This window comes from Pipistrellus hanaki (genome assembly GCF_964339955.1).
Source record: "Pipistrellus hanaki genome assembly, chromosome: 7".
Taxonomy (NCBI): domain Eukaryota; kingdom Metazoa; phylum Chordata; class Mammalia; order Chiroptera; family Vespertilionidae; genus Pipistrellus; species Pipistrellus hanaki.
Window position 1 is genome coordinate 57,936,460 of NC_140509.1, and position 72,089 is coordinate 58,008,548.

The following is a 72,089-nucleotide window of genomic DNA, read 5'->3' on the forward strand; positions in this document are numbered from 1 at the left end:
ACATTTACTGAGCATTAACTAACTCAATCCTCACAACAATCCTTTAAGATAAGGACTATTATCCTTTTCCTAATTCTATATAATACAATAAAAGCCTAATATGCAAATCAACAGAACAGTGGAAAGACCAGCAGAAGACTGGTGGCTATGATGCACACTGACCACCAGGGGGCAGATGCTCAAAGCAAACACGGCTCCCAACCCACAGGCCCCAGACAAGCCATGGCAGGTGCCAGCGGGCTCCTCCCCCAATCAACCTACCAGTGGCCAGGCAGGAGCAACTGGCTGCAGCAGTGGTGGGCGGGGCCGGTGAGCTGGCGGCACCAGGCCACCAAGGTGTGTGTGTGTGTGTGTGGTGGTGGTGGCACAGATCAGCCCCACAGTTGATAGCTATTTTACCCCGACTGGAGCACAATTCTTTCAGATGATTTATACAATCTTATCTTTGGTATTTGGACTTGCCACATGGCAAGTCTTCCTTCTTGTGAGAAATTATACTGTCACTGCTGTACCAGTAACACTGACCTGAATATGTATCTGCAAGTCATCTCAAGACGTAGAGACAAGCAAGCTGTAAGGTTGTGTAAAACTCCTATCCTTTTGAACAGAAATAGTGTGCTTCCACTTTTTAAAACTTTTGTATATTCACATGGTCCAGCATGCAAATCCTTGTGAAAATAGCCAGTGCTCTGATGGTACCAGATTCATGATTTTCTTTCCTAGATATTATAGAACTGATTTTGTGTGTTTTTCTTTACAAAAGGTAGTGTCATGTCCCACATCTTTGCTTTTTTCTTTTCACTTGATATATAGTGAAGATATTTCCATATATTATAGTATGTAATCCTCATACTTATGCCTGTAATCTCTTATGAATATTCACCTGTCCTTTATTGAATATTAAGTTGTTTTAGTTTTTTATTTTCAATCATGTTGCATTAATTCTGAAACTCGTTTTGCAAGTGAAGTATGTTGAATTTTCCAAAATGAAATTTTGAATTATTTGTAACTTTGATATAGAATGTCAAATTAAGCTCAAGGGGTTATACTGACTTACGTACCCTACTAAAATGACAGTGTCTTGAAATTCTTAACATTTATAGCATAGGTTTTAAAAAGGTTAAAAAATTAAAAGTATTTTCATGGCTCTTAATTTGCTAAGGTTAAAGTTCTTTTCATATTTAAGAACTTTTCATATTAACTGTTCACATCCTTTATGCTAAATAAAAAAACTCACCTCTACAATCTTTATTGAACGTTTGAATTGTGAGGAGTTGCAGTCCTATATACTCACCAACACACCATTTTTTTTTTTTTTTTTTAAACAAAGTTTGCCTACTGAATTTTAATCAAATCTATTTTAGTTTGGGTTTGCCAGCTTACCTAGGAAGGCCTTAGTTCCTAGTATTTAAGGTTTTATTTTCTCTTTCCAACTGATCTGGTATTTCTGGTGTTAAGTCACCTGCCCCGCAACTTAGCTACCTATTACCCCATCACTTAGGGAATAATCTTTTTCCCCGCTCCAATAGGAAATAGTTTTATCCAGTGTTAATTTCCAAGTGTGCTAGGGTATTACAACCACTGCTACATTGATCATTATATACCATTTTACTTCTGGAAATTATTATTGCTATTGTAAAGGGTGTCTTTGTGCTTCCAAGGTATCTTCTGGTTATGTTGTTGGCTTCTGTGTATTATCCATGTTAACAACTCACCTAGCTAAGTTTCTCATTTCAGGCTCTTGAGGCTTTAGTTTTATATAAATGCTATTTGTAAACAGAACAGAACTTGATGTACCCAAGGAGGTTCCTTATAATGGAACATTAATCAATACTTGCTCAACACAGGGGAGATCACAATATAAAATGTAGAGCAAGTTACAGATGTGCACATATGACACCATGTTTCACACACACATCAGTTCACTATGTCCTTTAAGGAAGGACTGTGTCCCATAATTCTAATGCCATAAAGGTTAGTACACTGACAGATATGAGGAAAAACATGGTAAGATATGCACAAGTTTCAGAGTACTGGTTACTTCAAGAGTGGGAGGAGTATTAAATAGCAAAGTGCATAAAGAACTCCTTCTGTATAATTTATTTAAAGAACCTAAAGCAAACATGACCAAAGTGTACCATATTAAATCCAGGTGGGTAATGGTTGTTCATTACAAAACTCCAGAGGCTTTTGTGAATGCCTAAAATATCTGCAAACACGTGGCTTTTAGAGAAACATTTGAATGATCTGTCTCGTGGCATTCTGTAATTTTTCTCTCAAAAGAATCAATTTGGACATGGCCAAAGAGATTTCACAAATTTTGGCAAGTTCCCAAAATGTTTTCTCCTTTTTACACCTTACAAAGAAATTACCTCATTCGTCTGTTTTCTACCACTAAAAATAAACTGAGTGCAGGCATTTTCCCATATGTTCAGTTGCATAACCAAAACCTTAAAATTGGTACACAGTTAACAAGTTAAAAGATAATTTACTTTTTAAAGTATTTCCTTCGTTTGGAAACCTGGGTGTAACAGTGGAACCTAAATGCCATGTAAATTCAGTAAACACACCAGATTTGTAAAAATAGCAGGTTTTAGATGAACTTAATGTAAATATAGAAAGATCCTGATCGATTAAACACAACCACATAAAAGTTACAGGTTCCTTCTGTTTATGGACTTCTTGTTTCAATTCAGAATTTCCATTTCCAATTTTGGAGAATCTTTGATTCAGCTCAAAGATAATGCCTATAATCTCAATTGTATAGTATAGCTTGTACTATTAATTTGAGATAAATGACTATAATGAGATGTCAGTCTTCACTAATATTGACTGGCCAACCTATATAAGACAAGATGGTAGAACTCCCATTGCATTAAAATAATCACTACTGTAAATATCTTTCCTAAGAAATAGTAAGTGGATGTCTTTGAAATTGTAATCACTATCTTTCACCTCTGATGAATCTTTTTTTTTTTTTTTTTAATACTCACCCAAAGATATTTTTCCATTGATTTTTAGAGCACAAGAGAGGGAAGAACAAAACATCCATGTGAAACACATTGATTGTTTGCCTCCTGGGGGGGATCTGAAACTGAGGTACATGCCCTTGACCAGAACCAAACCTTGACCCTTCAGTCCATAGGCCAATGCTCTATCTACTGAGTCAAACTGGCTTGGGCTGATGTGTTCTAATTCTAAAAAAATAGTTACATCATTCTCCTATGAAAAGGAATTTCATGTTATAATAAATAGACAAAAGACAATCCAAGTAAAATTTTTTAATAAAGATAATTACAAAAGATGGAAAAATTAGCTCAGAAAGGCCAATTACTTCTTTAATAGATCAGTTTTTGACATAATAACTCACATCAATTTTAAATACTATCACATAAAGCATGGTGGAGAAAAGAAATTTTGCTTCATAATTAGAAACTCACACTAAAACTTGCCAATAACAAAAACAAACCAAAGGAAAAGCCATTTTGAAAATAAATACAGTCCATGCCGAAGTAGTAGAAAATGAAGCCAGAAGTCTTCAAAAAGAAAACACTTTTCTTGCCAATATTTCCTTATTTTTTAATGTTTTCTGAAATTGGAGACTTTCAAATTCAAGGGTTGCTGAGCTGTTCTGATTTGGCTCTGTTAAAAGAGGCAATATGAAAGATTAAAAATGGCACAGTCTCAGTTTAAATACACTGACCTCTCTATTGAGCAGGTCTTGTATGCTCATGCCAAGTAACATGTACGCTGATGATAATGCCCTCCGTGTTTTTGGAGTACTGACTGCCTTAATCTTTCTAGTAATCTTATAAGCTTTCCCAAATTATCCTGTAAAGACTAGCACAAAATTACTTGTGGCCAACCATTTAAATAAGCTTTCCGATAATAAAAATCTCCGTTATGTTTTTTAAAAAAAACTATTGTTACTTAAATTTACCCAACTCACAATAGTAAAAAGATCACATATATAGAAATAAGCACCACAAAAGACGATTAGTGCCCATACAAAAATTAATAGCAAAAAAGGTATCATCTATAACAATCTATAATAATAAAAGCATAATATGCTAATTAGACCAAAAGCCAGAGCTTCGAGGGAAGCCAAGGCACTGGGTGCCAGAGGGAAGCTAGTGCCTGCACCAGGGAAGGAAGCCCTTCTCTTGCATGAGTTTCGTGCATCGGGCTTCTAGTAAATTACATAAAAGAATACAAATTAATTCAGTTACAATATTAATTAATACTGGTCTTTGTGACCTTTTTAGGGCAAACTACATCAATGACAGATGAGCAGCTAAGCAGATGACATAAATGATAATTAAGATGGCATATGTTGTCTTATGAGCCAACACAGATAAAATTCAGAGCATCTCACATAACTTACTGATGTTCTCAGGCTCAGTTCAGTACTTCTCAAAAGAATACATACCCAAGTAAATGTGTTTATTGTTTATATAGCATATAAAAATTACTAATAAATATAATTTACCCTTTGGTATCTGTTTTTTCACCACTATTATCCTTGGATTTATCTTCTTCCTTAACATCTATAAGCAAAAATTAGAAGAGATTAAAGCCTATTTTGAAATATAAAACACTTAAAAGTATACCTTACTTAAAATATAGAAAGCTGTCTCTCACACTCACACACACACACACACACACACACGGTGTCCCCCCAAAAATGTATAGACTTACAGTTGATAGCTCAATTGATGCTTCTTTCTTTTCAGATTTAACCCACTGGAATGAATAAATTTCCAAAGTGTGTATACATTTTTTGGGGACACCTTGTATATTACTACTTATTAATTCAGTAACTGAATAGGCTTTGTGTTAGGTTCTGTGCTAAATGACATAGAGATTCACAGTATCCATGTAACAGTACAGTCCTTGTCCTTCTGGAAGTTTTGTTTCTGTGGGATCATAGTATTACAGCTGGAATACGTGCTGTGAAGAAAAAATTACAAGCCAAGAGACATGAGCACAGCACTGGAAGATCAGAAAAGGTAACAGGAAGAAGTGCCATTGGAAAGTTTCCGTAAGAATAGCTTTGGGTGAAAAGGAGGAAGTATTTTGAACAGAGGGAAAACTTAAGAAAATAGCAGGTTGGCAAGAAAAAAATGAAAGACCAGTATAACTGGAATATTGTCAAAAGGGGGGAGAATTAGAGAAGAGGAGCCCAAAGACAAAGCAGAGGCTAAATCCTATTGTTTATACCATTAGTTTTTAGTCCTCAGTTTTCTATGGTAATATTTCATCTGCAGGGTGAGGGATTTAAAAAACACACACATATTTTTATTCATATTTTACAGAGAGAAAGGGAGAAGGATAATTAGAAACATTGATTATGTGCCTCTCAATACTGGAGATCAAGCCTTCAACCAAGGTACATGCCCTTGATTGGAAACAAACCTGGAACTTATCAGTGTGAAACCCGAAGCTCTATCCACTGAGCAAAAACGGTTAGGGCTGTAGGGCGAGGAATTTTAACAATTGCAAGGCCGATTAAAAATAAAAGTTTCAAATTTTTTTTCAATTAATATCAGCAATGTAAGTACAGAGGAGGTAAAAACTATGAGATTAATCTACTAGCAGGTCATTAAGCCAAATCAAAAAGTACTCTCATTTTTAGCTAACAGCAATGAAAGACAAACACCTTAGTGTACCCACTCTCCCATTTAGAAGAAAAAAGCGAAGAAAAAAAGGTTTGAAAATGAGAATAAACACCAAAAACAGGACAGACAAGACAAGACGACCTACTAACTTAGGAAAACAAAACAAAACAAAACCCAAAACAGAAAAATCCTACAGCTAAAATCAAATCCTCCTTACTTCAATAACTCTAATTTCTGGATGTCAATCAGTACAGAAGAGCAGACTGAACCATCACTGTACCACTTCAATACACTGGAAAGTTAAAATTATACAATGGTAGAGAACAGTAGCCTAGAGGAGTAAATCCATAAAAGAACAGAACTAGATGTGCCAAGATGTGCTTTGATTCCTAACTCTACTGAAAAAGAACAACAACAACAACAAAAAACCCAAGAGCTAGCTTACTAGCAAAACTTCAATGTGATAGATATAGCGATGCTGGACCAGTATCTGAGTCAGTTTTCTACATGCTACATGTCAAAATTAACAGGCCGGCTAAAATCATGCCCATCACCATTCCTTGTATAGGGGTATCAGGTATCCATTCAGGAAATGCACCAAATGCTAAAAAACACAGATATTTAAGATAATGTGTTCCCCTGGTCATAATCGGCTCAGTCTAGCAGGGGAATTACTTATGTAAAATCCTGCAATAAGGTACTAAATTATCACGTGTTAAATAAAATGACTGAGGTATGTGCAAGTGCTCTAGGAACTCCGATAAAAGATAACAGATTCTCGTAGCAAATTCAATGCCCCAAAGCACCTATTTTCTCAATAGAGAAGCTCAAAGTAGTATCTCCTCCCCAAGCCAGCTCCTCGATTCCTTCCCATCTTTCCCCAGTTTTTGTTTTCTTCAAACATTTTCTGAAAAAGTCTATTCTCTGAGCTTTCCCAAAATGATCCAACTGGTCTAAGAATAATGTAACTTCTTGTGTTTCATCCCCAGGAAATGAACTTTAGGGAGTTAAAAATTATTTTAAATTTCAGCTTTGCTAACAGCCTGTAAAGGATCTATAATCACTTTGTCTTTCCTCTTACCCAACAATGTTCCCTATGTTAAGCCCATATCAACTAAGAGAAGGTAATAAAGTTTCCTATATTATAAAAAGCAAATGTGACTAATAACATTTAGAGAGCTAAGCACCACTTACATGGGTAAAAAGGTCACCTACCCAGCACCCTCTACCTCCAATATTTGTGTAAATGACTCCAGGATCTCATAAAAACTGCACTGCCGCTTACTTTTAAAAAGTTACAGTTTTATCATTGTTTTTTAAAATATATTTTTATTGATTTCAGAGAGGAAGAAAGAGATAGATCAATATTGAGAGAGAATCACTGATTGGCTGCCTCCTGCACGCCCCACACTGGGGATCAAGCCCACAACCCAGGCATGTGCCTGACCGGGAATCGAACTATGACCTCCTGGATCACAGGTCTACACTCAACCACTGAGTTGTGCCAGCTGGGCTAAAAAGTTATAATTTTAAAACACATTTACCAAAACAATAAATCTCACCAGCTTTTTTGTCTTCTGTTTCCTTCTTGTCTTCCTCAATTCTAGCTTTCTTTGCTCCTTTCTTATGATCAGCCACATTTCTACGACCTCCTTCTCCTTCATCCTCTGAATCTGAGAATTCTTCATCACAAGCTATCCGTTTGTCTGATGCTCGAACTGAAATATAAAAATAAAAACAAAGTTGATAAAAGTAGTCCTAAGTTTTTTTCAGCATACTTTGTACAAACGTATTAACTAGTCACTACATTTAAAAGTATAGGATAAGAAATAATAATTTTAAGGTTAGAACTTAATGCATGGTTTGCTAAATACTAAAAATTTAGCTTTGATCTTGGAAGAAATATGAAAAACATTTGGGAAATCTAAAAAAAAATTGGGAAGAAAACATTATGTTCTGATAGGAGGTGAGGATGATGTCATTATTTAAAAAGTAACCTTTTATTTAGAGCTGAGAGGGAAAACAAATAAAATAAAAATGCCATCAATACCAAATACATCAATGTCTATACCAACAGCAAACCATTAGGCTATACAACTGAAAATCATATTAAGTGTATGAGATTGTAGAATCAAACAGAAGTGCTTCAGGTCATTCAACTCACTCTACTTTAAATAATTTATTTTCCAATTTATTCCTAAGTATACATAAGCAGATAGTTTGTAAAAAATTTTGGTCATATACAGGGGTGGGCAAAATAGGTTTACAGTTGTCCATGTGGAAAATAATACAATTAACATGGATGGAACTGGAGAGCATTATGCTAAGTGAAATAAGCCGGTCAGTGAAAGATAAATACCACATGATCTCATTGATTTGTGGAATATAAAGAACATTATAAACTGTTGAACAAAAATAGATAGAAGCAAAGAAGCTTTGAACAGATATCAAAGTATAGTGGGAAGGCAGGGAAGAGTTCGGGAGGTAAGAGATCAGCCGAAGAACTTGTATGCATGCAGATAAGCATAACCAATAGAAACAAGACACTGACTGGGGAAAGGGAAGAGGGCAAGTGTGGTGGGGGGAGTGGAGGCCAGGAGGTCATGGGGGTAAAAAAAAAAAAAAAAAGAAGAAAAAAGAAAAAAGAAAAAGAAACACGCCAAAACCAGTTTGGCTCAGTGAATAGAGCATCAGTTTGTAGACTGAAAAGGACCCAGGTTCGATTCCAGTCAAGGGCATGTACCTTAGTTAGGGGCACATCCCCAGTAGGGGGTGTGCAAGAGGCAGCTGATCAATGTCTCTCTCTCATCGATGTTTCTAGCTCTATCCCTCTCCTTTCCTCTCTGTGGAAAATCAATAAAATATATTAAAAAAAAAAAAACAAAACACACCTTAAACAATATATATTTATATATATATATATATATATATATGTAAACAAAATAAGAATACTCTTGCATATTAAATAGTAAACCTACTTTTTGCCCACCCTTGCATATCTTCTATATATATAAAAGCCTAAGCGACTGCTACGACCGAACGACCAGGTCAGCCAGTTGCTATGATGTGCACTGACCAACAGGAGGCAGACGCTCAATGCAGGAGCTGCCCCCTGGTGGTCAGTGCACTCCCGCAGTCCTTCCCCTCCCCTGTCTGGAAGCCGGCAGACCCCAGTCCCTGGCCAGCCCCAACTAGGACTGTGCAAGATGGACCTGATAGGCCCTGAATGCTGGCCAGGCCTAGGGACCCCACCCATTCACAAATTTCGTGCACTAAGCCTCTAGTTGCAATCACTGACATCAAATCAGACTTTGAGACATATGGAAGTTAAACTATTTAAGATTAAAAATTGGATGATTAAAAATTAGCACAAAAATAATAGTGTGCTAATGAAACATGACCCACTGTATTTTTGGGCTACTAAAACCTTCAGTTTATAGTGTAATTTTAAAAAATCAGGAAAATGTAACAGAATACACATCAAAGCATTATCTTACTAGAAATTCTCTTGTCTGGGTCTTCTCCATCTTCATCTCCACTGTCTTCATGAACAGCATCTTCTGGAATAGCTTGCATTTGGACGCCAGGTGCATGAGGCAACATGCGTAAATTTTCAAATAAACGCTGTCTAAATTATACATGCAAAGCTATTAGACACAATTCATTCTCTTTCAAGTTGCTTTTAAGTGTTGATGAAACACATTAAGCAAAAAACTTCATCTTTAATTTAAACCTCTGAATTAAAATAATAAATTAACTGAGCACCAATACTTTACATATTACGAACCCATTTAATCTTCAAAATTTACAAGTACTATTACATTGGTTAAGAAAATATAAGCACAAAGGCAAATTAACTTGACAAATGTCACAGATCTAGAGAACACAAACCCAGGCCTATGTACTAAAATGTCTATGAAAATACATTTTACTTCACTTTCATGTAAAGCCAAGAGTATAAACTTTACAGCTTTGTAAACTAAAAACTAATAGAAAATTAAAATATTTTTGAGCTATGAAGCCCACATACTTGCCGTTATGTTTAAAAATTAAAGAAATCAATAATCTTAGGATTTTAAATGCTTTTGAAAAAGACAAAGGAAATATCTTGTGTCTAAAGCTAAAATGACCTAATGCACTTGGCCTTCTAAAGGTTCCTGAAGTTATATCAAACATTTACCAAAACAATTCAATGATGTCTTACTTTATCTTTTCCATGTATTCTGGAGTGTTCTGGTTTGTCATATTTGAAGGACTAATATGCAGTTTGAAGTCTGGTCCAAAATACTCAAAGTAATCATTATATGGCAATTCTATTAAAAACAATGAAATAAAATTAATATTAAAAGCTTAATTTTCACACATATCCATACACAAAATTCCAGATTCAATTTGAGAAATATTTCCAAAGAAAATGTTTAAACGTGAATGCAAAGTAAATTCATTAATTGACTGCTCTTTTATTTACATGGTTTTGGAATTTAATCACCCACCCATCTATTTCTATATATTGACAGCTCATCCAATAAAAATATAATAAAAATACTTACCATTAGGAATCTCACAATCAAGGGCAACTGCAGTCTCATATGTCCAACAGCGAGCAACGTTACGAATTGTGTATCCACCTCCCCCAAGCATCAGCAATGGTAAATTGAAAGTTTTTACAACTTCTACACATTTAGCATGACCTAAGACAAAGAGATTTGGGCAACAATAAGTCTGCATCGTTACAGTTTGAAAAATAAAATTTAAAAAGATAGCAAAATTTTAAAAAACCAAAATGGTATTTCTAAATATTTTAAAAACAAATAATATGTAAAAATTTAATAAATAAAAAAATAAAGATAACAATACAAAACTGTTTCTTTTTTTATAATCAAAACACCTTTCATAATAATATACAAAACACAGTTAAGACATAAGTGGCTAGTTTATTAGCAAGTGTGCCTGATAGAAAAATCAAATATACAACTATATTAAGATCAAAATATAAACACAACACATTTTTATTAACAGGAAGATATTATGTGATATGAAGATGTTTTGTACATGTGCAGTTACACAAGGGAAAAGAAATCAAGTAACAATGAAACATTACGCACAATGAAAGGCTATCATTACGCACAATGAAAGTTTAACTGTAGGATATCTTTAGGTAGCAGTATTATAATTTTTCTTAACTTATTGAAGATTATAAAATTAATACTTACTACTAAAAACAAGTTCAATAATTTTTATGTGTAGAATCTCGAATACAAAGTAAACCTAATATAAAACCAAAATATTTCCTTTGAATAAATGTTATAATTTAATAATCAATTACAAGTTACCAGTAACTTCTTAGAATAGCAACACTCAGACACTTAAGTTAATATTTTAAAATAGAAAAAATATTTTATTTATAGAAGAAAGCCATGCCTGTTAAAAGAATTGGGGGGGCCGAGACCGGTTTGGCTCAATGGATAGAGCGTCGGCTTGGGGACCAAAGGGTCCCGGGTTCGATTCCGGTCAAGGGCATGTACCTTGGTTGTGGGCATATCCCCATTAGGGGGTGTGCAAGAGGCAGCTAATCGATGACTCTCTCTCATCGATGTTTCTAACTCTCTATCTCTCTCCCTTCCTCTCTGTACAAAATCAATAAAATATATTAAAAAAAAAAAAAAAAAAAAAAAAAAAAAAGAATGGGGGGGGGGAACTACAAAGAAAAAGCTACATAAAACTGCATCATCCAAAGGTATTTAAAAAATTATATTCCCATCAATTTTTTTAATATATTTTTTTATTGATTTTGTACAGAGAGGAAGAGAGAGGGATAGAGAGTTAGAAACATCGATGAGAGAGAGTCATCAATCAGCTGCCTCTTGCACACCCCCTACCGGGGATATGCCCGCAACCAAGGTACATGCCCTTGACCGGAATCGAACCCGGGACCTTTCAGTCCCCAAGCCGACGCTCTATCCATTGAGCCAAACCGGTTTTGGCTCCATCAATTTTTTAAAAAAAATATATTTTATTGATTTTTTTACAGAGAGGAAGGGAGAGAGATAGAGAGCCAGAAACATCGATGAGAGAGAAATATCGACCAGCTGCCGGGGATGTGCTTGCAACCAATGCACATGCCCCTGACTGGAATCGAACCTGGGACCCTTCAGTCTGCAGACAGACGCTCTCGCACTGAGCTAAACCGGCTTCGGCCCCATCAATTTTTTAAAGTTTAGTGATCTTGTAACTGTATATTGTGAATCTTCTCATTAAGTATTTTTATAGTTGTACTATATGGTTCACAACTCATTTTTTATTATTGCTACTAGAAAAACATAGCTTTCTTATATTAGACTAGAGGCCCAGTGCACAAATTTGTACATGGGTGGGGTCCCTTGGCCTGGCCAGTGATTGGGGCCAATTAGGGCACTCGCCCAGTCCCAAATCAGGGCTGTAGGAGGTTGGCTGGCAGAGGGGAGGGCCATGGAAGATTGGCTTTTATATACAGAGAGAACTGGGTGTTTTATAATAAATCAGAACGTTAATTTACAGACTTCCTAGTAAAGATAGCTGGCTAGACAAAGATATTTACTTTACTTTTATATTAAAACCTAATATAAAGGACTATAAAGGGATTTTCTAAAACAGCTAAATTCCACAAAAAGACTGAGACAAAATAAACATTAACACTGTAAAGGTAGGAAGGAAATGAACAAGAGGTAACTACTTTAGCAGACCTGAGAAATCTGAATAGAGGATGGCAGCAGAGAAGATTACAATCAAGTTTAAGATTTGGGATGATAAATCTCCTTATATGCTTTATACAACTAAAATGCTATCAGTTAAAATATATAGATTTATTATTGTAAGAGTAAAACACAGTTTATAAATATGAAAGCTATTGCTTTTAAGAATGAAAGCTTTGAGAACTTTCAAAGAGTTAAAACGATGGTTAATACATATCTTAAGAGTGCATTAGGTAGATCATTTTTGGAAAATCATATGCATTTTGAAGCAAAAGATCATTATCAACACATATGAAGTTACAATATGAAACTTGCTATTTGGCCACTGTTAACCTAAAAGCGGCAATTAATTTCATAGTTCAACCTAAAAAAGTAGAATAGATTATATTATAATTCTAATGTTGCCTGGTATAGTAACAAGCATGACATTAAATAAAAAAGCCTTTAATATCTGCACTTATTTAATTCCAATTAGGCCAATAGCATTCTGGAAAAAGTTTATTTGAGAATTCTTCACATCTATGAGAGAATTCAAAGAAAAACATCAACTTGTTACTTTAAAATTCACAAGGAAAACAACTCCAAAATTATGTACAATATCCATGATGAATTACTACTGATCTACACATAATACATTAAATAAAATTTCAGATTTATTTTTATTCCTTAGAAGTCCATTCCGTAATGGTCATTTTTCTTTACTTTGGTCTAGACTTCTATCATATGTTGATATCAACACTTGGTCAAATCAACATAATTTCCTTATCTCACACATGACTTTGCTCAGATAGCCACTTAAAAATGTGCTACACCAAAATGAAAGACACAATTAAGAGGAAACAGCCATCAGGGGAGCCAATTCAACAAAGAAGCAAAGAACAGCTTACTTTCTACCAGGTCTAGAGAGGAGACTCATCCAAATAGGAACAAATGAGGAGGCTTTTCTTCAAGAAGGTTAAACTGATAGGAAATGATAGGATACTTAATGCATCTGAACATATGAAGCTACTTAGACTCTGGTCATTTAGTAATACCCCGTTTCCCCGAAAATAAGACAGTGTCTTAATTTTTTCTCCCAAAGTTGCGCTAGGTCTTATTTTCAGGGGATGTCTTATCTTTCCATGTCCTAGGTCTTATTTTCGGAAGATGTCTTATTTTCGGGGAAATACGGTATGTAAAGAGAAAATTAAGGAAATGAAAAACTGGAAAAAACAAGTTATGCAATAAAGAAAAACTGATAAGCTGAAATGACTTTAATGGTACTGATGCTGCTGTCAACAGTGACTACCATACCAAATTTCTGTTATAAATACAAGAGTTATATGAAGCTATTAGAAAGGTGCGTGCATATTAGGGATAAAGTGTGAAAAGGAATTGAATCTCTCCTTTCAATATAAAAAATGAATACAAGGCTAAAATAAAAAATCGAAAGTAGCAAAGTTTGCATGTTTTTTAGAGAAAGACACACACACCAAAAGAATCAACCAAAAACAATGAAAATAGCTATCCTTGTTGAGATTGCAACAAGCTCTATAAAACTATTCATGAATGACTGTATACGTAAACTTGACAAAATGAAAAAGACCTAAACAAGACCTTACTGAAATAAGAGTAATTGTAGTCAGAAAACCCAATTTCAAACAAACACATATACAATTTTCTGGAACTATCACCCTTTAAATTGCTTACCTTTGACTGTCAGATTGAAGCAACCAAGTCTATCACCAGATAGCGAGTCTGCACCACACTGCAACACCACAGCACTAGGTTGATACATCTCCATCACTTTTGAGATGATCTATGTAAAAAATAACAAATGTTATTATTTCTAAAAAGATTTTCAAATTCATTTTGAGTTTGAAAATAGTAATACTTACAGGCTTAAATATTTGCCCATAAGATTCATCATCTATACCATCTCTCATTGGAAAATTGACAGCATAATATTTGCCTTTTCCTGCACCAATATCCTAAAATAAAGAGTTAAACAGATGTTAGAAAATTCTTCATAATAAAAAGTTTGACAGATTTTTTTAATTTAAAATATTTTAAGAGATTAAAAGAACAGGTAACAAAAAACATTTCGGAATCATGCGGTTGAGAAAGAAAATAATACAGAATAGAATAAAGGCATGTTTTAACATTAATAGACTACTAATAAAGCTGAAAAGAACCAATTCCAACAAATCTGTAATTATTATTTTGGAGAATTTAACAGTTAAACGCAATATTAATTACAATTATACATATTACAATTAATCCAAAAAATAAGAAATTTTTATGAGTAAAACTACAGAAGATATATTCTGAGCCAAAGGACCCTGTCTCTAATACAGATTCTTCTTATGGCTCACAATCTGGCAGGCTTTATTGATATTTTAATAGCTTCAGAATAAAGCATCAAAATCTCTACTTTAATTGGGTTTGAAATAAAATTTTTTCTACTTGTTCAGTAAGTACCACTCTAGGCACTTAAGAAGCAAAGGAGAGAAGTTGATGTCTAGATCACAGCTATATACACACACTACACACACACACACACACACACACACACACACACACACATATATATGAATATATTCCTAGAAGAAATGGGATAGGGGACATTTCTACAAAATAGTGCTTTAACAACACCAAAGGATTGGAAATGACTGATTCTTAAGTATTTTAAATTATGTCTCAATAAATATGAATCTTTAGGGTTAACACATGTACAAGTTCTTCCCTTATCTCTCATGGAAAGATCCTGCACTAAAAACAGTTGGAATATACTCTGATAATAAGTACAAGGTGATTAGTAGTTTGATCACTCTAGGCAGGCAACTCATAGCTGCTGCCTTTGTTGGACTAAGCTTTAACCCTTTCATTTCTTTCACCACGGCTCCTTTATCAGACCTTTGTTTTATTCTCTTACCTAGACACTATTTATCTAATAAATGCAAGCAGGGTTTTAACAATGATTTAAACTCAGAGTTGCCTTTCCTGATTTACAATGAACTGTCAGGTAGAGAAGGGAATGTTCATTAAAGTAACATCCAAAGATACACTGAAGTTTCACAAAAATCCAAATACAACTACACAGATAATGTAATGATTGATTTTAGTTTCCTTACAAAATTCCTCAGATCCAAAAGGAAAATATTATGAAGGCCTTTCATAGAGTGGGTATAAAATCTTAGTAAGGAAGAGATGTTCAAAGTCATTCTCAAATATTTTTAAAACATGCATTCTCCAACAACTTTAATCAGAAGAATAATGACAAAAACAAAGACCTCCATTTGCCATTTCTGATATTAATTAGGATTATATTACAAAACCACTATTCTTCAAGCTTAACGCTGAGAAGGCTTTGTTTAATTTCCACTGGGATGCAATGACTGTAGACAAATGAATTCTACTGGTTTAGAGCACTGGTTCTCAAATGTTAGTGTGCAGAATAACCCCGAGACCCGAGAAGATGTACTTCTAACAAGTCCACAGCGGATGCTAATTTTGCCAGTATAAAGGATTATACTTTGAGAACCATTGGGTCTATAAAATCACACCAAGTGGGGAAAGGCATAGAAGTAGCTAACTGGCATGTAACTGAAAATGTAAATTTGTAATTTTAAAAAATCACTTTATTTAAAATGAAATATTCTGACTTCCTACCTACTTTTAAGTAAAAAAAAAAAAAAAAAAAAAAAAGTTTCACCATCACAACTCTTACTGAAAGAGCATCAACTTGTAGTCAAATAATGAAAAGCCACACATCTGAATACTTTAAGGCCACATTAACCCTTTGGTTGGCTAATGATATATCAATTTGAAAAATAACTAACAGTTTAAAATTATTGTTGAATGCTACGCTAAGAGAAATCTCCCATATAATCCAGGCTGAATGAAAAAGTTTACATTTCTGAATTAAACTTCAATAGGCATGTGTGAACTCTAGTGAAGCAAAAAATTTCAAGAAGTTTGCAGAAACAGGATTTGATCATTGGTTTTTTATGAAATATAAGAGTACCAAATGAAAGAAGATAACAGATACACAATAGAAATAAATTAACTTAATGTTAATAGGCTGGATAAACTATGGTATTGTATCTTCTGACAAATGCCAAAGGCGTAAGAAAAATAGATTAAAATTAGACCTATTAAATCAAGACCAATCATAAAAAGAGAACAGTACAAGAACCTAAAAAACTTATAGTCAATTACTTTATTCTAGCTATCTTTCTAATCAATACCAAAGTATACTACCAATAAGTAGGTTTTGAATATTCCAATTGAACCTCAAAAAATTGCTTCATGCTTTGCTGATGTTCAAAAATAGCTATTCAACAACAAAAAATAGTTGAGCAAAGGAAAGTAAAACTAAAATCTAGATGTTATAGCATATAAAATGACTCAACTCTACATATAAGCTTCAAATTAGTGACTCAGGAAAATATTAGTTCAGGTACAGGATTACTAGCCTCTCATATTTATCCAGACAGAATTCAGTCATACCCTCAAGTCTCCTGTTCCAGGAAAGTATTCCCCGTATTTATGGAATGATACAGTCATTACACGATCTGTTGTATAAAAAGCTTCTTCAACACCATCACCGTGATGAATATCAATATCAATATATAAGACTCTCTGGTGATACCTGCAAAGAAAGCCGTGACTAAGTTATTTAAAGGTTTTAAGATGGGAAGAACCACCATGGAGTTAGAAAGCCTGTTTCTGAGCTCTTAAATGCTAGAATGCTTAATTCCCTTTCTTTCTTTATTTCTAGTCTAAGAGACCATGCAAACACCTCTACTTACAACATGAGCCTCAGACCTTTAAATCTACCCTGTAGGTCCAATGTAAGTGAAAAAATGTACTTGCTGTGGAATCTGTCTCATTCTATGAGCTTAAAAACCATAGTAAATACACATTTCTTTTTATTAACAACCAAAGAATATACCATATTTAAGATTACTTTAAAGCATCTCTCTAGTAAATATTCACTTATAAAATAGGGGTTGGAAAGGCCTAGAGCAGAGGCAGAGGCAGGAGCAGGTCAAAAGGGAATAAAGAGGGGAACATCTATAATACTTTCAATAATAAATTTTTAAAAATATATTTTTATTGATTTCAGAGAGGGAGAGGGAGTGAGAGATAGAGACATCAATGATGAGAGAGAATCATTGATAGTCTGTCTCCTGCACGCTCCCTACTGGGGATCGAGCCCGAAACCTAGGCATGTACCCTTGGCCAGAACTGAACATGGGACCCATCAGTCCACAGCCAATGCTCTATCCACTGAGCCAAACTGACTAGGACAAGATAAATTGTGTGTGTGTGTGTGTGTGTGTGTTTTAAGTTTGGCAATCTATCTATGGCCAGAGTCCAAATGTGGCCAATGGCCTCTTTCTTTCTGTATAACTTTTAAGATAAAAATAGATTTTAAAATAGTTTTTCCGTCTGGCCTGCATGATCAACTTATGAACCAGGAGGTCATGATTTGATTCTTAGGGCACATGCCCAGTTTCAGGCTTGATCCCCAAGGGGGGTGGGGGGAAGGACACATGCAGGAGACAGCCAATCAATGATTCTCTTTCATCATTGATGTTTCTATCTCTCTCCCTTCCTTTCTGAATCAATAAAAAACATATTAAATAAAAAAATAAAAATAAAAAAACAAGGCAAGGATTTCAAGTGGTTTCCTAGGCTCGTAGTCAACTGACACTGCCTAGTTGTTTATTTGGGGAGTCAATACCAAACTTTAAGTGACGGAAAAAATCAGCCTCTATAAATGGTATGCATAGAGCAGTGGTTCTCAACCTTTCTAATGCCGCGACCCTTTAGTACAGTTCCTCATGTTGTGGTGACCCCAGCCATAAAATTATTTTTATTGCTACTTCATAACTGTAATTTTTCTACTGTTATGAATTGTAATGTAAATGTCTGTTTTCCGATGGTCTTAGACGACCCCTGAGAAAGGGGTCACGACCCACAGGCTGAGAACCGCTAGCTGTAGTCAAGAATAACTTTAACACTAACCCCTTTAGCAACTTAAGGATAATAACACCCATTTTTAGAGGATAGCCCTGTTCTACAATGCAATTATCTACATTTAATTCAATAGGTAAGCAAATTTTCTTTAGCACAGATTTTAAATATTTGCCATCAAAGGCAAACTTACAAAAGAGACAATGTCATTTTTCATTAGTTGAAACTGTATGTAACGCAAATCTAAATTGGTAAACTACTTCTAATATTTTTTTAAAGAGGTAATAATTGAGAGTTTAAGATACTACTTAGATGCATTTCTTCCTTAAAAATCCAAGGGTTGGACAAATTTCTATTATTTTTACAGTGGTCCATAATAAATCCATTGAAAGTTCACCGTTAACCATGTTCACGTGATTATTAGTTTTGATGTTGTTTTAAAAAACAATAGATTTTATCATTTTAATTAAAGTATTTTTTATAGGAAAAACACCAACACAAATGAACTTACTTTAGTAATTCAAGGATGGCCAGCACAATATCATTAACATAACAGAACCCTGATGCTTCTGATTTCTTAGCATGATGTAACCCTCCAGCCCAATTAACAGCCATATCAGTTTGTTGTCGGTTTAACTTCACAGCTCCAGCTAAGAAACAAGACAGGATAAAAATTTTAAATGTTTAAAATTTAAAATTAGCAAAACTAGACATAAGAAAGAGTATGCCATGGGTAAGCCAAGAGTATCCTATCTAATAAAAGAGTAATATGCAAATTGACAGTCACTCCAACACACAAGATGGCCAGCAGGGGAGTGTAGTTGGGAGGAACCAGTCCTGCAGGGGAGGGCAGTTGGGGGAACCCAGGCCTGCAGGGGAGGGCAGTTGGTGAGGGGGAACCAGGCCTGTAGGGGAAGGCAGTTGGGGAAAGGGGAATCAGGCCTGAAGGGGAGGGAAGTTAGGGGCAATAAGGCTGGCAAGGGAGCAATTAGGCGTTATCAGGCTGTCAGGGGATTGGTTAGGGGGTGATCAGGCTGGCAGTCAGGTGAGCGTTTGGGAGCCAGCAGTCCTGGATTGTGAGAGGAATCCCAGATTGGAGAGCGTGCAGGCTGAGCTGAGGGACACTCCCCTGCCCCGTGCACAAATTTCATGCATCGGGTATCTAGTAAAATCATAAAAGGCAAGAGTGAATGTTCAGTGCTCTAAAAGTTAGCAATTTCTCCTTATGTAAATAAATTATGTTCTTACAGCTTTGATCTGATTAAATAAGAGCATATATGGAAAGTGGTGGTAACAGTGGTAGTTAGAGTAACACAATGGTAGCTTGAAGAGAGGAAGGAAAAAGAAGTCTGCAAGTGAAAATGAAATGGCAGTAAGAAAAAAAAAAGTGCCGGGACCGGTTTGGCTCAATGGATAGAGCGTCGGTTTGGGGACTGAAGGGCCCCGGGTTCGATTCCGGTCAAGGGCATGTACCTTGGTTGCGGGCATATCCCCAGTAGGGGGTGTGCAAGAGGCAGCTGATCGATGACTCTCTCTCATTGATGTTTCTAACTCTCTATCTCTCTCCCTTCCTCTCTGTATAAAAATCAATAAAATATATTTTTAAAAAAAAGTAAAATAAAAAGCTGGAGTCATTATGATCATAAAATATGGAGGACTTTTGATTTAAACAAATAACCTAAAAGATATACATACCATTTTTAAATCAACTTTAAGTCTGACTAAATGAGGACACTTACCAACTGAGCCTCCAGTTGAGAGCTGACAAAACTCAAAGAGTCCATCAAACACTGGACAATCTTCTCCAACATTAACTGTGAAAAATGGATTTCATTAATTTCAACCCATTCTGTGAATTACTAAAAGCCTTTTCTTACAAAAACAATTTCCTACAAATATTTTATTTGATGCAACCATAAAACATACACATATCATAATAGTGATGTAAAGTTTGTAATTTAAAAGTATAATTTATCATTTTATCCAATACTAGTGACACGGTGCATGAATTCGTGCACATTGAAAGGAAATTAATTAGAAGGTGGCTGGTGAGGTCAGGCGAGATGGGCCAGACATGCCCTGGAGCCAAACTCCTGAAGTTGGACTCCCGGACTGGGAGAGGGCACAGGCTGGGCTGAGGGATGCCCCCACACACACCAAGTGCATGAATTTTGGGCACTGGGCATCTAGTAAATAACAAACAGTATTTTAGATCAGGAGAAAATCCTAAATAGTAAAACCCCAATAAGCAAATTGACCAAATAAACTGACCACCAGGGGGCAGACACTCAACACAGAAGCTGTCCCCTGGTGGTCAGTGTGTTCTCATAGAAGGAGCACCGCTCAGCCAGAAGCCAGGCTCATGGCTAATGAGCACAGCAGCAGTGGTGAGAGGCTCTCCTGCCTCCATTGCAGGAGGGCAGTAAGGAGCGAGGAGTCCTGGACTATGAGAGGGATGTCTTACTCCTGGGTTAGGCCTGATCCCCGGGGGGAGTGAGCCTAAGCTGGCAGGTGGTCATCTCCCAAGGGGTCCCAGACTGTGAGAGGGCACAGGCCAAGCTAAGGGACATTCCCCCACCAGTGCACAATTTTTGTGCACGAGGACTCTAGTATAATTATAAGCTTCTGAAAATATTCATTTTTAACTAATCAATATTAATATATACTTTTAACAAGAAACGTACATCTCTGCATCTGCTTGCTATACTCAGACATGTTATCTGGTCTTATTGAACGTAGAAATTTGATGTACTCATCACTGTGGTATTTTGTCATTTCTTCAGCAGTGGCTTTATGGGGCCTCTGTGAAGTAAAATAAATGTTAGAATTGTGGAATTACAACTGGTTATATCAGAATTATCAAACACAAAGCACACAATTTCACCTCTCAAAAGAATTAGATCTTCCAGAACAAATTAAATTCCAAAGCAAATACATGCAGGTTTTAGGAAAACAATCAATTCCAAAGCTAATTCACACTCCTTTAAAAGCATTAGACAGGTCTAATACAAACTAAGACTTAATCACTCCTTTTATTTTAATGGAAATGGGTCAACCCTTAGAAATCAAATCCATGCTCATAACCACTACTTTTCCATCATAAACCTGCTCTGTATCCACTGATTTTATCAATGACCTCCCAGAATGAAACTCATTCTCCGTTTTGTCTTTGTTGACAATCTCTCTTCCTTTTCCTAACCAAATCATCCTTATTCGGAAGAATTATTTCATTTATGACATACTTTTTCCTCAAGGCTTTCTGATTGAAAGTCTCATCCCACAACTCCTTTTCTCTAAATGACTACCAAATATATCTGAAGAAAATAACTCACACATATCCCCTAATATTGTCAACTACTTCCCCAAATAGATAAGAATTATAGTGTGTTGTATTTGTTTATATACACTCCCATCTTTATCTACAAAAACATTTAAGGCAGTTGTTGTATGTTATGTTATTTGGTACTCTGCTTGTCCACCAACAGGGTTTATACACCAATAAATATTTGTAGGATTAAGTTCCTCTGTAATTCTTTTGTAACAGTCTCAAATCAACTCTTCAGCAGCACAGACAAATCAACAATTATTTAACAAAAATATGTAGTATGCTGAATAAAATTGTTCTCCATAAATGCAAAAACCTGGGGTAGGGGAAACTTTTTAAAAATGTTGATGGACCCTATCTGGTTTGGCTTAGTGGATAGAGCTTAGGTCAGCAGATAGAAGGGTCCTAAGTTTGATTCTGGTCAAGGACACATACCAGTGTTGAGGGGTGTGGCACGCAGGAGGCAGCCCATCAATGATTCTCACTCATCATTGATGTTTCTCTCTCCTCCCTTCCTATGAGGGGGAAAAAAAAATTTTTTTTAAATGTTGATGAAGAAAGAAAAAAGAGACTATAGGTCCCACATTCAGTTTCCTCTAAATAAAGCAAAATCAAGTTTCCATTTTCTTTCTTTCTTTTTTTTTTTTAATATATATTTTATTGATTTTGTACAGAGAGGAAGGGAGAGAGATAGAGAGTTAGAAATATCGATGAGAGAGAGTCATCGATCAGCTGCCTCTTGCACACCCCCTACTGGGGATATGCCCGCAACCAAGGTACATGCCCTTGACCGGAATCGAACCTGGGACCCTTCAGTCCCCAAGCCGACGCTCTATCCATTGAGCCAAACCGGTCTCAGCAAGTTTCCATTTTCTTGTAGACATTTTCATCTGCTAAAAGTCCTTCACCAAGGAGAATAATAGTTAAAAAAAAAAAAAAAAAAAAATCAGTGCTGAGTATTTACCAAAAGGTATACTCACATATATTTCCATTTTTCTATATAAGCCATAATTTAGCAGCAAGTTATGGGTCATGCGGATTCTATGAGGTTTCATAGGATGGCCTTGTCCATAGTAATAGTTTCCAATATCACCTAAAACAGAAGAGACAAAATAATCAATACAAACAAGAGTATGCTCCCCACTAAGAAGGTATTTACCTCCTAAACAAGATGTACTTAAATTCCTAAATAATAATATTAGATGTTGCAACTTTCACTCCTGAGAAAACCAGGATACTATTATGCACACTTTTATGCTGACAACTCCATTAATACATTATTTATAGATTAAAGCAAACAAACTTTTCTCATTTACTAGTTTAATAAAATTTCTCATTTAGTATTAGCCCAAATGAAATGTGCTTTTACTCACAAACATAATTTCTGTTCCTTCAAGTGATAACTGCGTTTAGTATTCATTTTTAAATTCAAATGCTTAAGGTAAACTCTCTGGTATGATTTTAAACGTTTCCAGCAAATATGTACCATTTCTTGCATGGTTTACTGGTATCTCAGAAATTCCTTATCGTTAATATCAGGGTGACTAAAATGTTTTGTGTTTTTTAAATTAAATTATTATCTGTGTACATATTTTAACATTGTCCCCCCTCCCATTCATATCCTCCCTCCCCAGAGTTTTGTGTCCATTGGTTGTACTTATATGCACGTATACAAGTCCTTCGGTTGATCTCATCTCCCCCAGATCTCCCTACCCTCCCCGCTGTAATTTTACAGTCTGCTTGTTGCTTTACTGTCTTTATATCTGACTTTTGGTTCGTCAGTTAAAATGTTTTATATCCATATCAGTCTGTAAGGGAAATTTTGGTAATTGAAATGTGGATCAAATAAAATTTTTATTCTGATGATATACTCATGTCATTCAAGGTAATAAGGGTATTTTGTCTTATTCTTCACCACTGAAATTACAATTCCTACCCTCTTTTTATAGCATCTTAAAATTTATGCATAGATTTATTTTTAAATAAACAACAAAACCACATATTCATCTACAAAATTTCAATGAAATCAATACTTTTAGGTAAAGCTCTAGTGTTTCTATAATAAAGTTTTTTTTTTTTTTAATGTAATGGACATTTTAAATTTTTACTTTTGAGAGAGGAAGAAACATTGATGTGTTCTTCCACTTATTTGTGCATCCACTGGTTGATTCTTTTATATGTCCTGATCAGGGACTGAACTCACAATATTGGTATACTGAGCTGATGCTCTAACCAGCTGAGCTACCCAGCCAGAGCTGAAATGGTGATCTATATTAATAATCTATACAAATAAAGGGTAATATGCAAATTGGCCAGGATGCCCTCACAGTAATGACTAAACAGTAGGCTGCATGGGACAACCAGGCTGGCAAGGGGATGAGGGGGGGTGGGAGAGACAGTAAGGGGAGATCAGGCTGACAGGCAGAGAATATTAGGGGCAATCAGGCAGGCAGGTGAGCAGTTAGGAGACAGCGGTCCCAGATTGTGAGAAGGATGTCTAACTGCTGGTTTAGGGGATCAAGCCTAAACTGGAAGTCAGACATCCCCCAAAGGGTCCAGGATTAGAGAGGGTGCAGGCTGGGCTGAGGGGAATCCTCTCCCCCCAATGCATAAATTTTGTGCACCGGGCCTTTATGAGAAATTACTTTTAGCAGTACTTCTAGGTTTTTAAAAAAATATATTTTATTGATTTTTTACAGAGAGGAAGGGAGAGAGATAGAGAGCTAGAAACGTCGATGAGAGAGAAACATTGGCCAGCTGCCTCTTGCACACCCCCTACCAGGGATGTGCTGGCAACCAAGGTACATGCCCTTGACCGGAATCGAACCTGGAACCTTTCAGTCCACAGACCAACGCTCTATCCACTGAGCCAAACCGGTTTCGGCAGTACTTCTAGTTTTAAATAAAGCAACTCCAAAATTTTGTTAGGATAGCCAAGGTGATTTTAATGGCTTAAAGTCATTCATTTCAACATGGATTTACATAATTAAAAACTAAGGATAAGTAATGTCACTTACTCACCTTCAGGATCAAAAATATCTTTCAAAATCCTGCCTAAACACACACGTTCTTGTTTGTTTAGTGGAAACTGAGAACTCAAAAAACCTTGTTTCTCTCTTTCATATATTTGATAGCAGTCCAGGGTGAATGATCACTGTTATTAGTATACTTGTGTCTAATAACATGACTTGATTTTATTGCTATCACACCTGCAATTTACTTAACCCTTCAGTTTCTAAACAAGCTCCCTTCTGAAAACAATTCATATATACACCATCATAAAAAAAGCCACCTTTCTCAAAGCAGGTGCTAACAACAAAACTAAGACAATATAGACAACTAGCAAAGCAGGGCAATGTGGCAATCTACCTTCTAAGGAAAGCTCTTGTTCTACAAGATGGCAATAATATAGTAGCTTGAAATCAGTCTGATCTCAATGAAACTTAAATATGAAAAGCCCAACAGTTACAAAACATCATATATACAAGTTAATGCAAGGAAGGTATTTCTAAGTAACCATCACCACCAATGATGATATGAGAGAAGAATAAAGAAACTCGTCTCCACATAACTTCCACCTGCCTCTGTAAAAGCATTACTAATGTGAAATGTTTCTAACACTACTATATCTTAAGGTCAAATACTCTGATTATGGACATACAGAAAATCCAATGAAAAGCCACCAATAATCTAACAATGGGAAAGAGCCCAGTAATTTATAGAGAAGGTATAATACGGTTGCAATTTTTTAGCAAGAGTAAAAAAAAAAAAAAGGTTACAGCAGTAATTAGCATTTAATTAACGAATTAATTTATTTTCTAATCATCACTGAGGATAAGCTTATTGATTTTAGAGAGCAGAGAAAGGGGAAAGTGAGGAACATCGTTTGGTTGGCATCCCCTAGTGCCCTGACCTGGGATTGAGCCCACAACCCTTCCGTGCACAGGATAAGGCTCCAACCAACAGAGCCACACCGGCCAGGGCAGTAATTAGCATTTATTGAGTCCTTACTAGGAGGCATTATTCTACACACTTCTCATGTACTATCTGTTAATAGTCTAACATCTATGATGTCGTAATTATTAATACTGTTCCTATTTTATAACAAAAATCAGGTAGTAATATTGCCAGGTCACAAAGCTAGCAAGTAGAGAAGCAAGAATTCACTTAGGTAGGGCAACTCAGCCAATCTTCTTAAGTAACAGCTACTAGGAGAGCAATGACACTTGTGTCACTAGAAAGAAATGATAGGGAAAAACCTAACACAAAAGGACATATGTAGAATACAGTATTTTAAAAGAAACTACCTTTCTAATCCCATCAAAGTAACTTACTTTGTCACTAATAGGGTCCTGAAATTATGAATGTACATAGCTTTAAATAAATTTATCTGCTATAATTTATGGGCTCCACTCCCACCAGAATATGCACACTACCTAAAGGACAAATGTCCACAAGTGCGGCCATGCAACAGATAATTGCCATTTGGTTTATTAAGAATTGTTCCAAAATGTAAAGGAAGCATCTCCAACTTTTTCCTGCTTAATCCTGTATCTCAAAATTCTGTAGATGGCTGCTTTGTAGCCATTCACTTTTTAATAAAGATAAATGTCTTAGTTTTATGAACCTATGGCTTTTCATTCAGTTTATTTAAATGGTCGGTAATGTAATTTGGGCATTTTATTTATTTGTATTTAATATGTTTTTTAAATTAATCCTTACTCAAGGATATTTTTTCCATTAATTTTCAGACAGAGTGGGGAGAGGGGGGAAGAGACAGAGAAACATCTATTAGTTGCCACCCACATGGGTGCAATGACCATGCCCCGGGATTCACAGAGCTTGTAATCAAGGTACGTGCCCTTGACTAGAATAGAACCCACGACCCTTCAGTCCATGGCCCAAACCAACTAAGACTAATTTGGGCATTTTTTAATGCTCAGCTGGTGTGGCTCAGTACGTAGTTGGTGTTGGCCTAAGAACCAGGAGGTCATGGTTCAATTCCGGGTTAGGGCACATGTCCTGGTTGTGGGCTCAATCCTCAGTATAGGGGATGTACAAGAGGCGGCCAATCAATGATTCTCATCATAAAGGTTTCTATCACTCTCTCCCTCTCCATTCCTTTCTGAAATCAATAATATTTAAAAACACACACACACAAACCCCCGTCTACCAATGAAGTAAATTATCCAGAAAAATTAGCTCAAGGTGGCTTTTTTAATATAGCAAACTTTGTTACTGTGAAGAAGTTACCAGTATGAAAGTGGCTATTAAGGTCTACAACCTCTTATCCAAGTCCTTGGGACTAGATGAATTTCAGATTTTTTTCAGGTTTTATAAATGTAATGTGTTACATCTGCCATTACTTTTGAGATGTGCTGGAATCTGGGTAGTATTCTATAATCAAACTTTAATATTTCTGCAAAAACTCATAATAAATGGAGTAAAGATGACAAATATTAATTCAAGTTAAGTTTTTGATCCCAAATGAACCCCCCCCCCCCCCCCCCCCAATTTTCAGATCATTTTGGATTTCAGGAGTATAAAATATACTTTTACCCCTAAAGAAAATCTGACTAAAAAAATGATTCCAGAAAAAGATTTTTAAAACCTACTGTATTATTTTTGCTTTCCACAAATTGCTTAGTCCACTAGTACCTTGAACACTCCGCCTTCTTGAAACAGTAAGTCTTGACTATTATTGAGAGTACCACTTTCCTGGATTCCACCCTACTCATAGCCATTCAACATTCAAATACCAGGGTTTCACCCGTTCATTCATTCACTTAACAAATCAAGAGCCTACCATGTGCCAGGCATTATTCTGGGTGCTTGGGTAAATCAGTGAACAAAATCTGGCTACCCTAAATCATCTTCTCTCAGGAATGAATCACTTAATTGCTCAATCTAGAAACTTTTAAGTTATTCTTTATTCTGTACCACCATTGCCCAGTTCCTACCCCATTACCAATCCATCAACAAGTTTTATTAGTTTTACTCACCAAACCTTCCTTTAATATATGTGCCATGTCTGTCAGCTTCAACCATTATATTATACTAGAGGCCTGATGCATGAAATTCGTGCAATGTAGGTCTAAGCGCCCTGCCCAGTCCATCAGCACACATCCCTGGAGCACCCCCCCCCCCCCCCCCCCCCCGCAATGGATCACCCTGCAGAGGGTGCCCTGGGCCTCCCTTTGCGGGATGATCGCGGGGCTATGGCCAGGCCCCCAACCAATCACATCGCACCCGCCTTGGCTGGCCTGAAGCCAGTGTGTGACATAGCATAGTCATCCAGGAGGTCATTCTGTTGTTCAGTAGATTTGCATATTACGCTTATATTATTATAGATGTGGACTAACGTGTTAATTCTTACTTTCAGTCTTACATTCTACCACTCTTTACCATCCTTTCTCCACTTTAAGAATTCTCTCTAGCCGAAACCGGTTTGGCTCAGCGGTAGAGCGTCGGTCTGCGGACTGAAGGGTCCCGGGTTCGATTCCGGTCAAGGGCATGTGCATTGGTTGCGGGCACATCCCCCGTGGGGGGTGTGCAGGAGGCAGCTGGTCGATGTTTCTCTCTCATCAACGTTTCTGGCTCTCTATCTCTCTCCCTTCCTCTCTGTAAAAAAAAAAAAAAATCAATAAAATATATTAAAAAAAAAAAAAAAAAAGAATTCTCTCTAAAAAAGCTTCAATGGCGGGGTGGAGGATTGGAATGGGGGGTTGACGACAAATATGTAATACCTTAATCAATAAAGAAATTAATTTTAGCCGAAACCGGTTTGGCTCAATGGATAGAGCATCAGCGTGGAGACTGAAAGGTCCCGGGTTCGATTCCGGTCAAGGGCATGTACCTTGGTTGCAAGCATATCCCCAGTAGGGGGTGTGCAAGAGGCAGCTGATCGATGACTCTCTCCCATCGATGTTTCTAACTCTCTCTATCTCTCCCTTACTCTCTGTACAAAATCAATAAAATATATTTTAAAAAAAAGAAAAAGAAAAAAAATATTTAAAAAAAAAGAAATTAATTTTAAAAAATTCCATAAACACACACACAAAAAACAAAAACCCAAACAAACAACCTTCAATGGCTTTCTGAATCTCTTACAACGAAGTCTTGTGTGGTCTGGCCCTTTACTACCTCGCCTGGCACCCCATGGTTCCCCTGAGTCTTCCTCTTGGCCTCTTTTAGGTTAAGTGCACCAGGTTCTTTCTCCTACCAGGCCAGGGCAGTTTGTAATGTCTTTTGTATAAAAAACCTCTTATGGCTAGCCCAAGAGTTCTCTTTCTTCAGGCCTTATCTTGTCTGATTACCCTATAAAGGTGTCCTCTCTTACCATCTAACATACACTCTTTTATTTCCTTCTTAAGACTCAAGTAATCTTTTGTCTACCGGGTACATAGGAAAGACTCTAAGCCCACTTGGTATTTCTGAACCCAAAACTGATTCCATAAACAAGTATAAGCCAAGTGATATTAAAATAGAGAAATAAGCCCTAACTGGTTTTGGCTCAGTGGATAGAGCATCGACCTGTGGACTGAAGGGTCACAGGTTCGATTCCAGTCAAGGGCACATCCCCAATAGGGTGTGTGAAGGAGGCAGCTGATCAATGTTTCTCTCTCATCAATGTTTTTAACTCTCTATTTCTCTCCCTTCTCTCTGTAAAAAAAAATTAAAAAATATAAATATTTAAAAATAAAATAAAATAGAGAAATAAGACTTATTAACCAGTATAAACATCCTTATACCTACTTTTAAATCTGGTCTCACCCATGTTTCAATACTATTATGATTGCTACACCTCCCTCCTCCCTAATTCTAGCTGTTTTATTTAATGTCTTGTTAATAGAAGCATTTAAAGTTTAGTTAAAGGAAAAGAAATAATTACTAATTTTTTTTTTCTGGTAGCAAAGGAAATCTTTCTTTTTGTAGCAGTGAAAATAGGCCCATTCTTGTGTTAACAAGGGGGGGAAAATCTTTAGGCACCAGCTGTCAATGTGGGAAAAGGATAAGGGGTGGACTGAGGTGAACAGGGATATCAATCTACTTTCATCCTAAAACAGACAAAATGCCCCTCATCCTGTCTGTAACTCATGGTAGTAAGAATTAGAATGTTTTATGAAAGTGATCTCTCTATATAAAAACACAAGGAATTAAACACATATTCACCAATAATTTAAAACTCCTTTACTTTTTAAAAAACTTAGATGGTGGAGGTATAGGCATAAGCAAAACAGATTCTGATATCATGAAGCTTTTATTCACAAAGGAAGACAAGTTAGGGGGTACTAGTGGCAGGGAGAAAACTAGTACTGGGACTAAGGCAAACAGGGAAAGCCTCTCTGGTACGATGAAATCTGAAGAAAGTGAACGGTAAAGAATATCAGGGGGCAGAGGGCCCAACATAGGAACATCTCAGTCTTATTTTAAGTGTTATGTTTTACTATGGTCAAATAATGCCGTGTAATTAAGACCACTGGTATGTATGAACTACTGCTGTAATTCACCCAGCACTCCCATTTACTCCCAGAGAAAGGATTACCTATTTTATGGATAATAAAGATTTATACTAGCGCTAAGAACCCAAGCAACGGTATTAAAAGATATCTAGCAAAATACTTTGGCACTGAAGCTATAAATAAAAGTCTTAAGAAAACCTGCCAACAGTTGGCTGTCAAGTGGAATTCTTATACAGTAATCCAGAAGTATGTTAGTAGGCACGATCTTGGTTAACTTATATTCTATCTCTGTATAGTATTGAGTGTGAGTGCTTTTCTCTGAATCACTTCTCTCCAAACATTGTAATGCACCTTATCAGATGAGAAAAAATACTGAGCACAGACCAATTATATAAATTATGTATACAGTTGACCCTTGAACAATGAGAGGGTAGGTGGGTTAGGGACACGGAACTTCTCCCTTTTGCAGTGGAGAATCCTCCTATAACTTCTGACACCCCCTAAACTTAGCAATAATACTCCCGTGGTATCTTGCAGGAGATTGGTTCCAAGATTCCTCAAATGCCCTCCTGCCCAATGAACACCAAAATCCCCAGAAACTCAAGTCCCTTATATAAAACTAGAGGCCCAGTGCACGACATTCGTGCACTGGTTGAGGGGGTCCCTCAGCCAGGCCCGCCCCCTCTCACAGTTTGGGACCCCTTGGGGGATGTCCGCCTGCCAGCTTAGGCCCACTCCACACCATCGCAGTTGTGCTCGCTGCTCCCAGCTTCTGGCTGAGTGGCATAATTAGCATGATACCAATCCAAATTTAATAATCTCTGCAAAATACTGTATTAGCCTTTCTGCCACAAAACCCAAAAAATATTCCAAGTGTAAGCGAACACAAATTCCATTGTAAAAATGAACCAAGAGAGAATCATATGACTAAAAACGGGTTAGCTAACCAGAAATTTCCAAACATTCAATTATACAGCTGTTGGCCATCAGGTAAAGCAGCTGAATGGTCTGCAACAAAGTACTGATTAAGTCAGAACCATGAGACTTAAATTATTTCCAGGCTTCCATTCCACCTATCAAGCCTACATCCCACCCTTGGGACCAGTTCTTGCTCCCATTTTCTCAATAGAGGCTCAACATAAATGAGTCCAGGAACCTTCAGCTGTTCATAAAACTGCTACTTAAGTGTACCCCCCGGTTCTGCAGTTCAAGCCTGGTGACAAGAATCAGTCAACAGCAACAGCTGCAGAAAGAGCCTTAGCACCAGTTCCCCCAACTTTTAAAACCATTCTCCTTTACCCTAAGCTCTGACAAAAACAAATCTCTAAATCTTAGAAACAATACTGTTTTAAAAATTAACTCACACACATGGTTATTTACTTTCTAATATTGAGCAGAGAATGTAAGGCCAGGATTTTGCCAGTGACCCCAACTATGCATGAATTCTTAAAGAACGAATTTTAATAAACTTTAATACTTGATGATAAAACGAAACTGTAATCCCAACTTTATTCCTTCACGAAGGCATAATTTCAAACTAATTTGTATTACACAGATATGCAATATTCTCAAAAAAAAAAATGCTTTTAAAACATGGCTGTTACTATTTAGTATTACCGTGTTTCCCCAAAAATAAGACATCCTCTGAAAATAAGACCTAGCGCATGGAAAGATAAGACATCCCCTGAAAATAAAACCTAGCGCAACTTTGGGAGAAAAAATTAATATAAGACACTGTCTTATTTTCGGGGAAACAGGTAGTTACATTAACTATCAGACTATTTAGATTTCTTCATGATTTTAGATTTTCTCCACAAATGACACAGGGGGTTATTTTATATAAACAGGCATTAAAAGATTCATCCTTGCCGGGACCGGTTTGGCTCAATGGATAGAGCATCGGCTTGGGGACTGAAGGGTCCCGGGTTCGATTCCGGTCAAGGGCATGTACCTTGGTTGCGGGCATATCCCCAGTGGGGGGTGTGCAAGAGGCAGCTGATCGATGACTCTCTCATCGATGTTTCTAACTCTCTATCTCTCTCCCTTCCTCTCTGTATAAAATCAATAAAAAATATATTAAAATCAATCAATAAATAAAAATAAATAAAAGCTCAATTGACAGGAACAATATATTAAAAAAAAAAAAAAAAAAAAAGATTCATCCTTGCCGAAACCAGTTTGGCTCAGTGGATAGAGCATCGGCCTGCGTAATGAAAGGTCCCAAGTTCGATTCTGGTCAAGGGCATGTACCTTGGTTGCGGGCACATCCCCATTAGGGGCTGTGCAGGAGGCAGCTGGTCAATGTTTCTCTCTCATCGATGTTTCTAGCTCTCTATCCCTCTCTATAAAAAAATCAATAAAACATATATATTTATATTCATCCTTGCTAATTGAGAAGATACAGTATGCATGCCCATTTTCAAAATTAAAGTCAGATGTATTCTGACCTAGCTAGTCCTCTAAGGTCTTTCCACCTCTGTAAAGTGGTGTGATTTATAACACACCAAAATGTAGAAAACAGCTTCCAAAATGTATATTGCTTCATACAAATCAGATAGGACTTTCAGGTCGTGAAGCCTACGGTTCGGTTCTTTGTTAAGTTGCAGAATTCTGACTCTGGAGAGTAACTGACTACAAACTTATTTACCACGTTAGGTCTTTGTGAAATCCGTTAGACAGGTTCCTACTCCACCATTTAGTGTAAGTTAGGCTGGCTCAGAAAACAGGACTCAAAAGAGATTCAACTGTACTGCTCACATTCCAAATGAGATGAAGCCCTGAAATTAAACTCTGACTGCTGTTAACTGACAGCATGCACAGCGAGGGAAGCGAGCTCAAGCTCCCCCGATCCCTCGGCACTTCGGCACCACTCCAAGTGTCCCTATTCCGGCGCTCCCGCCGCCTGGGTACCCTTCCACCAGCGAGATGGTGCCCACGCTCCCCCAGCCCTCCAGCCCCGCGCGGGGTGGTACTTCCGGGTGGAACAAAGAGCAACAAAGGAGTGGGTGGCAACCACCTCCCGGAGGGGCAAGCCAGGACCCATCGGGTCGGATCCGCGGCGCCAACAGGAACAGTTTCTCCACCTTTCTCTACCAACCCTGCAATTTCCCGCGAAGACGAGCCCAACTCAAACTCGAAAGCCCTCATTTCCATGAAGGAAGCGAAACGCTTTCCCTCCATTTGAATACCGAGAAAGTGGCGCTCGGAGAGCCGGCCCACAAAAGGGAGGGATGGAGCCCACGCACGGCACCGGCACCGGCACCGGCACCGGCGTGTGTGTCCCCGGCCTCACTAACCACCTCGCCGCACCGGCCCGGGTGCCAGGGTGCGGGGTGCGCTGGAGGCGGGGATAAGGAGCCCAGACCAGCCGGAGCCTGGGAGGGGACCAGCGGGGATGGGGGAGGAGGGAGAGAGGACTGGGGGGCGGAGAGGACTGGAGGGGCGGAGCTCCCGCGGCCGCCGGGCTTTGTGTGGAGTCTGGGCCCGGGGAGATGTTTGGACCTGGGGCTGAAGGGGTGGGTGCAGGAGACCCGAGCAGGGCACCCCCAAACCTCCGCTCCCAGATTGGCGGGCGAGAGCGATGCCGGGGAGGGCCGCCCGCTCCGCCGCCACCACGAAGGGGCGCACGGCCGGAGAGGGTCCGGGGAGAGCGGGGCGTCTCCCGGCGCCCGCCGCAGAGTCTCCCCTGCAGCACCTCCCGGCAAAGGGGCTCGCCCTCCAGCATCGGGGCCGGAACGGGTTAAGATGCGGACGAGCGTCGATCCCTCCCTCCTCCTCCACCTCCTCCTCCTCCTCTTCCCCACCCCTGAGCACGGGGCCACCCGCCACGGCGGCCTCCAGCCCGGCGCCCCGGCCCTGCCCGCCCGCCCTGCCGGCACTCACCATCGTAGTAGTAGCAGACTTTCTTTTTGCCGCCTCCCTGACTGTACGCCATGGGCTCCCCGGCCGCCGCCTCCGGGCTCCTCCTCCTGCTGCTGCTGCTGTCGCCGCCGCCGCCCCGGCTCCGCGGGGAGAGGAAAGGGCTGTGGCTTAAGTGGGGGCGGCCGTCTCGCGGGGCTGGACGGGCCCGAGGGTGCAGAGGAGAGGGCGCCGGAAGGGCTAGGAGCCGCCGGGCGGAGGGGCCGGGAGCGCGGAGCGGGGGAGGTCGCGGCGCCAACTCGCTACACTGGGGAGGAGGGGGAGGGGGCGAACCACCTCCGGAGGCGAAGGGGAGGTGGGAGGAGTCCACTGTGGCTTCCACGGGGAAGGCAGGGGCACGACTTAGAGGAAAAAGGTCCTTCGGTCTTCAAGTACGAGGCCTTCTAACGACGAGCACCTTGAAGAAGGACGGGGCAAATATAGTCTTGGGATTAGAAAAGAAGATCAGGCTTTCGCTTTTCACGTAGATGAAAAGGGGTGTTGAGTGGATGACTGTCCCCCCTTCAGATCTTCGCACAATGGTTGCGCCTATCTCGAGCATGCGCAGTCGGGGGGGGCTTCCCTCAACTGTAGCCCGCCGGGCGGCGCAGGCCCCCTCCGCGCATCCCCTGCGTCCCCGCCCCCACTGTCGCGAAGCTCCCGCCGGAACCAACCACGTGCCGCCCAGCGCCGGCCGGGGCGGGACCGCTGGGGCACGCCTTCCGGCACCCACCTCCCCGCCCGTCTGCAGCCCGCCCGGGGCCCTTCTGTGCCAGGGCGTGCAGGCGATTTTCTCATTTATTCGTTTCTTTTTAGAATCTTCTTTACCTTTTCGCCAGTACTTGCTCCGCGGTTCTGAGGTCCCGTGTGAGTGACATCACAGACGTGGAGGAGAGGAGTGTGCCGCCTGGGTTTGAATGAGCACTTGTGGGACCCATGTAGGCACGGGCCCAAGGACTTGCTTTTCTAATGGGTTTCACTGACACCTAGTTATACTAGATAGCCTGTGAACTCATGGGAGACTCCCAACAACTCTGAGACGCTTGCTTTCGATCCCTTCTTGGGATTGAGGAACGTGGTCCTCTCCACCGTGGGTGGTCTGGGGTTTGAAATCAGTCTTTCTCCAAAATCCGCACACCCTGTGTTAATGTACTGAGCCTGAGCCGCCGCCGCTGCCTGGACCCTGCCAGACCAGAGCAGAAAGCTAAGAGAAAAGATGTCAAGCTCATGGAAGGTATGAGTGAATACCTGTGTTCAAGTCAACGTTTATCAAGCACCACATTACGCCAACCACCTTGTAGGTAAGGGGTGGGCGGCTGGCAGTCTTGAGTGTAGCACTCTTATCCCAACTCTATCATTCACAGTTTTCTCCAAATACATGTTCATAGTATAACACCCCCTCCCCCCCAATTACAAAGAAAAAAGCCTTGTTGAAGCAGGAACCATTTGGAGTCATTTGGATATAAAAATATCCCCTTTATTTTGATATTTAACTTCAAAATACCTAAGGTGGTCATACTTAAAAGAGCAATTCCCTCCCACCTCCCCCAAAGAAATTTAGGAAAAGTAAATCCAGGATAACCCTTTACTCCCCTTCCTCCAAGTCTGTATTTTTAACAAGCACCTCAGGTAACTGATGCACTTGGTATAGAAGCCACAGTGTGAAAAACATTGGCATAGAGATAATTAATTACATGGCATTGACTTTCTAAAATTTATTTTTAGTAATATAGAACATTTTTAAAAAATCAAACTATTTCAGACCAGACCCTGCCCCAACCTTCTACACAATTTCTACTCCGAAGATACTTATCTTTTAGCTCTCTCTTCTGAGATTTGTCTTCATATTTCTTAGTAACATCCTTATACAGTACTATTCTTTTTGTGTGTGGAATTTTTTTTTTTTTTTGCATCTGGGAGTTCTTGATTTTTTACAGTTTGGTCTATTGTGTTTCTACTTCCTATAAAAAATCAACTATATATTTATACTCTAATACCCTCTCATAAACATATTATTTTTTTATCTTTCATCCCTCAATATATCATATCACCTTACTTATATAAATCATAATTCATTATATTATGACTGTGAACCAATTATTCATAATTGGTAAACTAACAATAATAATAAATTTCCCTTTTTATTGAAGTTAGCTATTGCCTTCTTTTCTATTTTTAAAAAATATATGTATTTTATTGATTTTTTTACAGAGAGGAAGGGAGAGGAACATAGAGTTAGATGGGAGAGAAACTGGGGATGTGCCCGCAATCAAGGTACATGCCCTTGACCTGAATCAAACCTGGCACCTTTCAGTCTGCAGGCCGATGCTCTATCCCCTGAGCCAAACCGGTTAGGGCACCCTTGCCTCCTTTTCTATGCTTCCCCCCCCACTCTTTCCAGTCCAAAATCAACTTGGTATATTCTGAAAACAGAATTAAGTTAATTTAGTAGAAACTGATGTTCTTCTCAGAGTCAACATAGTGAGCTCTGAAAATGAGCCTTCAGGAAACTGCCCTGCTTCTACCCTCTCCTCCCCTCAAGTCTGTTTTCTGTGTCCCTTATATGGTGGTTGTACCCCTTGAGCTCAACACTTGCCCAGTTACAGTTGCCCACAGCTTCTCATTTAGAATAGAGTTTCAGAAGAGGAGGGACCAAGTCTGTCCTGCACATGAGTGTATCTAGTGCCTATGACTGGGGACAAGTCACTTAAACTTTTTAAAATCTGATTTGCCTTATCTGTAAAATGGAGTCATATTTCATAAACAATAAGTTCTCATGAATATTGAATAACTCAAATAGGAAAAGTATGGAATAGTTTTTAAGCAATAAAGAACTGTGTGAATATGTTATTATGATGAATCTGTTATAGTAATAACAATTATTAGTATTATTATTCTTTTCATCCACAGCACTTAGCCTTGAACTTGTGAGAACAACTTGGACACATTTTGATTGGTTGAGGAACTTGTTATTTTGTTTATTATTTAACACTTGTAAATCAACGGAAACAAATTACCCTTCGAAACTGGCTTTGGAGGAGTTAAATCCAGTGATAAGAAGAGGCCAAGAGAATTATGTACCTAAATATCTATAATGAGCTTTAGATAATCAAAGGTAGAGATAGAATCAGTAACTGAAACCTATTGACAAGCTCCACGCTTCACTTACTGTTTTCAACCTTGTCTCTATCAAACCATTAGAAAAAAAAGGAAGTTTTAGATAATAATATTGAAGAAAGCAAGTTGAGAGCATGGTTCATTCATAGAATGCTTAATTGAGGATTGTCTTTATTCTTTAACTATTTTTCTTTAGTTCCTGCTCTGTTTAGATGAACTTATTTTTCCAGTTCTGGAATTATTCAGTTAAATGATCTGTTAAACATAAATGGATTATTTAGAAATAGGACTCTAGTCATGCACCACTTAACAATGGGGATATGTTCTGAGAAATGTGACATTAGGCAATTTCATGGTTATGGGAACATCATAGAATGCATATACACAAAAGTAGATAGTTTTCTACACACCTAGCCTAGCTATATGGTGTAGTCTATTGCTCCATGCATGTATAGCATGTTACTGTATAAAACAACACAAGTAAAGCACAAGAGACAGAGACGCAGTAAACATGAGATGTAAGAAGCTGTTGCCAGTGTAACATGTACTATACTGTTTTCTAGCAATACTTTTTCACAAGTAGGAAGAGTACAGTTTAAGGCAGGGGTCTTCAAACTTTTTAAAGTGGGGGCCAGATCACGGTCCCTCAGAGAGCTGGAGGGCCGGACTATATGAACTACTAATTCCTACTGTAACACCTCGGCTGCGCTCACTGCCCAAAAAACCTGGCGGGCAGGATCAGACTCCTCTGCAGGCTGCATGCGGCCCGCAGGCTGTAGTTTGAAGACCCCTGCTTTAAGGCTTAAAAGTATACTGTAGTAAATACATTAACCAGTAACATAGTTATATATTATCATTAACCAGTATTCTGGACTGTATATAATTTATGTGCTATACTTTTATATGACTGGCACAAAATAGTTTTTTTTTTTTTTTTTTTACACCAGCATCAGCACAAACATGTGAGTAATGCATTGTACTATGATGTCACTAGGTGATAGGAATTTGTCAGCTCCATTCAACCAACGATATGCTTTTATTGATTTGAGAGAGAGGAAAGGGGAGAAAGAAACATCGATGTGAGAGAGAAACAGCCATCAGTTGCCACCATATACACCTCAACCAGGGATTGAACCCGAAACCTAGGTATGTGTCCTGACTAGGAATCAAACCCGTGACCTTTTTGATGTACGGGATAACACTTCAATCAACTGAGCCCCCTGGCCAGGGCAGCTCCATTATAATCTTAAGGGACCCCTGTAGTATATGTGGGTCCATTGTTGACCAAAATGTTATGTGGTGCATAGCTCTTTAGAAACGAGTTGCCTTAGCTTATGTAAAAATTAAGCCCTGCTACCAACTGCTACAGATAGTTTAATTTTTAGTTGTTATAAAGAATTATGTAAGCTTGTTTCTACTCTAAAGAAATTGAAATTTCTTAGTGTTAAATTCTAGATAGCAGTTATACAACATAATACAGAAATGAATACAGAAGGTAATACAGAAGCATAGTGACTAGATTGTATGGTCAACTGGGACTTAAGTGACCTTCCACTTTACTGCCTGTTAATGAGGAAGAATTGGGAAGGTATTTGCAGGCTAAATACCAGGGAGTAGGTTTAATGATAGACACCAGAACAGTGTACTGGTGGTTGTAACTTTCCTCCAGGTGGCAAGACTTCCTCACCATGGTGGAGGTGCTGTCAACCTGTGCTCCCAGACTTAGGTCAGTCCCACTGGGAAGCCCTAACAATTGTGATCAACACTTTCTTTCTAGAGACATCCTATTCACTCCCATGCCTGTACTTCTTGTGTGGAAGCCAGGCATTGATTTCTCCACTTCCAAGATCACACTTACACCTTGTTGTTGTCATAAGAGACTTTCAAGTGTTTAAGGAACTACCAATAGATCACAAAGGCCTCTGAAGACTGTGGAAATCTTTCGGAAATAGGGTCACCCATAATTACTTCGGGGAACTCCCCGGAGGGATAACTAACTCATTTATGTGCACTCCGAAAAGGTGGAATTCACCTCCATTCACAGGCCTGAGTTGTTACAGATAATAGAATTGCCCTAAATGGCAGATTCTGAACCATCCCTAATATATCCAGCTGTACTTAGATTAGTGCCTCAGACCAAGAAGAAAGGTCAAAACAAAGCTTTAAGGAGAAAGCCAGTGGCTTTCTAAGGTAGACCCTGATGGATTTTGGGATTTCAGGAATCTGGGGGACATGATTGAAGTCAATACTGCAGACTAACCTCATCCTGCTGCTTGGCTGTTGTTGTTAGTGCCTTAAATGCCTCATGAGACAAATGGAATGAAGCGCTGTTAGATTCCTCAGAGTGGTCAACGGAGTCATATTTCCACATGAACATGTAAGTGCTGCCAAGAACGTGTGGGGTGGATTGTTTGAAGAGGAAGGTCTGCAGTGCCTTGAGTGTTCCTACACATTCTTGCTGAATATGCAATATCGTGAGGTTTCTCTGTCAACTGACCCTGAGCAGTTTCTGTGGCTAGTCACGTAGACAGATAAGTAGGTCAAGGTGACCATACCATGACTATCATGTAACTGTCTGCTCTTGGGGTAAGGGAAACTGGCTTGTTCACTGCTCGCTCGAGAAGTCAGACCCCTTGGTGCCGGATTTCTCTTGCAGTGCAGCCCACTCTGTGTGTCAGTGTCATCTTTGTCCATTACATATTCCCGGTGGGACTTGGGAACAAGAGGAACTGACCCAAATATGTTCATGTTCATTCCTCTTGCTGTGCTGTGAGTCATAAAGTACTTTGTCTCTGACCCAGGAGACTCGAGACTTCGGCCAGAGTCCATGAAACTAGCACATTAACTTACTAGCTTGCAAGAAGGGATAAAGATCAGAAATGCTTCACAGTTTGTCACAACAGAGTTCCAAAGCATTGTCAGCAATGAGAAATATTTCCTTCTACTGTGAACCCACAGAAATTGTATTTCCATCTCTGGGTAAATCCTAGGTGGTTCTTCATGATCCTAGGGGGTAAATGCAAAAATTCCTAGGAAACTGCACACGAGCTTTGGACAGGTTTTACTGGAAAACTCCATCAGATTAGTAGTAGAGAAAAATGCATATTCTCTTATCTCGTTTGTGCTGATTTTTTTTTTTTTTTAGTTTCTTTTTCCTCACCTGAGGATATTCTTTTCCACTGATTTTTAGAGAGAGTGGAAGGGAGAGGAAGAGGGAGAGAGAAACACCAGTGTGAGAGAGACCTATTGATTGGTTGCCTCCCACATGTCCCGACCAGGGCTGGGAGCCTACAACTGAGGTTTGTCCCTTGACCAGAATGGAAACTGGGACCCTTTGGTCTGCAGTGCAACACTATATCCACTGAGCCAAACTGGCTAGGGCTAACAGCCCTGCTTTAATGTAATCACTGCTTTAAAGGCCCTATCTCCAAATAAAACCACGTCAAGGGTGCTGGGGGTGAGAGCCTCCATATATTAGTTTTATGGGGACATAATTCAGCCCAATCACAGGAGGAAACATTATTTTATTTGTTTTCAGATTTGGAGTAACTGATGTTAATGTACACAAATCTCATTTTGTCCTAAGATTAATCCAGACTCTATAACATTAAAATAGCCTCATCTATTCTGTAATACTTTATAAAATACTAGAGATCCAGTGTATGAAATTCATGCATGGGGGAGGTGTGTCCCTCAGCCCAACCTGCGTTTTCTCCAATCTGGGACCCCTCGAGGGATGTCATCCCTCTCACAATCCAAGACTGCTGGCTCCCAACCACTCGCTTGCCTGATTGCCCCTAACCACTCCCCTGCCAGCCTGATCAATGCCTAACTGCTTCCCTGTTGGCCTGATTGCCCCTAACTGCTCTCCCCTGCCAGCGTGGTTATCCATAACTGCCCTCCTCGGCTGGCCTGGTCGCCCCTAACTGTCCTCCCCTGCAGGTCTGGTCCCTCCTAACTGCCCTCCCCTGCAGATCTTGTTCCTTGCAACTACTCTCCCTTGTCCCTCACAACTGCCCTCCCCTGCAGACCTTGTCCCTCCCAACTTCCCTCCCCTGCAGGCCTGGGTCCCCCACAACTGACCTCCTCTCCTGGCCCAGTCACCCCCAGCTGCCCTCCTTTGCAGGCCTGGTCCTATCTGCCCTCCCCCGCTGGCCATCTTGTGGCAGCCATCTTGTGTCCACATGGGGGTGGCCATCTTGGGTGTTGGAGTGGCGGTCAATTTGCATATTACATCTTTGTTATATAGGAGGATATCACCAAACTTCCCTTAAAACTTCCTACCTTGGTCAGGGTTCTTGGTTGCCAATTCTGGTTACCATAAGCATAAAAGGAACGTATTAGAAGGGTATAGAGAGCTGACAGAATTGATTGGAAAGCAAAAAGTGGAACAGGCTTGGAAAATAAACAGGAATCAACCAATTTAAGACAAGTAAGACACAGTGAAATATCTTTCTGTGAGGGGCTTGGTCACAGTGTTTCTTCCTCAAGGGAATTGGAAACTGTTGTTGCTAGTACCACCACTCCCAGCTCCAGACCTTGGAGTCAGCTACCACTGTCACACCAGTGACACACACTGTCCCTTCCTTCTCTGTGCACTCCAGGATAAAAGTTCTGGCCATGAGCATTCAATAAACAGTTCTTAGGTCATGTACATCAGCTATCAGGAATTAACAGAAGGAAGCATCTGGCCTTTTGGGTGGGAGATGAAAGCTTGACTTCCATCAAAACGCACCAATGATAACCAACGATACTGCCCCCAAATAAGTAGAGGGTAAAAGTGCTTGCTGGTCAGCCAAAAAATGAAAAAATGTACACCTTTGGTATTTGGTTCTACTCATTTTATTTTTTTGGCTTGTTAATCCTCACCTGAGGATATTTTTTCCATTGATTTTTAGAATGAAAGGGAAGGGGAGAGACAGACAGAAACATCAATTTGAGAGAGACAAATCGATTGCCTCCTGCATGTGCCCCTGCCCTGATGGGCTGGGAATGAAGCCTGCCACCGAGGTACATGCCCTTGTCAGGAATCAAACCAACAACCCTTCAGTCTGCAGGCCCATGCTCTAACCACTGAGCAAAATTGGCTAGGGCTGATAATTGCTTCTTGATACAAATGGCTGATAATTCTGGTGGTTATCTCTGTCTTATACAGCAAGGCATATCTTTATTTTCATGAAATAACTACTGTTTATCTCATAGACAACAGATTCTACTAAGGTCATGTGATGGTTAATTTTATGTATCAACTTGGCTAGGCCTCAAGGTGCCCAGATATTTGGTTACACATTGTCCAAAGTGTTTCTGTGAAGGTGTTTCTAGATGGAATTTAACATTTGAATCAGTAGATTGGGTAAAGCAGATTGCCCTTCCTAATGTAGATGGGCCCTATTCAACCAGTTGAAGGCCCAAGTAGAATAAAAGACTGACCTCTTCCTGAGCAAGAGGAAAGTCTGCCCGCAGATGGCCTTCAGACCTTCACTGCAGTGTTGACTCTTGGCGGGTGTCCAGCCTTGTGGCCTTCGGACGTGAAGGACATCAGTAATTCCCTGGGTTTCTAGCCTAATGACCCACCCTACGGATTTTGGATATGGCCACTTTGTAATTGCAAGAGCTAGTTTCTCAAAATAAATCTTCCTGTAAATAAACACATTTATTCAGTTTCTCTGAATTGTATTCATATAGTCGTGTTAATAAGGATGGATACTCTGTCACTTGAAGAATAAATTGTGAGCTGCATAGCTAAAATCTGGTGCACTACAGCTCTCCTGTGTTAAAACTTTCTGTATATCTTCATTGTTGAAAGTATTGCATAGATCCTTCTTCCTCCCCCCACCCCCAAACCCTCTTTCAGCCGTCTCCTGACCCCCCACCTCCCCACCCAGGAACTCATCTATGTCCACGGGGTATACATATATGTGTGCAAGTACCCACCCTCTCCTGCCTTCCCTCGAAATTTCAAACTTAGGATACCATAGAAACTAAGGAAGAAAATAACTGAATAGCTAATTCATGTATTTTGCTGAGTTTCCTTTTACACTGTATTTCCAAGTAATTTAAAAGTACTTAGAACAGGCAATAAAGACTTTTGCTATTCCAAATGGAAAATTATTCAGTATCTTTATAATAAAGATCCCCTAAAATTTAGCTTAGCTCATTTTATTCTATTAGACAAAACTTTTCATTAAATTACTTCTTTTATTACTCACTGCTTTCCATTACATTACTTGCACTCATTGATTAAGTAGAATTGAAGCAGGGTTAATTATTAATCTTACTTTTATTTCTTCATTTAATTGTTATTCTACTAAAATTTTAGAATAACAGGAAATGCATAATATTGTAGATTTCCTAAAAGTTAATTTGCAAATTGAACTTGGGTATATTAAAATTAAATTTTAAATCATTTAGAGAATAACCTTGATAGACTTCTTTGATTATGAAAGTGCTTGCCCTGGTGCTTACTTGGTGCCTAGCTAAATTCTAATAAAATATTCTTTTTTCCTTTTACTTCCTCCTTCTTTTCCTTTTCTATTTTTCTTTTGGAAGTGTCTGTACTTTTAATATTATTTTGCTGAAACATAAATATAATCCTAGAATGGAAACATAAATATAAATATAATATGAGTTTTTGTGGATTCTATGACTTTTAATCCCTACATATTTGGAATGTATTCTTCTAGGGGGAGAATGTTGAGCCTTATATGTGATAAAAATTATTCTATTTTACAGATTAAAATACGTTTGACAACTTATAATTGTCTGATTAATGTTCTCATTGAAATGTTAAACAAAAGAACTGTGCTATTGATAACTGATAACATACAGACACCGGGAGTACAGTAATTCTCTCTTGGCAGCACAGTCACTTCCATCTCATACTGTCCCTACCTTACGACCTCTGAAACAAGTGGCTAGAGTGTCATCCCGATATGCCAAGGTTGTGGGTTCGATCCCTGGTCAGGGCACAGACATAAATCAACCACCAATGAATGCATAAAATGGAATAACAAGTCTCTCTCTCTCTCTCTCTCTCTCTCTCTCTCTCTCTCTCTCTCCCTCCCTCCCTTCCTCCCTCTCTAAAATCAATAAAATTAAAATTAAAAATAAAACTATAAATATATACCACTTTAAATTTGCCTTTCTACTCTCAATAATTTATAATAATAAAAGTGTAATATGCTAATTCAACCAGACATCCTTCTGGACGAAGCCAGGGCTGCGAGGGAAGCTCCTGTGTGCCAGAGGGAAGCCAGTGCCAGCAGCCAGGGGAAGGAAGGCCTATTGCACGAATTTCATGCATTGGGCCTCTAGTTTCTATATAAATAAATGCCAAAATATTCCATGAATAAGATAAGATTTGTCTAAACAAACATCTAATAGGTTTTCAAAAATCTTTGGCTTTTATAAAATAGTGTATTCTTTAGGTATTTGTGCATTTTTTAATATTTACCTTAAACAGTTTTTGATATATAATTTTCTGTTTAGGTTCATTATAATTATAAAATTGTCTTTTTGAGCATAGGGGAAATTGTTTTTGTCTGTCTACCTCCTCTTTTCTTCTTTCTTCTAGTTCTTGGGGTAAACTGTATCCTGTAACATTCTACTCTCTCCCTCCACCCTGGGCTATGATCTTGGAAGGGTTGTAAATTACGTACATGGCTTTCTTTCTTTCCTCCCAGGCATGTGTTTGTGATCCAAACTGAACCAGTATTTCCCCAGTCATTGCTAATAGCGCAAATTGAGAGACCTATTCTATCTCAGCGTTTTTTTTCTGGCCTTAAGGAGAAGGCTATTGGCAGAGAGAACAACTGAGGAATATAAAGGGAAGTAGAAAAATGATGGATAATGGGAGGAAGGAAAGAGGGAAAGGAGGGAGGGAGGGGAGGGGAGGGGAGTGGAGAGGAAGAGGAAGGGAGGGGAAGGGGAGGGGGGAGAAGGAAAGGGGGAAGGGAGGGGGAGGGAAGATGAGAGAAAGGGAAAAGGAGGGGAGGGGCAGGGGAAGGGAGAGGAGGGAAGGGGAGAAGAGAGGAGGGAAGAGGAGGGGAAGGGAGGGGGAAGGGAAGAGGAGGAAGGGGAAAAGGAGGGGAAGGGGAGAGGAGGGAAGAGGAGGGGAGAGGAGGGAAGAGGAGGGGAGAGGAGGGAAGAGGAGGGGAAGGGAGGGGGAGGGGAGGGGAAGAGGAGGGAAGGGGAAGAGGAGGGAAGGGGAAGAAAGAGGAAGGAAGGGGAGGGGAGGGGGAGGAGAGAAGAAGGAGGGAAGGAAAAAATAAAGGAAGAAAACATTTGAGCCTCTGTATCTAACCATGTCTGAGAGTTAGAACTACCTCAGGACTCCCCAGTTATCTGAACCAATAAGTGACCATTTTTGGCTTAAACTAGTTGATTTGGATCTTTCATTTATAACCAAACCAGCTTTGATGGTATATAAAATATTATTTAAAAAACTGATAAAAATTCTTGTCAACACATTATTTTGATATAAACACATTTATTTCCTCTCATATGGTCCATTATTTTAAAAACATAGAATTTCTGCTCTCAAGACCGCATGATTTATCACTAGCCTCTACCTAGCTAAACATTGAACTTTGTAGGAATACTGAACTTCAAGATAACATGATTTTTTTTTTTCAGAGACTAAAATTGGATTAGATATCAAAAAAGTTGGTATGCTTTTACAACTCAAAATGTTTATTCTATAATATTCTTTTTAAATGTTTCTGAGTGCAATGAAAATAGGGTTTCAAATATAAAAATTAAATTTATGCTCAGCCACTGTGGTTTAGCGTTGACCTGTGAACCAGGGGGCCAGGGTTCAATTCCTGGTCAGGGTACATGCTTGGGTTGCTGGCTTGATCCCCAGTGTGGGACATGCAGGAGGTTAATCATGTTGAAACATCTCTCATCAATGTTTCTATCCCTCTCTTCTTCTCACTTCCTCTCTGAAATAAATGAAAATATTTTTTAAAATTCAATTTAATCATAGCTTTTCAAGAACACATATTATGCAGAAAAACTGTTAGGTAACTTTGCTTTGAAGTTGCACTTTTCCTATTCATGAGAATTTGCCCAGCATTTTCACCATCTAAACCAGTGTTTCCCAAACTTCTCTCATGATGAGAATCACCTGGTGGAGTTGTTAAACTACAGTTTCCTGAATCCCAACTAAGAAGTGCTAAACTAGAATTTTTGGGAACATATGGGTAAAATTGTATACTTAACTAGTGCTCTAAGCTTTCATGCACAATTGTTAAGTATACAATTTTACCTATATGTTCCCAAAAATTCTAGTTTAGCACTTCTTAGTTGGGATTCAGGATTCTGTAGTTTAACAACTCCACCAGGTGATTCTCATCATGAGAGAAGTTTGGGAAACACTGATCTAAACACTTGCATAGTTTTTCACACAACTGTTGTACAGGGCTAAGAACGTGTGATTGGTATCACCTGGTAAACTTAACACACACAAACTATTACATCTCTTATTTTTTGCCCTTTATAATTTGAAGACTTACATGCCATATTTAGTAGGAAGCACAATGTCGCTACCTTAACATCTTTCCTCCAAAATTGCCCACCACCTGGGAGATGACTGACTTCAGAGGTTAATCCTGGCAACAGAGAAGGCACTGAAATCTGCACTAGCTCTTTATTGCCACAAGATGTCAGAGAAGGCAGAGCTTGCACAGTCTGACTGACCACCCATGCTCAGTTAAACAGACATCCCTGTTGGTCTACTGTACAGAAAAGTAATTCACTGTCTAGAATCTGTGACATCCTCTGTGGTTTGTTCTCATTCCCCGAGTGTCTTTCTCCCGAGGGTCACTTTCCCCCACAATACAGCCTATGAGCGTTGCTGAATTCAGAGACCCTTTTAGGAGCAAGCACTGCCTATGCCCAAACTTGCTGTATCCCATGAACACTTAGGCCTTTCTCTTCTTTTAGGGGGTTGGAGAGAGCTTTATATTTTCATAAGATTTAAACTGTCAGAATAGTTGTGAGGATAGTATAAGAAACTTCTGCTAATTATTATTCACATACACATTCTTTTTCTGAACCATTTACAAATAGACATTGCTTTACATAACCAGAGTAGAGTTATCAAAACTAGGAGACATAATACTTATAAATACTATTATCTACTACAAAGTCAATATTAAAATTTCTAAAATGATCATATTTTATAGTTAATTCCCTCCAGTTTAAGAGCAAATCCAGGATTATGTGTGACATTTAGCTGTTTAATCTAATTTAATGTCTGTTTAATCTGGAATAGTTTTTCAGCCTTTGTCTTTCTTGATATTGTCATTCTTGAAGAGTACAACCCAGTTATTTTATAGAATGTCACTTTTCTTTAAGTTGATGTGATGTTTCTCATTATTAAATTGCATTGTTTGTTGTTGAAATACCACTGAAGTGAGGCTGTATCTTTCGTAGTGCAGCATATCAGGAGACACGTGATATTTATTTTTCCCAATTAGTGGTCAAGTTAACTGGTTCATTAACTTGGTTAAGGTGGTGTCCAACAGGCATTGCCACTGCAGTTTTAATTTTTTCCCTTGTAAATACAGTGGTAAATTATTTGTGGGGAGGGGCTTTGAGGTTCTTCACATGCTTGCTTAGTGTTTCTCACAGCATGGTGGCTGGATTCCAAGAATAAACTAATCAAGCTGAGACCAGTTTGGCTCAGTGGATAGAGCGTCGGCCTGCGGACTGAAAGGTCCCGGGTTCGATTCCGGTCATGGGCATGTACCTTGGTTGTGGGCACATCCCCAGTAGGGGGTGTGCAAGAGGCAGCTGATCGATGTCTCTCGCTCATTGATGTTTCTAACTCTCTGTCTCTCTCTCTTCCTCTCTGTAAAAAAAAAAAAAAAAAAAAAAAAGAATAAACTAATCAAGAAAACAAAGTAGCCGAAACCGGTTTGGCTCAGTGGTAGAGCGTTGGTCTGCGGACTGAAAGGTCCCAGGTTCGATTCCTGTCAAGGGCATGTACATTGGTTGCGGGCACATCCCCGGTTGGGGGTGTGCAGGAGGCAGCTGGTCGATGTTTCTCTCTCAATGAGGTTTCTAGCTCTCTATCTCTCTCCCTTCCTCTCTGTAAAAAAATCAATAAAATATATTAAAAAGAAAACAAAGTAGAAGAACTTGATATTTTATGATCTTGCCTCAGAAGGCCCAATTATAGACATTGCACCCCCAATTCAAGGCTGGGGGACACGGAACTCACACTATTCAATGGGAGGAACTTCAAGGGTGCAATTCAGAAAAACATTAAGGATTGACAGTGTTGGCAGCCATTTTTGAAAGATGCTGTTGATCACACTAGGTAACACTATGCCTATTGAACCAGCCCTTTTCTCCCAGCAGCATTACCCTTCCCATTGTGTCGAGTCTAATTGTAGGTCTCTGTGAACCCTATTAAGATTGGAGTGCTCACCCTAGTTATTTTGGCTCAGTTGATAGAGCATCGGCTGTAGACTGAAAGGTCATAGGTTTGATTCTGGTCAAGGGCACATGCCTGGGTTTGGGCTCGAATCCCAGTAGGGGCATGCAGGAGGCAACGGACCAATGATTCTCATCATTAATGTTTCTATTGCTCCCTTTCTTTTCTTCTCTGAAATCAATAAAAATATATTTAGAAAAAAAAGTGAAAAAAGAATTGAAGTTCTCAGAGGAGCCCTGGTCTTAACTCCAGTGGATTTGATGGGGACAGTCATTTGTGTGACTTGCTACCATCCAACACAGCCATCCAGGATAGCCATCCAGATGAGAGGTGGCATATTCCTCCGAGCCATATTGGCAAGGAACTCATACAAAGAAAGACCCTCATCCTGCCCTCAATTCCAGAGCCACTTACTAGCAGTGTTGGGCTTTATAACCTCCTTATCTTCAGTTCCCTTTGCACACCACTTTTATACTGTGGTCCTAGGATGTATACATCCTATATAATCCTAGATAATAAAGAGGTAATGTGCAAATTGACCATCACTCCAACACACAAGATGGCCACTCCATGTGGTCAAAGATGGCCGCCACCATGTGGACACAAGATGGCCACCACAAGATGGTGAGCAGGGGAGGGCAGTTGGGAGGGATTGGACCTTGTACAAGGGAGGGCAGTTGGGGGTGATCAGACTGCAGGGGAGGGCAGTTGGGGGGACCAGGCTGGCAGGGGAGGGCAGTTAAAGGCAACCAGGCCAGCAAGGGAGGGCAGTTAGGAGCAATTGGGCCTGCAGGGGAGGGCAGTTAGGGGTGACCAGGCCTGCAGGGGAGGGCTGGCAATTGGGCTGGCAGGGGAGCAGTTAGGCATCGATCAGGCCGGCAGGGGAGTGGTTAGGGGATGATTAGGATGGCAGGCAGAAGTGGTTAGGGGCAATCAGGCAGGCAGGCAGTTGAGTGAGTGGTTGGGAGCCAGCAGTCCTGGATTGTGAGAGGGATGTTCGACTACCTGTTTAGGCCCAATCCCACTGGGTCCCTCTAGGGACATACTAAGTATTTATCCAAGAGTATTTATTCACTTATATGTTAATCAGCTTAACAATAACCCACAACCTTCGGACCAACTTATTCACTTGTATGAATATATGTTCATACAAATATTCAGACATGAATGTTCATAGTATCTTAATTTATAATAGCCAAATACTTGAAACTCAAATGCCCATTAATATGCAAATGGATAAAACAAATGTAGTATATCCATGCAATGGAATACCATTCAGCACAGAAAGTAACGAACTGTTGATATATGAAGCAGAAGCAACATGAATGAACCTCAAAATAATTATGCTTAGTGAAGGAAGCTAGAAAAAAAATTGTTTAATTCCATTTATATAAAAATTATAGACAATGGAAAATGATTTATAGTGACATGAAGCAGATTAGTGGTTGCCTAGAGTTGGGAGATGCTGTGGGGAGAGGCAGAAGAGAGAGAAGGATTACAAAGGGACAAGAGGAAACTTGAAAGTGATGGATATGTTCATTATCTTAATAGTGATAATTTCTCAGGGATATATGCAGGCCAAAGCTCAAATTGTATACTTTAAATATGTGCATTTTTGTAATTTAGTTATATCTTAATTCATCAGAAAATAAAGAGTACTGTGTACTTTGATGTAATATTCATTATATTTATAATATGTATTTCAATTTGCAGGGTGGGGGATAAAAATGATGATATTTTTTAAAAAAAATATATTTTATTGATTTTGTACAGAGAGGAAGGGAGAGGGATAGAGAGTTAGGAACATCGACGAGAGAGTCATCAATCAGCTGCCTCTTGCACACCCCCTACTGGGGATATGCCTGCAACCAAGGTACATGCCCTTGACCGGAATCGAACCTGGGACCTTTCAGTCCCCAAGCCGATGCTCTATCCATTGAGCCAAACCAGTTTTGGCAAATGATGATATTTTTTTTTTAAGGAATCGCCACTTTCTCTGTCCTCTGATCTCCTTAGGATCTCAATTGTGATACATTTCAGAATACTGAGGGTGCTTCACCCAAAAGAGCCATCGCTGCTATTGGGAGGAAGTCCTCCAGGAGCCAGGTAAGGAGCGGCTCCAGCATCAGCCACACCCTGTGCCCAGTTAATTCCCAAGTCCTTTAATTCTGCACAGGTTATTTGCTCCATGTAAGTACTGAGGAACAAATGGCCTAGAAAGCATCGCTGGTAATAGATTTATTAATATTAAATAATCCCATAAGAGGGCCACCACCTACATTTCCTTCTACTGAAAACTTATTTTTTAAAATTAATTTTAGAGAGGGAGGGAGAGAGAGAGATAGAAACATCAATGATGAGAGAGAATCATTTATTGGCTGCCTCCTGCATGCTTCACACTGGGGATTGAGCCTGCAGTCTGGGAATGGAACTGTGACCTCCTGGTTCATAGAACAACACTCAGTCACTAAGCCACACTGACCAGGCACTTATTTCCTCCCCCCCCCCCCCCCCCCCGCACATACTTCTTGATTTTTATTTTTTTATTTTTTATTTTTTTGAGGGAAGGTTCTAACTTTACACTCAATCCATGTTTATTGTTCTCTAATTCTTAAGATCCTAGAATGTAGCGTTGGCCCCAGGTCTTCTTTTTATATTTTAATCCTCACCCAAGGATATTTTTCCATTGATTTTTAGGGAGAGTGGAAGAAAGAGGGAAAGGCAGAGAGAAATATCAATGTGAGAGAAATACATTGATTGGTTGCCTCCTGCACACACCTTGACCAGGGCCCAGGAGGGATGGAGCCTGCACCCGAGGAATCGAACCCAGGACCCTTCTGTCTGCAGGCCAATGCTCTATCTTGAGCCAAACTGGCTAGGCCCTAGTCAGTAGGGCATCTGTCCCAAATTTAAGGTGACCTCAAACTAGTCTGAGGACAATGGATAGTTGCTACCTTTCTCTTTGTATAAATAATCCCATTAAGTTTTTCCAAATGAAGAAGAGTTGGGAGAGCAATGAGCAATTTAGGAAGATGCTCCTGTGTGACTGCCCTGGCCCTTCCTGTCTGCAGCAGCTGTGTACTTTTGACACCTTTGAAATGCTCCCATCATCAGAGGAAGCAGAATCGGCCATGGCCCTCTTGAGGGCATGGGGTTCTAATGTCCACACAGATACTGTGTTCCGTGAACTTGCATCCTTTTACAGCAGACCTGGAATTGCCATGACAGAGTTCCCCAGAGGATACCAAAGAAGCAGTTACACCCTGAAATTACCCAGACCTTTGGAAGTGCATTAAATCCACCAAAAAGCAGAACATTCTAAATGAGGTGCCGATGGAGCAGTCTCTAGTAGCAGCAACCTTGGCCATGGATGGGTTAATGAGGATCTGAGAAGAACCTGAAACCCCCAAATGTAAACACATGGGATTATCCATATTCTGATTACTAAATGTGTGTGTAATACTTTGCATTTCATAGCACAGTATTATTCTATGAATTATAGGGTTGAAAATCTATAAAATAGAACAAGACACTAAATCAGTTAGGATGCTTTGGGCTGAATGTAATCGAAATCATAACTCAAAAACAGCTTAAACAGTAAGAACATTTATTATCCCTCTAAGAGGGAATCTAGAATATGGTGGACTTCAGGGCTGGTTGACTCAGCAGCTCAGCCACTTTGTCAGAGGCCAGGCTGCATGTATCAGTTTCTGTACCATCCACAGAGTCAGCTCCACCCTAAGGCTGGCATCAACTTGGGCAATGAGCTTTCCTTTTCTCATTGAGGTGCCTAAAGAAAGACACAACAGGGTGTAAGTCCTTCCGGTCAATCACCTCAGCCAGCTTTGATCACAGACCCACCTGAATTTGTAACCATAGCTATGGACAGAGTTTAGAGCTTCCTACCTTGTAGAGTCTGGGTCAAGTGTAGAGTGCTCACCCCTTCAGGCCTTGGGGCTGCCATTTGTTCCTATCCAGAAGCTGTTGTCACATATGGCTAATCATATCCAGCCAGTGTGGCCTGTTCCCTTTATGCCACTATACCATACATCACTATCACTTTCCACATTTGTCACATCATGAAAAAGGAAAAAATCAGATGAATTTGTCTGTCTCTAGATAATATATAACATGCCTATATGTGGATAGCTCTAATATATTTCCATAACATTAATGTTTTTAATCGGGTAAATGTTTTATAGTTTACAGGTAGTTAATACTTAGAAAGCATCCATGTCAAGCCAATACTATATTAATTTATCTAATCTTCACAGTAGACCTGTGAGGAGGTTCCATTTCACAGATGAGAAAATGGATAAGTAGAGAGGTTAAGTAATTTGTCAGATGAAACAGCTAGTAAGCACTGGCGCTTGTGATTGAACTCAGTTGATTTAGTTCCTGAATTCTTCCTCTTATCATTTGATTTGGGGTGCTTTGGTACAGGGAGTGGTGTATTGAGTCGGTATTAAACCTTTGTCTATGACCCACAGTAATAAAAGAAACTTTATGACCCATATGAAAAATAAAAAATTTGAAAACAATAATTAATCTCAAGGTTCTAAGAGAACCTTGCATGGTTCTGAGTTGTAAGTGGCTGGAGACAAAGAATATTTGAAAACCAACCAGAGCTAACAGAATGAGATCACTGGAGAAGAATGTGCAAAGTGAGAGGAGAGGCCCTGGACAGGGCACCAATATTTATGAGGATGCAAAAAAAAAAAAAAAAAAAAAAGAGTCTTCAGGATCATCTGGAGAAACAGGCCACAGGAAAGTGTAGTCCCAGAGGAGTGAGGGAGTCAAGAGAGGTTGGGAAGTTGGGAGGTTGGAGGTGATAGATGCAGCAGAGCCATCTCGTATCAAAAGCATTGAAAAATGTCTATTAAAAATGTCTATTGGATTTGTAGTTATGATTCTACAGCTGGTGGGAACTGCCATGAATCTTCTTACCTAAGTTTTCTCCTTGAGTTTTCCAACCCATGCTATTTTAGACTACATATTTTATTGATTTTAGAGAGATAAAGGAAGGGAGGCGGGGGAGAGAGAGAGAGAGAGAGAGAGAGAGAGAGAGAGAGAGAGAGAGAGAGAGAGAGAGAGAGAGAGAGAGAAAAGAAAGAAAGAAAGAAACATGGATGTGAGAAAGAAACATCCATCTGTTGCTCCCATACTCACCCTAATGGCAACCCAGGCAACCTAGATATGTGCCCTGATCGGAAAGCAAACCCACAATCAATTGATCCCTCTGACCAGGCCAGATGGGTCTTTAAATAGATCCTGTGCCATTCCTACTCTTTGTCCTGTCTGGATGGGAAGGATTCAGCATCTGTAGGGGTTTGACAGAACCACAAGATGGAAGGAGCTTGGAGCTCTGAGCTACTCCATGAAGAGTTGTAGCCAATGAAGAATATTGGCAATGGGCTGTTAACCTGGGCATGAGAAAACTAGCCACTGACATTTTGAGGTTGATTTGTTACAGCCTTTGTCTAGCATTACCCTTATTGATCCTAATTAACTTCCTTACATCCTCAACCTTCTTGCCCTCAGTTCCATGTCCTGCTACATATGTCTTCAGAGGTCCAATTCTCTGACAGAGGCTGCTCATTCTGCCACAGTCCAAAGACCATGGGGCTGAGAGGAAGTACTGGCATTTTTTAACTGCATTTTTTAATTTGCATTTTTCAAAATCACTTCACCTTCCATATTAATGCCATCCAATTTTTCCTAGCCAGTGCCTAGCATATAGGGATTGTAACTGACCCTGTTACAGAATCTGCCAATGCTGAGGGAGAGAATTTAAGGATGCAAGGGAATATCACCACTGGCTACTATCCTATATAATAAAAACCTAATATGCAAATCGACTGAACAGCCGAACAACTAATCGAACGACTGGTCACTATGATGCACACTGAACACCAAAGGGTAGATGCTCAATGCAGGAGCTGCCCCCAGCCCACAGGCCCCAGGCCAGCCAAGGCAAATGCCAGTGGGGGCCCTCAGATCGCCCCTGATTGCCAGCCAGGCCTAAGGAACCTACCTGTGCACAAATGTCATGCACTGGACCTCTAGTAAGAAATATATGAAGTTGTGTACACATCGAATTCTCTGCTTACCAAGAGTAAAAATATTAATTCCCTCTCAGTCTGACCCCTCTTTATTTTTTTGTTAATCCTCACCCAATTATATTTTTCCTTTGATTTTTTTAGGGAGAGTGGAAGAAAGAGGGAAAGACTGAGAGAGAATTGATGTGAGAGAAACACATTGATTGGTTGCCTCCTGCATGAGCCTGCAACCAAGGTACATGCCCTTGATTGGAATCAAACCCGGACCCTTTGGTCTGCAGGGAGACCCTCTATCCACTTAGCCAAACTGGTTAGGGCCTGACCCCTCTTTTTAGTCTCTGTACTTTTCTCCCCATCTCCATTGTCTCAGCTATACCATTGCCATGGAGGACGTGGACAGTTAAGAAAGATGCAGGGTGAGACATAGGTGATGAAAAGGCCACTCTGGAAAGGCCAATGACTTGGTGAGCTCCTGTAGCAGAATTTCTAATGCTGACATACATCCAAGGTATAATGCTTCAGTTGGCTTAAACTTCTCCATTATGTGATAACTTACAAATGATTCACTTTAGAGCTTTGAAAAAAAAAATACTTTGGTATTTGTGTTTCTGAAAACAGTCCTAAAATTCAATAGTCTTCTTGCATATCTCCAATATTACCCTGTAATTGGTGATTTAAGGTCAGCACATTTTTGCAGGCTGTCTACAAAGAACTTATTTTTCCATAAAAATCTAAGTTTCTTTACTGCTTATTAGATTTATAGCTGATTCTTTCAAAGCTGACTTTCACCTTGACCTGCAGACAATAGCAGAATATGAATTTTTTTGAAAGGCGATAGCGCTGTCTTTCTTGGACAAAGTCTGTGTCTTCTACCAAGAACAACTCTAAGAAATGTTGCCAATCAAACACACATGGTAAAAGTAACTTCCTGACAGGCCCATTTTTTCCTTTTTTCTTTCTTTGGTTTCTCTAGGTTTACTTCACTTGCCTCTAGCAGTTATCGAATGCTATACTATGCATTCAGTCCTCCATCTGATCACAAAAATGTGCATGACAAGATGCTGTTCGTATGCTGTGATGAAACCCATCTTTAGGCAGATACTCTGGGGCCCACAGTGAAGCAATGGATGGAACAGACATCAATGGAGAGCCAGCAGGGTGTAGCATTTCTGAATGGCAGAAACCATGTAGGAAATGCAGCATCTACGAGGAGCCCTTGGGAGAACAATTATTCCTTCAAGTTCCTGGGCAGGCATTTCAGTCAGACATTTCCAGGCAGGCTCGACTTAGCTTGGGCTCCCTTACAGCTAAATTATTTTATTTCTGAGTCACTGAGAGAAACAAGACTTGGGCAACTCCCTTCATGTGAGTTTTGTTTCTTAAGAAGGAGACAGTAATTCGTATAAGTAACTGCTATAACATTAGAGAACATGCTTTCTTTTAAAATGAAGATCATATTTAGAATACCCCAAGTTGGGACATTGTCTGACAAGAGGTTAGAATACCAGAAAATGGAGGTGTTCATGAATAATATAATTGCATGGGTAAGCAAGGTTTCTGAAAGGGTTACAAGGAAGCCAAATCCTATGTGGAGCCCCACCACTTGCATAATTGTCATAATCTTCGTGTTTTACAGTCATAGATTGTAAATCTATGGCAGGGATTTTTAAAGTGTGGTTCCTAGCACCGCTGCATCAGAGCCACCTGTGTGGGTGATTTAAAATCAGGATTCCCAGGCCCCAAGACTGGAGGTGGTACGGGGGTCTGAAATGTTAAGCAGTTTATCTGATTCTTCTGCTCACTAACGTCAGAGAACCCCAGCCTCTGCTCTTCCAGTAAAGACAACTGTAATTTTAAGAGCACTACCCCACCGCTCTCCACTGGAGGGACTCCTCGTTTCTCCCAGCCCAGCTCCCCCTCAGCCTGTTATTTCTGACTGCTGGCTTCCCCTCTGCTGCCGCCTGGGCTCTCTCCAGTTACACCAAGCAGAGTGGCTGTGAGCTCCTCTGGGCTCCAGCTCCTCTCCCGCCAGGCCCAGCCTTTGGTCCTGTGTTGGCATTTTACATGCACACCCTCTTTTTCTTAAAGGAGGAAACCATTTATATCTCACCTTAAACAAAACAAGTCACCACCAGGAAACTATACCAAAGTAGGTTTTAAGCAGCCATTTGAACCACTGATTCAGAAAACAGAAAGGAGGCCATTGGCAGCTGGGTTCTGTGCCAATGGGACTTCCTCATCCTCTTAGGCTTAAAGACAATGCTATTGAGCTAAGATGCCAATTATATATATTTTTAATTTAAAAATAAGAACTCTTAATAACCAAACTAGTTTTGATCTTGGATTTTTTATTTTTGTAGCATAAGGATTTTTCAGGAACTTCTTACTCAATAGTAAGGTTTACCTATTAGTTATGATAGTGGATGAAATTACTTTGTAATAAATGTAAAACTGAGAGACTTGATTTGATTTCAGCTCCAAAAAACAATTAAAGCCAATTATATATTTTAAAAACCAATATATAGTTGGTTTTTTAAATAATTTTTTTTATTGATTTTAGAGAGGAAGAGAGAGGGAGAGAGATACAAACATTAATGATGAGAGAGAATCATTGATCAGCTGCTTCCTACACATCCTCTACTGGGGATTGAGCCTGTAACCAAGGCATGTGCCCTGACCAAGAATTGAACTGTGACCTCCTGGTACCTAGGTCGATGCTCAACCACTGAGCAACACTGGCCAGGCAAGGACACTTGACTTTTAGATTCCACTTGTATTTTTTGTGTAATTCACTAAAAATAGACCACAATCTAAGAGGATTTCTGGGCCTTTCGTTATTTATGGAATTAATTATTTCCCAAATATTTCAGCCCCATTCTTCTAGTCTTTATAAGAAAATAACAATAATAACAGTAGAATCTCATCTTGTTGAGGAGGAAAAAATTTCATTTTAGCCTTCTAGGTTCTTTGGTTGGTCTAATAATTAAATTGACATAAGGCAGATTAACAGGAGAAAAACAAATATAATATATGTACAGGAGCCTCATAAAAATATGAGACCTAAAAGCAATTAGGCAACCGAGGCTTATATGCCATCCTGAACTAAGGAAAGGGGCAGGGCCTGGGCTTCCAAGGGGGAAGAAGACAATTCAGAGGAAGATGAGCAAAGCAGATGTTTGGCAATCAGTTTGCCCTGCCATGCAGGTAAGTCTTCAGATGAAAAGCTATCTCTGCAATAGCGCTCTTTCTGGGATAGGCCCCCTACCTAAAGTCTTGTAGGCAGTAAAGGGAGAGGTAAAAGTTTTTTTCTATGTTTAGTGAGTCTTGATTGCCTACAGCTCAAAATTATCTGTATGCCCAAGTGGCCCATTTTGGGTGGCGTATTAGGGTCCCTGTCACACTCCAGAGAATTAGCAGGAAAATGAGAGAGGGAAGAGAGCAAAGAGAAATGTAGAATTGGGAAAAATGTTCTGAAAAGCCAAATGTGTTTCAAAATAGCAGTTGGCAAGAGAGGAAAAGGTGGTATAGAAGACAAGTACAGTCAGCCTTCCATATCTACAGATCTTGAATCCATAGATTCAACCAACTTTGGATGGAAAAATCACTTTAAAAAAATGTTAGGTTGTTGCTGTCATGTACTAAGTAGGTAAGCCTGTGGCGGTTTTGTTTATAGATATTTTTACCTTGTCATTATTCCCTAGATAATACAGTATAACAACTATTTACAGAGCATTTACATTGTATTAAAATGATAAGTAAAGATGATTTAAAGTATATGTAGGATGTGCATTATACATAAATATATAAATATTACATGATTTTATATAAGAGATGTGAGCATCCTCAGGTTTAGGTACCATGGGAATTGGAGGTTCCTAGAACCAATCCCCTGTGTGTACCGAGGGGTGTATCACTAGAGAACATGTAAGCTTAATAGCATGCAACCTTTTAAGAAGTAAAAGTTTCAAGTGGGTTTTGATAGTGGACAGCACAAGAATATTGACACATTATAAAAAGGGCCATGGCAAGACTATGAATACATTTTAATGAAAATAGAAATGGATTACCTTCTATTATCACACCAGAGGCCACACAACTATAAGAAATAGATTCCTCACTGGAAGAATATTCTTCCTAGCCTCTTTCAAAGAGAGCACACACATCATTCTATATTAAAAATAAATTAGAATGAAATTCCTTTCTATCCTCACAACCTGACACCCTTGGAAATCTGAATCTATTGCCAACTCAGAGCAAAAAGCAAAATTGGAAAATCATAGCACTCTAAGAAAAGACAACAAGGAAAGAAAACCAAACAGAGTCCGCAGAAGGACAGACTCCCAGTGTATCTATGTCAACACAGGTTAAGCCATAGTCTGTGTTAATCACTACCTGTAAGTGGAAACCAAAGCCTTTTCGACTTGAAATTTTTCACTGGTAGCAGCTTCCTCACACCTGTTATTAGGGGGTTTGGGGTATCCCTTCCCTCACTGAGTGCTGGGGATGGCATCCTTAAGATACATCAAGAAAAAGAATTTTCTGAGACTTGCACAGGAGAATGAGTGATTTTTATTTGTATGGAATTACATCCCTTGGTTTCCAAAGTCCCATTTCCCTCCATCCTGTCCTGGAAGAACTGTAATTGGGGTTTCAGTAGAGCTACAAGCAAAGCCATTGTTCAGAGTTTCTGTTCCATGTTGCAGCCGGGTCCAGTTCAACGTCAGGCTAGTTGCAGTTCATTACCCCACTGTGTGTGTGCGAATGCCAGGAAGAAGGAGCAAGAGAACCCTACAAGCATGGAGTCAACCAAGAGAGACCAAGAGCGAAGAGAGTGAACTTTGTTCAGGGAATTAAGTATCCCAGATCTTCCTGTGCTTGCAGTGGCCATGCCTATTCTGGCCAATGACCTGTTTCCAGATGTGGCTGACAGTAAGTACCTTCCTAGTTCACCCAACTTTACTGGGCATGCAGTCTTTCCCCTTCCTATTCTCTCCCTACCCCCAGGGATCCTTGGGGAATGGCCAGTGCATGAAATTCATGCATGGGGTGGGATTGTCCCTCAGCCCAGCCTGCACCCTCTCCAATCTGGGACCCATCTCACAATCCAGGACTGCTGGCTCCTAACCACTTGCCTGCCTGCAGACCTGATTGCCCTAATTAATTCTGCCTGCCATCCTGATCACCCCCAAACCACTCCCCTGCCAGCTTGATCGATGCCTAACTGCTCCCCTAATGGCTCGATTGCCTCTAACTATCCTCTCCTGCAGACTTGGTTGCACCCAATTGCTCTTCCCTGGGGCCTGGTCACCCCTAACTGCCCTCCTTTGCCAGCCTGGTTGCCTCTAACTTTCCTCCCCTGCTGGCGGGGTTGCTTCCAACTACCGTCTCCTGCAGGCCTGGGTCCCTTCCAACTGTCCTCCCCTTCAGGCCTAGTTGCCTCTAACTGCTCTCCCCTGCTGGCCTGGCCACGCCTAACTTCCTACTTCTGTAGGCCTGATTGCCCCCAACTGCCCTCCCTTGCAGGCCTGGTCCCTCCCAACTGCCCCCTCTTGCTGGCCTGATCACCCACAACTGCCCTCCCCTGCTGGCCATCTTATGGCCAGATGGGGGAGGCCATCTTGTGTGTTGGAGTGATGGCCAATTTGCATATTACCTCTTTATTATATAGGACTAGGTTGATTACAACTGTATCTCTCTTTCTCTTTCCTTCCTTCTTTTTTGAGCAGTTTTTCCTATTTTCCTTCCTGTTATAGGGTAAAATGGAAGCCTGCTAGCAGAACATATCTATCCACTTGACTCTGACACAATAACCTGCATTTCCCAGTTTATACCACCTTCGTTTACTGAAAGTTATTTTTCATTGCATTCAGAAGACAAAAGACCCTTGGTGATAATCATAAAGACCCTAGCGTGGTGGCAGGCAGTCTTTCAGAACTTGGAATTCCATCTGCAATCAGCTACAAAGTAGTTCGAACAAAACACTTGGCCACCATTTTGGGAAGGGCGGTTGGCCCTGTGGGCATATCTCTCTTTTCCTTTGCATTTCATTGCCCTTGTCACTCACATAGCATGGGCATGGCAGGATCAAGACACCACAGTCTGGTGTTTCTGCCAGGAGGAAAAATGTTAGATTTTGAGCCTAGATCCCCGTTTTATGTCATTGTACACCCTCCACATTATCTCAGTTTTGTTGCCTAGGGGAAAAGCAGTGTTTCCTGAGGAAGAGATGGCTATAGCAACCATTTGAATGTAACCTCAGGCCATCAGGAATCCATCCATCTATTCAGCTTGTGGGGGGAAGGAATATGAATGGAGGTAGCAATTTTGATGAAGTGTGCCTTAGAACAGATGCTTGAATTGCCAAGTCTTCTCAGTAGTGTAACAGAGACCAGGGCAGGGCTGGTACCAAGTGAGAGTGGGGATTATCCTTTCAGTCTTTCCCTTTGTGACTTGCTGCAGTGGTTTGGAACAGCATGGATTTTTTATTTATTTTTTTAAATAAGGGAATTAGCAACGTGTAGAATTTCTCCAGAATAAAATGCTTTGGTAAGAGCTCAGCTACAAAAGGACTGTTCCGTGTTTGTAAGAAAGCACAGCAGCATCGACTTATTATTTTGCTCTATTTTTGGGATGCTCCCTCTTCAAGAGATTCATTTTTAGGTGTCATGCTTTCTCTCCCTCTCCCTTGGGTGCAAAGGAAGCTTTGCAATATGTTCCTGTGAGACATCTCAAAAGTGATAAATGAGATTTTCAGTCTTCTCATTCAGACAGTAACTGCCTGAGAATCCAAGAAGTGGAGTGAGGGGGTGGAGTTGAAGGTGACAGATTGATGGAAGATAGGAGAAATGAATTTGGAGAGGGAGGGAGGAGCAAACCGAGGAAGAGTTGTAGAAACTAGAAAAGCAATTCTAAATTAGATTTAGAAATGGCAGAATGACAGGGTGAAGTTTTCTATAGGGGGAAAGTTGCTATGCTGCCAGACTTGAGACAGCCTGGATTTGGTGAAAAGTGAGAATTCAAAAAAAAGTGAAAGAGGAGTGATCATTCCCTAAGAGGCAGGAATTGATAATAGTATCTGCAGAGACAAGCCTGGGGCAGCTTCTCTGCAAACATTTATCCTGGGTTGATATCAGTTCAAAACAACTTTTTTTTTTGGTAAAGAATTAAGCTCATATCAAATATGTGAGTCATACTTAAAGTCATAGAGAGCTGCCCACAGGAGCCCTTGCATGAATCTTAGATTTCACAAAACCCCCTCACTCTTGCCTCTCTTAAAAAATTATTATTATTATTATTATTATTATTATTATTATTATTTTAGCTCTGTGGCAGCTTGTATTCCTATCCTGCTGGCTCCTGAAAATTTCTTAGAAAGGAATAATCCAAAGGATCCAGCCCCTTCAAATCTCATTGCTGCATGATGCATCCTTCTCCTCACCCTGACTTAGGTGTTAGCAAAGTTAAAGGAAAACAATTGGAAATCTCCAGTGGATCCTGATGGAGAACACAGTTTTCAGGTTCATTGGCTTCCTGGGCTCTCTTGGGGTCTCTCTCTTTGTCTCCACCAGGAAACTGTGGACACACCTGCTCCCCTACTGTGGGATATGTTGTCCTCTGGAAAATCTGACTGTCTTTGAATCTTATCAGGGACCAAAGCAAGAGAGCTAGGCAAGCCTCATCTCCTCACAGCTCCAAGGTTTCTGGTGAGAACCAAATGAAAACATATACGCAACGGTGCTTTGCAAAGTAACACAGGCACAATCCACATGCATATAAACAGTTAATATATATCTGGTTATAGTATATGTCTTAAAAGTCTCACTCTATAACTCATTTTCTCTCTCTCTCTCTCTCTCTCTCTCTCTCTCTCTCTCTCTCTCTCTCTCTCTCTCTCTTATTCTCTTTCTCTTTCTCCCTCTGCTCCCTCACTTTTTTCTCTTGTATATGTCACTTCATGAGCACACGAGTGCATCTAGGTAAGCATATTTGCAATTTCTGAAACCTTATTTTTAAAAAGTTTGTGGCTCAGTTAGTTGGGCATTGTCCCATGCGCCAGAAGGTTGTTGGTTCAAATTCCAGGTTTCAGGCTTGAACCCCTGTAGGGGGCATGCAGGAGGCAGCAGATTGATGTTGTTCTTTCACATCAATGTTTTTCTCTCCATTTCCCCTCCTTTCTCTAAAAATCAATAAACTATTCTTAAAGAAAAGATAATTGAAGTATTTAAAAAATTTTTCCTATGCCACTTTAAAAGTAAAAATTTTATAGGGTTCATATTCCAATTAGTGCCATTGTGCATTTACAAATAATGGTCAGCTCTTCAATATAAACAAAAGTTAAAAGCAACCCATATTGAACAGAAGAGCAACTGGAGAAAGAGCTTTTATAATGAGCATCCTTTTTCATGAGCCTCAGCATTCTCAGAACAAATTGAATTCAGTAATCCCCATAAGGTCTAAAGATGAACTATCCTATTTTTAAGACAAAGATGAACTTGGTGTCAGGGTTGTACAAGAATATTATTGCTGTTTCTTTTATTATCATATATAGTACCTTCCTAGTGAAAAGCCAAAGGCATTTTACAAAATCTGACAGTGATCCTCACAATGTCCCTCTGGGTTGAGTAGGCTTCATTACAAACAATAAATAATAACGGCCCTTTATTTTGAAATGTCTCCCACGGAGTGGAGTGGATAGTAATGATTCATGGATTCTGAAGGGAATGCCTCCTACGGAGTGAAGTGGAGAGTCAAAGGGAATTTATTTCATGGGAATTAGACAAGATGATCGTTTCCTATGGATCTCTTTTATTGGAGTTGTGTTTACTCAGGAAGCTAATTACATCAGAACAACTTCCGTGCACTTGAAAAGAAACTTTCCTAATTGTTAAAGTTTACTTTGAAATAAAAGAAGTATAGACTATGAATACATTACATAAAATAAAATGCACAATGATACTAACTGGAATGATTATCCAATTTACTTATTCACTGAAGATCTGCACACCAGACAATGTAGCTACCTGCAGACTCATCCTTTGACTAACTTCTGACTTCGTTTGTTTACTAGAGATGCCAGTCACACTGCCTGGCTAACCTGCAGATGCTCCTGAGGGAAATGTCTCACCTTCAGGCCCTAGAGGAGGAGAGCCCTGGGCAGCCATGTTTGGTACTATGTGTCCCTTTCTCTCCTGGACATTGTTAGGTTTGATGGAGCAATTGAGTTGATACTCTTCTCCTGGGAACTGGCTTCTCAAGTCATTTCACTATGGACATTCCCTTTGCTGAAGACCACTATTCACTTGCGGTGACTGCATTCCATTCTCTCTCCTCTGGGTATTTATAAAGAAGTCTCTGCCCAGAAAAATCCCATCAAAGTCCTTTAAAAGCCGCTGACTCCCCTCACTAGGTGCTGGACCCATCCAGGCTCAGCCACCTGGTGTGTGGATGGTCGAATAAATTTGTAATCCCTCACCACTCTTGCCTTGTGCATTCCTCCTTCGGCAACCTCACAGACATAATTGGTTAGTCTAGAATGGGTACCTGTCCCAAAGGTAGTCAGTGTATGAACTATTTAGTGATCTGGGCACAAAAAGATAATCTGAGCCAATAAGATGGTCTCTTGAGCATTTCAAATGGGGTGTTAGCAAAGAAGTTAGCAAAGGGGAGAGAAAGTGAGCATGGGTGAGGTTGGGATGGTCTTGAGAGAGGAAAACTATACATGAACTGCGGTTATGAATGAGCAGACACTTCACGATGGAGCAAAGAATCACAGGTGAGAGGGTGAGGAAGCAAGTTTATAGGAAGAGAAAACAGAAGGCATATGGAGGGATTTGGTGCTCAGCAGATTGTGGAGCACTGCAGCAAAGATGTACCACTGCTGGGGACTCCAGGGAAATCTCTGATTAAGACGCACCCTTCAGCTTATTTTTATTGAGCTTTGAGGCTTGACCCAACTCTAACTTCTTTCTGTATATCTGTGACATTTTTTTAAAATCCCATTTTGATGTTCCTCACACCCTGACTTATTTGAGTTAGTTTAGGTCTTTGTTCTTGAAAATCAAGAAGTTCCTTTGAACAGTAGCCCTCCAGTCTGACATGGAGTATCAGATATATTTGTTGCTGAGTGTTCACTTAGCCAGTATATGAATGCCAGCCATAATCATTCACTTAAAAAACAAAACAAAAAATACACCACAAACTTTTCACAGGCCATCTTCCAACAGTTTCTGATTAATGTCTGCTCTGTAGATGATTCTGGAGCAGGCTAATTGCATCTTTTAGCTGCCAAGCAGGATTAGGTGCTAAACTAATAAAAAGGCAAGAGGATGGGCATATTTATGCAATCTCAGTGCTTTCTCTTTGTAGCTAATTGCTTTTGTCCTACCCAATTACAGTAGCAACCAAACACATACTCAAAACACTCAACAATTTATGCTATGATTTATTCCCCCCTAACACTGCTTCTAGAACTAGCTATTTCCTTTGGTCATCTAATATTCAAGAGCCATGCAACTATTTCTCATTACCCTTCTCTGGCTTTGATTAATGCTAAATATAGTTCTCACAGTTGAAAAATAAAACTAAAAGGACTTATAATAAAACATTCACCATTTTCATTAATGTTTACTCCCCTTGGTAATTATTTATTAAACAATTAAATTACTACTAGCAGATGGTAATTGCAGGGTATAAAATGCAAATGTCTCTGATATCAAATAAGTATATTTGGCTAATAGAATTTAATTTAAATACTCAATGTTGATTGGTTCCTTTCCCATAGGGAAAAAAAAGGTAACAGGATTGCCTATTACATCCCACTTAGGTTAATTAATGCATTTATTTAAGAAATCCTAGTGGTGTCATGAGTTAATGATATGGAAAGATAGTGATTTTTCAGCATATGATCAATGTGGAAGATAACGGGCCAGGCCCAGAGCAGACTAAGATCAAATAGTTTAATGTCTGTGCATTTTAGTTACTTCTTGTCTCCTTAGAGAACACTCCTGAGTCCTGAATAACTGAAATCCTTCATATTTCCTTGAGGAAGGGAATGGTTTCAGCACCAGTGACTTCTCAAGTTTTTTCCTTTTGAACAATGACCATTTAAAAAGTGTTTTTTCCTCCATGGATTCCTTATTTTAAAAGGGTCTGTCTTTCAAACATATTTATTTAGTTATTAATTTATTGAATACTTTTATTAATTCAATATGTATTGAATAGCCAATATAAACTTCTGATTAGCATCAAAGAACAGTGCTTGGCATATTGGCTATAAAATTTCAGTTAGTTTAATTTTTTAAAAAACATTTTGGCTAGTTTGTGCAAACCTTTTTTCTTAGCATTGTTGAAATATTGAAAATATCAATAGTTCAGAAATTTCATCAATATCTTCCAATATTTCTAGGAAACATGACAATGGGAACAACTCTGGCAATCTTTTTTTTTTTTAATATATTTTATTGATTTTTTACAGAGAGGAGGAGAGAGGGATAGAGAGCTAGAAACATCGATGAGAGAGAAACATCAACCAGCTGCCTCTTGCACACCCCCCACGGGGGATGTGCCCGCAACCAATGTACATGCCCTTGACCGGAATCAAACCTGGGGCCTTTCAGTCTGCAGACCAACGCTCTACCACTGAGCCAAACCGGTTTTGGCAACTCTGGCAATCTTGATAGCAAATGTTTATTTCTCCTGCCAGCTCTTCTTTGAGGTTTTAACAATGTGGTTGTTGTTATATCTGTAATGCACTGATCTTTTCTTTCTCCTTGCCAACAGAACCTTGACTTGGTCAGTTTTTCCTCAGTGGGCATCTGTTTTAGGGAAAGCTCTCTCCCCATCAACACCCAAAACACTGGTAATTGGTTTAGGCCTTCTCTTCATTTGCCTTTGATTTACGCATGAATGCTACCTATCCTGTTTCCCCGAAATAAGACAGTGTCTTATATTAATTTTTGCTCCCAAAGATGCACTAGGTTTTATTTTCAGGGAATGTCTTATTTTTCCATTAAGAAGAATACGGTACACATTTATTGTTAAATGAAAATAAAGGAAATTTATTACCTGTATACGGGATGGTAGTACGGTAGTTGTCAACACAAACAAGACAAACTGTGAATCCTACAGTATCAAGAATTTACTCATTTATTCAATGACAATCATGTCATCATCTTCTGGAACATCATCATAACAATCCAATTCCTGAATTTCCTGGTGAATTTCTTGTGACTCCCTTTCTTTTAGTGGACCAAATCTCTCATGTTTAGCAATAGCACTGTCTTTAAATGAGTACTTCTTGTCAAGGTAGCCTGCTCACAGTGCATTTGCAATACAACTGTCAGTGATTTTCTCCCATGAATTCTTCACCCAAGTCACAACTTCTTGCAGTTTAGGTTTCACAAAGTTTCTGAGACAGAGCCTATGGGGGCCTTATTTTCGGGGGATGCCTTATATTTCACTCAGAAGGAAACCTGTAAGTAGGTCTAATTTTTGGGGAAACATGGGTAGTTCTATCAATGAGAAATGAGGCAAGTCTGCTTTTAAACCAATCATGGTAGGTATGACAAAACTGATCAATGAAAAGCCTAATGGGGAAGCTTCATGAGATGCCTTTTTTATTCTTAAAAAAAAAATAGAAGGGTACAAAGATATTTCCCCTTTCCTTTGTCTTGTGTTTGGAAGTGCTGGGTAGTAATGTGATACCTGGAGCTGCTGCCGTCAGTCTGTGACCACGGGGGAACCACTCGCACGTGGACACTGGCAGGCTGGAAAGACGGAAACAATCTTGGACCGGATGATTTGTTAAGCAACTTTATTAACGAATTCTGGAATGTCTCAACCTCTGGATTTTCTTTAATGTAATGTGACTTAAGCCACTTTTAGCTGCATTTTAAAAGATATTTGTGTTTCTTGAAGTTAAACTTAATTCAACTTATGTATTATATTGGTAATTATAATTTTAAAATTATTATCAATAAACAAATGTACTCATGGAATCTCAGAGTTGAGAGGGATTTAAAGCTCATCTAGTCTAACATATTATGTAAGTTAAAAATTTGATGGACAACCTATGATTACTGTTAGATGTGACAGTAGGCTTTCACTGACACCCTGAAATCCTCATAATGACCTAAGGGATGGCAATATTATCTATAAGATTAGGCCTGTTATTAAATGAATTGTGCCCCTCCCCACATTTATGTTGAGTCCTAACCCCAAAAGTGACAATATTTGGATATAGTGATAATTAAGGTAAATGAGGTAATAAGGATAGGGTCTTAATTCAAACTGTTGAGGGTAAGAAGAGGAAGAGACACAAGGGATGCACTTACAGAAGAAATACCATGTGAGACACAGCAAGGAGGTGGCCATCTACAAGCTATGGAAAGAGAACTCAGGAGAAACCAACCTGCTCACACATTGATCTTGGACTTCTTGCCTCAAGAAATGTGAGAAAATAAGTTTCAGTTGGTCAAGCCATGTGGTCAGTGGTACATTATATGACAGTCCTAGGAAATTAATATAAGCTAGAAAATAGATTGCTTTACATATAAGCAAATTTATTATCTCATATAACATTGAGATTCTAGAGTTAGAATATTTACAAGGTTGATTAATTTACCTCTCAATATATGAACATAGATCTAGGATCTTTCCATTTTTCTGTTCTGCTATCCTTAACATATTTATGTTTTTAAACTAAGATTTCCCCATTTTTACTTGTTCTTACGTTTGTGTTTGTTTATATTTAGCTCTATAATTTTATTATATGTGTACATTTATGTATTTGCCATCACAATCAAGACAGATGAACAGTTTTGTTACCACAGGATTCTTCATGTTGCTTTTAAACAACCACACCTCCATCCTCTCATCCCACAGCCCCCAGTGTCCAACTCCTGGCAACCACTAATCTGTTCTTCATTTCTAAACTTTGTCTTTTCAACATCTCATATAAATGGAATCATACAGTATGCAACCTTCTGGCTTTTAAAACATTCAGCATAGTTCCCTGCAGATTTATTGAGGTCATGTGTATCAATAATTCATTCATTTTTATTCTAAGTATTATTCCATGGTATGGCTGTACCAAAATTTGTTCAACCAATCATTGAAAGACACCTGGGTTGTTTCCTGTTTAAACTGTTACTCCTAAAGCTGTTAATAACATTCATATACAGGATTTTATACAGTTTCACTTACTTGTGAACATAAATTTTCATTTCTTGGGATAGATACACAAAGAGTGCAGCTACTGCGTCTTATGGTGATTGCATATTTAGTTTTCGTAACAAATTGCCAAACTGTTTCCCAGGGTGGGTGTAACATTTTACATACCAACCAGCATTGTATAAGTTATCCAATTTCTCTGCATCCTTGTCTGCATTTTGTGGTGTCACTATTTTTTATTTCTGTTTCTCAATTGGTATATTTATTTGAACTTGGTTTTTCATATGATAAATCTTCATTTCCATTTTTAATTATTCTTACCATGTCCTTAAGAAAATGACATAAGAGAGTGTGTATGCAAGTCAGATCTAAAAGTACAAAAACAATTATGTATTCAACTTGTATGTAAAATGAGCTTGTAACATATGAATAATATAGGCATGAGACATTTTTCCTCTAGGGATTTTTATGGTTTCAGGCCTTACAATCAAATTTAATTTTTTATTTAAATTAATCTTTGTATATTGTGTGAGATAGTGACCTAGTTTCATCCTTTTGCATGTGGCTATCTAGTTTTCCCATCATTTATTTGAGGAGACTGTCCTTTCCCCACTGTACATTCTTGGTTTCTTTGTCATAAATTAATTGAGCACATAGGTGTGGATTTATTTCTGGGGTCTACATCCTATTCCATTGATCTATGTGTCTGTTTTTATGCCAGCACCGTGCTGTTTTGATCACCACAGCGTTATCAATTGTAATCTGTAGGCCTCCAGATGCGTGCCAAACCTGAAGGGCTTCAGGCCGAAGCTCCACAAGCAAAAAGGCCTCTGGCAGAAAGGCTGCAGGTGCATCTCATGCCGCTGCGTGTTTCCTGGGGGTGGTAGCCTGCCAAGAACTCTCTCTCTCTCTGCTAGTTACAGTCCTGGGGGGCCCAGGAGCAAAGCCCTTGGGCCAGCAGAGACAGGCACTCAGGGGGTGTCCCCTGGGTGGCATAGACATGCACCAGGTGCATGTGAAAGCTTCAGGGGGAGGCTAGGCCTGTGGGGCTCAGGCAGAGGCAGCCGGGGACCGCCAGGCGAGGGCAGGGCCGTGGTCTGAGTGTCTGGGACGCTTCTCGTGGGAGCCCAGCTGTGTCTCATCAGAAGCCTGACCTCTTCCTGCACGTGATCAGAAGCCAACAGGCCTCCTTCCCGGAGACACTGAGCTCCCGTGCTGTTACTTCTGGGTGCTCCCGGGAGGCGGTGGCCATTTAAACACTCGCTCTGCTGGGTGAAGTCCTGTGGGAGCCACAAGCGCAGGCCCCACTGGCATCAGAGCCAGGGCAGCAGCCGTGTCAAAGCGGCCACCAGCAGATAGCGGTGCTGGAGCGGGGAGCCTGGACTCCCTCAGAAAGGCAGGCGGACAGAGCATTTAGGTGACGTGTGACAGTCTGCATCCAGGGAGCACCACAGAGCATGGAGGTGACGTGTGACAGTCTGCATCCAGGGAACACCTGCATGGCCTTGCGGCGCCAGCCCCGCCTCTGCCCTGAGCGCTGACCCAGGTAAGTCCTTGCGCCGCCGGCCAAGGCACTGCGGCCTGTGGGTCTGGCATTGCTTTTCAAAGCTCGATGTTTTGGGGGCTTGTCCCTTTGGTGCGGATCTTAACTGTTGAGAGTGCCGGATGTGGGGTTCAGGTCGTCGCTTCTCAACAAGCCCCCTCCTCCCCCTCTCCCTCCGTGGGCTGCGCTGAGAGGGGGGTTTGTGGTGAGATGGTGTCCCCTGTGGCCCAGCCTCTCTGTTTAATTGTGGGCCTTCTTTCGCTCGCTCGCCTACTTCGAAGGAATCCAGATGTCCCCGGCCAATTTCTAGGTGTTTTTTTGTTGGTTTGTTTTGTTTTGCAGAGGAAGTTGTTTTCTGTGTACCTAAGCGTTGTTGTCTAGATTTGGTGTGAAGAGGTGAGCTCAGGGTCCTCTTATGTCGCCATCTGAACGGGGACCCCCTCAGCATATTGACTTGTAACCTTTAGGTTTGTCTGCACATGGTTGCAAAAGAGCTTTATCAGCTCCTAGCATTACTGCTGCCCACAGCTGCATAGGAAGCACAACAGCAGCTTCTCCTCCTGCAGATCTGTTTAAGAGTGGGGAACATTTCTTTCTTCCGAGACTCCCTCACTAGTCCTCTCTCCTGTATCATCAGTCAAAATTGAGTAGACGGTTTTGCCTAAGCAACCCCTTGAAGACGAATGGGATTATGGCAATTGGTTTAGACCAGTTGTGATTCACTCCCAGGAACTGGGATGCCTCTGCCCAGTCTCCCCAGAAGCTGGGCAAGTGTTGGTACCTGTTATCCAGAAATTGTGGGATGAGGATATAATGACTATGGAGTCGTGAGAGAGGATGATCCTTGGAGAGGTAACCAACCCAGTTTCTCTTGTGTGTTCATTCCATTTCCTGCTTTGACCCAATTGGCTTGCCTGGCATGTCTCCTCATAGGTAAAATGGCTAAGGCAAGGAAGACAAAACTGCAAGTAACATCCCTGAAGACTACCCAGCTTTCTTTGACTGTGTTCTATGCATAGTAAGCAGTTTTCTCTTGATTAATTAGGCTACCTGACTACATTGATATCTAGTGGGGAGTGCCCTGGGTAGCCAACTGACATAATTAGTACATTAGAGAGGTGTAGCACATGTTATAAATTAATAACTTATGTTCTGACCTCACGGAACAGTCCCACGTGTGTAATTAGAGTAAATAATTTGTTCATCATTCATTCAGCACTTTTTTTGTGCTAGGCACGATCATAGATACTAGGCATTCAAAAGTGAAGAGGATATGATTCCTGCTCTGAGGGCTTCTTTCCCTATTAGGAGCTCACAGTCCTAAAAGTAGCCATTATAGCAACCATTCAGGGAGCATGGGTCAGGCACTGAGTTAAGTGATTTCCATGTTTCACAGTCTCAGTCTCTGCTACCTTTCTGACCTCATTTCCTAGGATATCTTCCCTCATCCTGTTCCAGCCATAATGGTCCATGAACTCTCGAGCATCACTTTTGGGAGCAATTATTAGGTCTAGTAATAATTAATGTCGTTTTCTAATATTATACTAACTTGGAATAATTTTCCCCGGGGAGTCTCTTGGTCAATTCTCTCAACTCCTTCAAAAATGAACTCAAATGCTATATTTTCAGAGAGGTTTTCCCCAATAAGTAATTTTTTTAAAAAAAAATTGAGCTGTTTTCACTGGACAGTTTCCCTCTTCATCACATCCCAAATTGGGGACTCCAGTTGGTGTTGTATGGCATCAACAACAATCAGTTGAA

The 72,089-nt window shown here is 39.7% G+C and overlaps 1 protein-coding gene across 2 annotated transcripts; it reads right to left on the bottom strand.

Annotated features, from left to right (window-relative positions):
• Positions 1 to 3,317: 3,317 nt before the first annotated feature.
• On the bottom strand, positions 3,318 to 34,300 carry HDAC2 (histone deacetylase 2). 2 transcript variants are annotated; one of them, XM_084889299.1, is made up of 14 exons: positions 33,983 to 34,300; positions 22,619 to 22,731; positions 20,998 to 21,115; positions 20,053 to 20,127; positions 18,825 to 18,963; positions 16,841 to 16,982; positions 14,227 to 14,319; positions 14,039 to 14,147; positions 10,169 to 10,309; positions 9,823 to 9,931; positions 9,116 to 9,246; positions 7,181 to 7,336; positions 4,490 to 4,547; positions 3,318 to 3,642 (listed from the first exon to the last, which is right to left on the bottom strand). In XM_084889299.1, the coding sequence occupies exons 1-14, from the start codon at positions 34,032 to 34,034 to the stop codon at positions 3,612 to 3,614; spliced, it is 1,467 nt and encodes a 488-aa protein (XP_084745425.1). In that variant the 5' UTR covers positions 34,035 to 34,300; the 3' UTR covers positions 3,318 to 3,611. The 2 variants fall into 2 exon arrangements, with proteins under 2 accessions (XP_084745425.1, XP_084745424.1); XM_084889298.1 differs by having other exon boundaries at positions 7,163 to 7,336.
• Between the last annotated feature and the right edge of the window lie 37,789 nt (positions 34,301 to 72,089).

Coding starts and splice junctions, on each gene's coding strand:
- HDAC2 (XM_084889298.1), bottom strand. CDS start 34,034: ATGGCGTACAGTCAGGGAGGCGGCAAAAAGAAAGTCTGCTACTACTAC. Junction 20,128..20,997: donor TAGCAAGCAGATGCAGAGAT/GTACGTTTCTTG, acceptor CATTTTTCACAG/TTAATGTTGGAGAAGATTGT. Junction 18,964..20,052: donor CTCAACTGGAGGCTCAGTTG/GTAAGTGTCCTC, acceptor CTTGTTTCTTAG/CTGGAGCTGTGAAGTTAAAC.